The sequence below is a fragment of the Phalacrocorax carbo genome, chromosome 2 (genome assembly GCF_963921805.1).
Source record: "Phalacrocorax carbo chromosome 2, bPhaCar2.1, whole genome shotgun sequence".
Taxonomy (NCBI): Eukaryota; Metazoa; Chordata; class Aves; order Suliformes; family Phalacrocoracidae; genus Phalacrocorax; species Phalacrocorax carbo.
In genome coordinates this window covers 28740124-28805979 of record NC_087514.1, presented here as the reverse complement: position 1 = coordinate 28805979, position 65856 = coordinate 28740124, and the positions used below count along the sequence as shown (strand labels likewise).

At 39.3% G+C, this 65856-nt stretch overlaps 1 long non-coding RNA gene across 2 annotated transcripts; it reads left to right on the top strand.

Annotated features, from left to right (window-relative positions):
- The first annotated feature begins 13247 nt into the window (after positions 1–13247).
- On the top strand, positions 13248–52376 carry LOC135311882 (uncharacterized). Of its 2 annotated transcripts, XR_010371416.1 has the most exons (6): positions 13248–13528; positions 14418–14499; positions 34258–34349; positions 35879–35952; positions 46218–46393; positions 49404–52376. It is a non-coding gene; the product is annotated as an uncharacterized LOC135311882 (long non-coding RNA). The 2 variants fall into 2 exon arrangements; XR_010371417.1 differs by lacking the exon at positions 14418–14499 and having other exon boundaries at positions 13255–13528.
- The last annotated feature ends 13480 nt before the right edge of the window (positions 52377–65856 follow it).

Here is a 65856-nt window from a genome sequence, read left to right as displayed (position 1 = left end):
TGTGGAAATAAATCATGTTATTACTGAAAAGCGAAAACAAGGTTTATCTCACTGGGTGTAATAAATCTTGGTTAAAATACAGATTTATTTTTTTTAATGTAATGATTCTATGTTTGAAAAATGTTAAGGTTGTGACAAAAATCAACAAAAGCCAGGAAATTCAAAGTTAATGTTGAATTGTGTCCATAAAGCACCTCATTAAGCCCAGTCATTGTGTCCCATATGGAATCATACAGTTTCCAGAGACATATGTAATTGTTCATAACAAAAGGGCATATTAAAGACAGAATCATTGGATGTCCCTGAACCAGCAAAAAAATAACCTTAATGTTTATATGCTCTGTAATCCAAGAAGGTGGTTCCATCTGGATTTAGCAATGAAGCACTCCGGCTATGTAATCTGACAAAAAAAGCCCCAAAGAAACAAACAAAAACCTGGCGTTAGGTTTCAGTGCAAGGCATGTGGGGGGTAGAGCTGCATTGCTTCCACCACTATGCCTTGATAATAGTCACGGTTTTAGAAAATGACTTGTTGATTTAACATCAGATCTGTTTGCGTACTTTTTGCTGAAGGAGTTTCTTATGAAAAATTAAAGTTTATAAAAAAAAAAATCTTTATTATAGCAAGATCTCATTCATCAAGCATTTCACTGATGCATAAGCAAGTAAGGGGCTCTCCAAGTTTTCCTGCAGGATCTCCATAGGGCTGACAAAAATTCCAACTCTTCCAGAGTTTGTAGCTTTAAATTAAACCTATCACATGGACTCCCAAACCATTGTGAGACTTTTGACATCTCTTTGAAGAGACAATTTCCAAATTGCAAGTCAGGGCATGTCTTACACTTCTTTGGATTTTTTTCCAGAAATTCAGATTCTTTTTTTTTGTGGGAAACAAAATAGGGGAATTTGAAACATGAATGTTCTATAATTTCCTACTATACACCATGTCCCAAATGTATATAAGTTTTTACTTTCCTTTTATTTTTCTCCTTGCGGAAATTAAATTGTGAAAAAAAAATCAGTTTGTTTCTATATATGAAACACATGCAAATGCTGTGTAGCTCCTCTGCTATCCCTGGCAGTGTAGTCCAGGATGCCAGCTTAGCAGGGGAGAGGTGTGCTTTTTTTGTTAGGCAAAAGGGTAGGATAAAATGGCTTTGTTTTCAAAACCTCTACTTACCTCACTGTGTGCAGTATCCAGGGAGGCTAAAGTTGGAAAGTGTGCAGTAGTCTGCAGTGATCTCAGCAGAAAGCAGACAAGTGATGCTCCCTGAGTTCTACTGATGGACAGAGTATTTTATCTGTATGGCATCAGAGTACTGATGCCAGGCTGGAGGAAGGACTGTGGGGTCATGGGCCAGGGCGACAGCCACAACCTGAAAGCCAAGAGGACATGTTCTTCTTTACAGAAACACAGGGAGTTACTGGTCTAAGCCTGAGCAGGCAGGGTGGGAATGAGCCTCCATAGGCTGAGCTGGAGCCAGAGACCCTTCTGGCAGTTCATCCCTTGAGGACAAGGCTTCTGGGACACCATCTTAGCTGCCTGAGGGAAGAGAAAGCATTGTAGGCATGTGCTGGCCTGCTGGAAGTCCCAAGAGAGAAGGCAGAAGCAGGGGAAAACAGGTTATGTTATGGACACAAAAGAAATAACTGAATAGCTTCAAGAAGGTATGGACAGAAACTCCATAGGAGGAGGAACCCTCTGTCCCATCCATATGGCAGTGGATGGAATAGGCAAGGTGTAATTTATATGTAGATACTGGAAAGCCTGAAAGCATTTCTATATAGACCAAAAAACAACCAGGAAGAAATAGCTCAGTGTTGTCACTGGAGGAGATAACGCTCATACCATGCGTGGAGAGTGTGGGTAACCAAACCACACTGAATGCTCCCGGAGACCAAGGAACTTCAAGCAAAGAGGATTAGAGGGCTTTGAACTGGATATCTGTTGAAGAAAAAAAAGCAAAATAGAAGGAAATATATATTGGTTGCAAGACCTCTGAAAACCTCAGTTACTACTGACCGCTTTCTAAAAGCCTGGGAGCATTGCAATATTTCACCTTCCACTGAAATTCGTTGTGTTTGGATCCTGCCTGCTTCAGTCTGTATTTAGAGGTGTTTGTAAGAGTCTCTGTGGGGATTCAAGCATAATATGCTGAGCAACTGCACTCTGATTATCAAGATACTTTCAGCTGTCTCAAATCAGGAGCCCCAAAATTGAAATATCCAAAATCGTCTGTCACTTTGAAAATCTTTTTCCCTGTCTTTTCTATTTGCCAGATAGAGCTCTCTTTGATCTATGGCCCTTTTACATTTTTCCCCAGCTAAGAGATATTAACCTGTAAGAGAAGAGCCAGATCTGATTTACTTGTCACTCAGAATCAGAAGCTTCAGGGCTATGAAGTGTGCAAAGCCCCTTTGAATTGACTGTCACAAAGGCATTTTTAGGTGGATAGACCTATGTTTGTTGCCTTAATGTTTTTTCAAAGAATACTATCAAGGCATAAGCTTTATTTTAGAGCTAAGGTATCTATAAACTAGCCTAACTGGCAGAGAAACATCCCAGGTATTTTAATGTTGTTATTGGCTTAATTTTAATTTGAAGAAATTCATTTGATATTGGGATTTATTCCATTAGAAACAAGATCAGAAACAGAGACTCTGAATACCTGTAAATAGTATGTCATGGCCAGATCCAAAATCATTCTGCTCACGCTTGGAGTCCGCTGGCACAACTTTATAAATTGATTAGTAGTAGCAAGCAGATTAACACATGGTTAGTGCTGAGGTATTGCTTCAATTCAGAGCTCATTTGCCACCACTCTTAACATGTTTAGACCTGCTATGTCCCCATATTAATTTTCTTTTGACTTACAAACCTAAATCAAGATTTGGGCTGAGTTTAAGCACCTAATACAGCAATCTTGTCCACCAGTGCTGAAGAGCTCTGAGAGTCTCTAGGGTTTCTCTCCTTAGACTAAATGTTTATTAGTTTTTCCTCAGAACCACCCTAGATGCAATGTCTTGGTCCTTTGATGTTGCTCAGGCTTCACTGAGGTCTGGAAGCTCAGCACCTGAGATCCCTGGGCTACATCCATACAACAGTTACAGAGCAAGCCAGGGCCAAACTCCGGTCTTTGGACAAAGTACATCCACAAACCCAAATTCTCCCCATGCCTTCTCAGAATGGGATGTTGATGTCTAAACTGTCTCTTGGGCACTGCTCCTGATGAATGCTATTCTTCTGGCAAGGATGCAAACTGTGCCAAGGAGTATGTTAATAATGAAACAGCCCACTTGACTGCAAGCAAGTGTCCCTGTTATTAAGTGGTATAGATACAGCCTTAGACACTACTGGAAGGGGGCAGATGATAGGTGTTTAAGTGCTTAGTTTGTCAATGTACACTTTTTTATTCAAGGTAACCATTTAATGCTTTGTTCCTGAAGAATAAAGCAAAGAGCGAACTTTCAGACTTGGCTGACTATATGAGTAACCTAAATTCACATGTCATCATCTAGTGTCCTGATTTTCTGAAGTGTTAACTCCACAGCTCTCTCTGAAGGATTTTTTTTATATAGAAATCCATGTTCATTCCAGTCCGTTATTGATTAGCTCAAGCTCCTTTACTCATTCCTGTAATGGTCAGCATTTTTGAAAATCATCTGATTTTTATTTCAAAGACTAAACACTGAACCAGAACCTAACTTCAGGTGCATTGATTTGAATATTTTGACCACAGCTGTCTGTCTTGACAAGTTCTTGACAAAAATGTTATTACTTCATCCTGCTGAAGAACCAAACTGAAAAATAATCCTCTTTTTTCACATGTCAGTGCCAAAATGTTGATTCTTTAGTAGGAAGTACTGAGCTAATTATAGACAGCTTTAATGTTTATTCGCTTAATCTGAGATTTAAATTTAATTGTACTTTAAAAATTTTTCTGTTGTGCTTAACCAATAGTTAGATAACTGAGAGGACAATCTCATTGTCTAGAAAGGTACTAGAAAAGGTTTTGCAAGCAGGAATGATTAGAAGAAATCAAAGTAATAAAAAAAGTCTTTGTCTTTTTAATATTAACACAAATCTTGTCATTGTTGTACTATAACTGTGACTATACAAGTATGTCTAGAGAAAGGGAAAATGTTACCCACCTAAAATATCAGGAAAAGCAAAATGTTCTAATTTTTTGCAGGTACGTGAATACATTATTTCCTCTTGTAGTTTTAGTTCAGCATGATCATTCCTTCCTTATCTAATCTATTATATAGGTCTCTGCATTCTGAGACTATATTCCACCTCAAAAATGGCTGCATTTTGACAATGGATGAAACAAGTCATTACACAGTTCGGTGTGTTAAAGTGCTCCAAGACCCTCTGGGAGAAGGTATTATATATATGCACCAGAGGTATTATTTCAAGGCAGCGACTCTGCCAAATGTTAAACTGAGACTGAAGCCTTACAGCTGAGTTGTTAACCTCTTGAAACAGGAGTTTAAACTGCAAATGCTGACCTAACCTTACCTCTGGGGGAGTAAATGGTAATAATGAAAAATTATGCAGCTTTCACCTCCTCTCCAAAGACAAAACAAACATTTTAAGCTTTATTTTATACTCTTTTTCGCCAGTTAATTTAGTTGGCAAAATAATAATTCTTGTGCTTAGTAAGCAGTATTTCAACCTTCTGACTCCTATTCAGCAGGAAAATCACAAAGGCAGGTTGCTTTCATCCTTGGTTTGTAAGTAGAAGAGAATTCTGCTGTTGGCCTTCTTGATGTCTCCATCAGAAAATACAACAAATGCACAAGGTAAACGTGCCAGACATCCAATGGGTCCCAATGTATATAATCACGGGAACAAGTAAGCTGAGGGAAAAATGATTGGATGACTGAAAAATGATAGGGAAATTATTATTGCTGATTCACCGTATTTGGTCGCTACCTCTAAAAGAGAAGAAAGAAGAGAAAAAAACCCTGCAGATTTATAGAAGGCTGTAAGAGAAAGCAAAAACATGTCCTCCTTTCAGCATGCAGGGAGGAAGGGAAAGTCTGTCCTGTTCCACTCATAACAAATCTTTACAAACTCTTGGAGACAGATGTCACAAGGCAGCCTCAAGTGGTGGGACTATATTCATTCATCAAAAGCGGTTTTCACTGCAGGTAATAAATGCTTTATTTCTTCTTCTCTAGATGTAGCAGGATCTTGCTTACAAATATAAATGTGAGAGTCTGTCTGAAACTCCTGGTAAGAGGGCCTCAGCTACTGACTACTGAAATACAGGAAGATATGCAAGGAAAAAAATTACTCAAATGATAGCATTTAACATGCTTCTATACTCTCCTCTGAGCTTTCCCCGCTACCAGGAATTGATAAGACAAAACAAGATAATTTTTATGCTTCCAAATCAATAGAAAATCAAAAAGGAAGCAAAGTAATGAAAAATAATCATTACTGCACCATCTGCGTGGCCTGTAGTCCTATCAGGTTCACAAAAGTGCTACACAGAAAAGCAGTTTTAAGCAGTTTTGCCTCTCCCATCATGCTGTCTTCCTCATTAGATTCAGTCTACTGAATCTAAGTCATACTTCATAAATATTTTCAACAGGGTAGCATATCAGATCTGAAAAAAAAAGCAATTACAAGATCATCCATATTAAGTTGATGATCTCTTGATATTTCCTCTTGATTATTGTGCTTCATAAAGATATTTCTAAATTGGGGGTTTTGTGTGCATGTTTGTGGAAATATAATTAAGGACTGTATCAGAAAGGGTGCAGTATTTCACATGTTAGTATTACCCAGTTTGTTTGTTTGTTTGTTTGTTTGTTTCATATGCAGCTGGCTAAATATCCTCCAAACCACGGAGATGTAAATTAAGAGATTGTACAGCTTGTGCATTTGAAAGGGGATGAAAATGTGTAAAATGGTAAATATTTTTTAAGGGAGTTACTAGGGCATGTTCCTGTAGGTGTACAATGAACTTCATTGACCACACAAATGAGCCACCATCAGAAGGTATCTCAATTAATACTATTTTCTAATTTTAAGCAATAGTGGTAAGCACATATTTCACCCAATTTTTGGTGATTCTGGGATAAGGAACTTCAGGAGAATTATGTTGTTCAGGTTGTTAGTAATATTCTAAACAATAACCATAGACAGACAGAACAGGATCCTAAACAGGTTGGAACCTCAGAAACTTTCCAAAGCTGCTGATGTATGCATGTTCTTATCTGCATCCACACAGGGCTTCACATACCTTCCCAAGACACTGAATTTTCACTTGGCTTCTGAGACTCTACAAGTTGCAGAGATACAGGTTATGCTCCGGCCCCATAAAAACAAGTGTGGCACCAATCTACCAAACACCAGTCCTTTGAAAATGTGAATTATGATGCAATATCACTACAATTTCACACAGCTTTTGCCATCTGCTTGTTCCCATAACTGAGGGTACATTCAACAGCAAAAAGTAAACTAAGGTTATCTTTCTACTGATTTGGAGGGGGTTTGGATCAGATTGTTATTATTCAAATGTTTCATAAATCAGGTTGATCTGCAGGATGAATGGACGGTCTTATCCTGCCAGGACAAAAGGACAAAAGGACAAAAATTCTAATGAGTTTTCAAAATCTCAGATAAAAAGTTTGAAAGAAGTTTAGATTTTTCCATATATTTTATTCCTTTACTATGTTTCATCAATAAAACCAGTTTTTCAAATTGTTGATAATTATATTTAAATGGTGGCACTAGTATAGCATTCTGTTAGCTTAAACAAATTGTTCATTTTTAACACCTAACCTCAGGCACAGACTGCCAGGGTAAAATTGTGTTCTTTGTCATGTGATGATTTTTTAAAACATTCATAATCTCAGATAATTATACTTGATTTTGATATAATGATTTAATTAATTCCTGTCCATCTAGCATATATTATTTCTAGGTCATCTCCAGATTACACAAAACAGTTGATTTACTCTCATATTTGATTGCTTCAAGTAATGAGTAAACTATCTCTACTTCCTTTTCTGTTCCTTCTATCTTCTTTCCTGCCAAGTAAATCCCATTTTAAAAAAAGGCACAGTGTTGAGTTTTTTTGAGCAAATCAAAACTAAGAAGATCCATGAGCAACATGAATTCTGAATATCTAAATTACATTTTTTTAATAAAGAATTGTATATAGTAAAAGGATGCATGAAGTGAAATCTTGGTCACGCAGAAATGAAAATGAAATCAGTTTTAGCTTTCATGAGAGGGAGTTCTATGTAACTCTTGAGGAAAATCTATGAACTTTAGTGTCTTCATCCTAATTAAATCCAACCTTTCTTCTGGATTACCTTCCAGTATATACACTAGCTCTAGATTTCCTTTTCTCTGATAGGTGATTGAGTCAGGGAGAAGCACAGGTAACAACTACTGTCTATTAAAACATCTTTTATTAATTAAGCTGTAACTGTTAATAGAATCAAGTTATTATTAATAATAATTAACTGCCTATGCAGTGCATGCACTTACTCCTCATACAGTTCACTCTCATGCATACTTGGGGTCTCTCAATTACCCTGTTGCAGTCGGGATGTGAACCCCAGCTGCAGAAGCAGCAGCTCATCCCGATGTGCCAGTGGCTTCTGGGCTGGTCTTCAGAAAGGTCTCAAGGTCGCTCATCCCACCGGGCATGCATATAACCCTGTAATCTTTCTTTACAAAGAGAAGCCACCACCTTCCCACACAAGGTCCAAATTGTGAAACTCCTTGCTGGTGCCCAAGGTGCTGGTGGCCTTCTACACTTTTGTCTGGCCCTTGGTGTCCCAAGTTTCTCCATTCTTGTGGCTCCAGCAGGACTGCTGGCCTCTGGAGCTCCTCAGTTCTTGGGACACGTCACACATGCCTCAGCTCATTACCCTTCCACTTTTTGGCCTGCTTTTATCCAGTAATTATATAATTATCCAGAAGGGGCTGCTACAACACCCTAGGCTCCCAGACCACTGTGGATCTTTCTGCACAAGATGTTAATGCTGATATGTATGGTACATGTATAGGAAACAGACAACACAGTAATGTGCTATGAAATATTTTATAGCTTTGAGTCTGGTATTTAATAATAACCACAGGTGGTGACTGCACAAGTTTTAGGTGATTCCACAAGGTTTCCAATAAATTCTGTATGCTATACTTCTACAGTGTTCACTGTCAAAACAAAAGAAACTGACCTATTTTTTTTCTGTGGCCAAGATGAATAAAACATAAAAAATAGAAAAGATATTAAAGTAAATTTAATTTTTACATGTATTTCAATTTTATTGATCTAGGTTACTGTTATCTGGGAACATAACGTAAATAATAACAATAACAAATAATAGTAACAATAAAACCAAATCATCTGAGGTGATATATTTTCCTATTTTCCAACGCAGTCTTTGCCCTCAACCATTTCCCCACCATGGAAAGTCAGCTATCCAGCCAATATCTCTATATTACCATCTCTGCTAAGACAGGAGACCAGAAATAGATTTTCCATACATAATCCAGTTATGAACCTGCTTTATTGGAATAAGATACTTTAAATCCCAGAGGTTAGCAGGATGCAGAAACTCAAAGTGTTCACTGTTCTGAGGCAGATTATTACCTATATTGATCCTCAGGTCAGTAAGGCTTTAAAATTTGTACTCGAGGAAAGTGAAAAAACATTGTCTAAAAGGACAGAAGGTGGTTTATATTTGAGAAATAGTTGTTATTGTTGTAGCTTTTATTGTGTTTTTTTTTTTAATTGGTGACAGAGGAAAATAACTTATTTTAATACGACAGTTCATTGCAGCTACTCAGAAGTTGGAATATCAGGGGTAAACATGGCAGTAAAATAGTGACCATTATTAAGCAGATCTAATTTGGACAAAACCAATACGTCTTCCCCATTTTTTGTGGCGTTCTAGTAGCAAATCACCATGATGTTATGATGTCAAGTATGTCAGATCAACAGTATTTGAAATGTGTCAGAAATTGTAAAATCCTTTTCAGGAGTTTTTCCAGCTTGCTAAGGCTCTGTGATCAGGAAGATTTCTCCCTTTCTCTTTGCTGCTCAATTCTTCTGGCCATTTCTCACAGTAGATGTCATTAAGAAAACTCAGAAATGTCATGAACTACATTTAAAAAGGAAGCAACATCTTTACTAACTGTTCCCATTGCAAAGCATTGCTTTGAAAGAGGACCATGTTCCTTTTGGCTGCATGCAGAGAATGGAAATGGGAAAAAATCTGCTTGCAAAAACATTCTCAGGAAAGGCAAGTGTTGTACAGATCTGTTAAAAAACTTCCAGTTATCCAAAGATTTAATCAAGCATTGCCTGCTATGGACATATGTGCCTGGAGTATCCTCATACCCTAAGTGTTACTACCTACCTGCTTTACTTGGACTCTTAGTAGCTGCTAAGATCAAGAGCTCAAGAAGATGCTCAAACCAGAAAGTCAAAAGTGTTCCCAGTACTGTAAAGACATTAGAGGGAATGAAGATACATTGCTTGTTTTCTCACACTTCTTATGAGCTAAGATTTTGATCCTATGGACTGATGTTTTCTGCAATCACACAGTTAGAGTTGTCTGACTCCTTAGGTAGTCTAGTCCTGTTGCTGGAGACCTACAGTATGGCATCAGAGTGATCAGTGGTAAAATGGGCAGTAAATTCTAAATATCAACCTCTCGTGCTGGTTTTACACTTTGACAAGAACTGCGATAGTGCATTTGAAATAAAATGTTTCTCTTCCAATTCAGCATTTTCGGTTTGGAAAAGCCTAATACATTTCAGGTTATATAGCTTGCTCCCTAAAGTGAGATATTTACTAATTTAAAAGGTGCTATCTAAAATAGGAAGAAATAGGAAATGAAAGAGATAGCAAAATAGTGAGACCTTTTCTGGCACAATAATCCCTAAGGCTTTGACACAGCAAAAAAATCCTCTCTGTTTAATCTTGAACATGCTGGCAAAAGTTCCAAATAAGATATCGGGAAAGGCAAACAGATTTCTGTAGTGGAAGAGATTATATTAATCTATCACCTTGTAATTTACTGAAATGCTTACTTTATTTGAGATGTTTCTTCTTTAAATGCCATCGTGATTTTTGTCTCCTAACTAGAGAGGGAGACAGAGCGTCAAACATTAATACCATGAAAACATTTTCATCTGACAGACTGGAATTAGACTGTAGGTACAACATGGTTCAGGATTCTACTTCCATTTCCCATTGATGTAAGACTCACCTATTAGTTATCCTGGATGCAAATAAATGCATTTAATTGCATTTGAAAAAATTATTGTTGCAATACATAAGCACTCAGGTAGTTTCTGTAAGGTATTTTGAGATCCCCAGGAAAAAACCATTATCATAAATAAAAAAGACAATATATTTCAAAAAATAGTAATAATCTCTTGTAGTGATGGTGTTTTGTTGCAGGAATGCTCACTCCTCTGTGCTGCTCCCATGCACAGTATTTGAATAAGATATGCAGCTTTTTAAAGAAAAATTCTGCAATTTTCAAATATTCTTCTACATTTTAAGTATTTTTCTTATTATAATTGACATGAACATTCTTTTCCTGCTTTTTCTGCTTAGTTGTTATCGATTGTTATAGTGCTGTAATCTGAAAAAAATAAAAGCTTGCTGAATGTCTAAGTATCATATGTTAAACATACATGTATTCCGTATTTGCTGAAAATTATGTTGAGGTGAATGTACTAATCCAGGAGGCAAACTTGATGCAGATTCCAAATAAGGACAATAACAAAGATGACTGTTGGTGTTAAAAGAAGTACTGCTGGTAAGAATTTTAGCATGATACGTCACTTCTAGTTGTAGTATCTTGGATGCAAATATCTTTTGGGCATATAAAAGGAGTACACTGGAAACACACACCAAAGCCATCTGAACATCACTAAGAATAATAGATCTGAAACACTTTTTTTATAGATAAATTTTCTTGCATCAAACTGTGTTAATAGACATTCTAACTTACTATTTTAGCTAACAGAAAATAAAATTCTCAGAGCTATACTGAGTATACCATGGGAGTACGGGTGTACTTTTTCCTTTAAAAAAAATGAACATCTATTTTACATAATTAGAGAGATTGTCTAAATTCACAGTTTCACCCTCCAAGCTAGGTCTGTTTTCTGTCTTAGCATTTTTCTTCCCAAAGAATTACAACATGCTGAAAGTTTTGAAGCTGAAGCACTTCCTTTTTATCTTCTTTTAGAAACTGTAGGATTAGCTGCCTGAAAATGAACCCATTAAATGGCAATGTCTTGGTGACAATCTCCCATATGCATACAGGTTCATCAGAGGTTCTATAAAATGAATAGACTCCTGGAATAGTTACTGGTCCATCATGACAATATCCATGTCCTAAAACAAAAATGGAGATATGTAGAAAATATTATGTGAATTTAAAAGCATTATTCACTTTTATTAGTAGCATGTGAAATGCATATATATACTTCTAACTTGACAAACTTTTAGCTCTACTGTCCTGAAGATAGTTGATTGCTGCGCTTTCTGCTCGTCATTCTCCATACCTTTTGTCCCATCTTCTTTTAGGCTTGGTCCACGTATCACTGAAGGAGCGAGCTACACTGTGCCTTCCAGCAGACAGCTGGTTTCTGCAGCTATCTGACCTATCACTCATTCTTTCCATTCCCAACACTTTAAGCTTGTGGTGGAGCATCAAAGAGCTGCTGATACATAGTTTGTGTTTTCTTTGACACTGCTCTCCATTAAAAAAGAAAATTCTAATCAGACTGCGGAAAACATCCAGCCCTAACAGTAAGACAGTACACCAGAAACAAAGAAGATCTCAAGGAACCAGTGAGGCTCAGGGTCCCACTTTGGCTCATTTGACCATTATTAAGCTGCAGGAGCCAAGTGTTTTAGCCTCTCTAGCTTAGAGGTGTTTCTGGCCTTCAGCTCTGGCCCTGTGGATTTTGGTCCCAAACATCCTCTGCCACTGCTGCCTGCCACTCTAACAAAACAGGCAAAGGTTCTCAAACTGTCTTACACCAGCAATATTTGGGTAATGCATCTCTATTTTATATAAGGTATACCTAGAGAGAGAATAAATAATGAACTATTGTGCTGAGGCATTTATCTCTGCAACGTTGAGAGGGATAACTAAGAGCAACATATAGTAGCCATGAAGATAAATAACACAGCAGGTCATAGTATCATGTATAAAATATTCCCAGCACTCTAGGTTCCATTTCATTATTAGATTTTTAAAAAGACCATTTTCTTGGTCGGTTTCCAGAGCTAGAAGTCACAGAGGCTAATTTCAAATTGCTTGAGGCCTTGGAAACAAAGATGTATTTGTGCAAACACTGGCTTAAATGCCAATAAAAAAATGTGAGCAGGACCCACCCAGCCTTGTAAGTGAATGATACACAAGGCGGTTTTTCTTCTCACAACCCCCCATCTCCAAACTTTTTTGTCATGCACCAGCATTTACAGGCTGGCTTTCAAAATGACAACAATATTAGGCAGGAAAAAAGATAGCTATCTAGATAAATAGACAGATAGCTTTCTGTAGTGAGCAGTTTCTTTTGATCAGCATGTGAGGTCCTTCCTCTTTACCTATCTCCACTGAGATCTCGCCTGCATTATATTCAGGAAGGATGTGGGACAAAAGCAGGAAGTCCGCAGCAGACCAGCAGGAACAGTTAGGTGTTTAGGAGCTAAAGACTTAATGAATTCGGGTTGCTTAGCCTGAAGAAAAGGAGACTGGAGGGAGAGTGTTGCAGTTACCAGTATACAAATCACTACCAAAAAATTGCAGTAAAAGACAGAATAAAATATTCTTTATGTTCACAGTAAACACGAGAATCTTAAAAGACAGCAAAGAAGGTTCAGGTTAGATAGCAGGAAAATCTTTGTAATGTAAAGGCAGTAAAGCACCAAAATATGTTACTGGAAATGCTGTGAAATTTGCACCACTGGAATTCTGATGTGAATGTTTATCTAGAGATAACACAAGCGCAGTTTACTCTGCTTTGGTTCAGGGACATAAAACTGTGTAACCTTCTAAACACCTTTCAGACATAGGTTTTTGCAATGTGTTAAAAAATGCTACATAACAAATAGATGCTTAAATGTCAATGATAAAGCAGTGCAAATATAAAATTAATCATAATTATTCAGCAATGCATCTTAGCCCAGAACTGTTAGCTTTTTTTTAACATTATGATACCAGCTGGAAGTAGCATGATAATTTATTTATCCTAGTTAGAGGCAAATGAGTTATTTTATGGTAAGTTCAGTACATGAACTTTAGACCTTGTGGAGTAGAGTGTAAGCCCCTGCTTTGCAACAGAATCTGTTACTTCAGTTAAGCACTTGCTCTCCCTGAAACCTAGTCTTTCACCTGTAAAAGGAGGACAACATCTATTCCAGAATTTAGTTACTGTAAGAATATGTGGAATGAAGAATGTAAATCAGCTGATTCCAGGGGTGGCCAGACACTTTCTTTAGATAAACAAACTCCCTGGGAACAGGTAAGAATGAAACAACGAATGTCTTACAACTGAAGTCCTCACTGCCTACCAAATTATGCTATTATTATTATTATTGTGGTTGTTGTTGTTGTTATTTGAAGGGTGGAGTTGGTGGTGGCTGTTGTTCCTTTCAAGTGTATTTCTTCAGTTTCCTAACGTGACGTAATTATGGGATTGTAGCAATGAAACCAGGGTTTATTCCAGATAAGAAAATTTGAACGATGGCTAGTCTCTTTGCTTCCAACAGATGAAATAATGTTCTCCATTAGTGTAGTAGTAGATCGCTTCTTTTAATCAAGTGGCATAAAATGAAGCTGGAATGATTTGTACACATCATCAGAAATAAAAGGCCAGCCTTACCATATGTATCATTTTATTACAGTTTAATAATTTCCCAAGATAAACCAAATATTAAGTTCTCATTTTATGGGTAGCATTGTAATGAAGATTAGTTATTTAATATTTCAGGACAGTAAGCGCAGCAGATGTAAAAAGTTATTGAACCCTAAAAGTGTTTCTTGGACCAAATGGCTCTAATGGCCATTAATTTGCTGTGAATAATTATTTTTAGCCAAATACATTTGGGTTTATGTCTGCATAATTTGATTGCACTTTTCCAGTGAGGTGGACGAGAATTTAGGAACGGCATGGAGTAAAAACAATGCTTTCATGCCTCCAAGGAAAACCCTGAAATGGTTAGAGCCACATGCCTAAAAGTTTCAGACTGGCTCTTCACTTGCAATCACCCAGCACGCAAGCTTGCCACGCTGAAGAACAAGACTTCCATCGGCATTAGACTCCCACTACCTAGAGAGTCTAATGACCTATTAATTCCTCAAGTTCCTTCACCTGAGAGTGAAAGTGTAAGAACTGGATCTCTCCCCGCCAGGGGAGAAGGCTGTACCAGGAACTCAGCTCAGACTGCATTTGATCTTACCTGCAAGGTGATTGAAGTGCAGCACTTCGCACAGGTGAGTGTTGTCTCTGTAAGTCCTCCCCTTGGCTCTTCTGTGCATAGTAGTCTCTGACAGAGTTTCTTTTGGTTTAGTTTGCAGTCCTGTGAGCTGAAATTGGCCCTCTTCTTTCTTTTTGGTAGTGTTAAATGTCAGTTATTTAAGGATTTGTAGCCGGAAAGCACTTTTTAGACTGTTCCTTTTTCTCACTTATGGTTAGAGGGAGTGGCATATGTATTTTTAACTAAGAGCTATAAAACCTATAAAAAGACACAAGGCTTAACATTTTAGCTGAAATACAGTGAAAAATATAATCTGTCTTGAGACCCTTATTAAGAGCTTGATCTATTTTTCTAACACATTATTATTAATAAAGTAAAATATTTCTATTTGTGAAGATTTGATCCAAAAGCAAAGCATAATAATTTTAATAACCACATTTGTTTCACTGAAGCCCTCCCCCAAGCCAGCCAACTCTTTTCCCAGACTTCACAGAAATAAAAAATGGAACACTTCTGTTTGACTGAAAAATTTATAACTCATTCTGGTTTTGATGGACTTACCATTTACGGCTTTCACATTAAGTTTAACACATTTCAGGATGTCACTGCAAGCCTGACATATAGAACAGATATAATAACTTTTCTTCACTGGTGTGCAGTCTTGGAGCATATTCAGTGACTGCTGTCATAACTGGACCCACAATGTGAGGTAGATTGTTTTGCGTGTGTCACAAACACACACTCATGCCTACATATGTGCAGAAGCCAAGCCTGTAGAGAAGGCTAGATGACTCACCTCTAGTGCTTCTCATTTTTTTGCCAGTTAGGTTGAATACAGGGGCCTGTTTTTGTGCAAAGGCTTTGAGGATTGTTTTCATCATCCTCCACCTCTTCTCTCTTTCTCACAATCTCTTTATTTTTTTTTTTCTATATATAATTCACATTAGGTAGTTCATAAGTCCTCCTTTCTTTGTTCCAGTCATGTGTTGTTGTTTATGCCATCTTCAAGTTATATGAAGACAGTGTTCATACAGAAATTGATTAAAATGTCTTTTGCTAAAGTAAGACAAACAAGTCTGGTTTGCTGACTCTCTCTGCATGTTATAATACCATAAGATCTAGATATTCTTCAGAGCTAGGATAATCTGTCAAGCAAGAAAAACTAAAACTGCACTTAAAAGCCATATATGAATCTTTACATAATGTATAGTCTATTTTGACAAGTATTATCTAAACAATTTGCACTTTTTGGTAAAGTATTGCATAAACCCAATATTTCTGCAAGAAATTATCACTAAAAACAATTGTGATCTGTCTTGACAAAGATAAGAAAGTTATTCCTATTTTAAAGTCTAACAGGCTGAGACTAAGAGAAATTACAACCCAAAATCTGATACAGTTCCTCAGGTTCAATGGAAACTTCTTTTCTGTAAGCCATTGCATTGAAACCCAGGGAATTCAATAAGAAAAAAATTGTAGAATAACATGCACAGTTATTCTAAAATCAGGAACATAACCCATACCCATAATCTTCACTTTCAAGTCATTATTTTGTCCAAACAGAACACGTGCATCCATATAGTTTTTGTGTCTCTCTTAAGATTAATTTCATATCCTCTGTAGAGAAATACATTAATAAAATATGTTTCCACAGTTAAACATTCAGAAGACCTAATTTTATAGCTTTTTGAATGAACATGCAAGTTTAATTGTCTTTCTTTTTGCTTGTTCGTTGCCAAGCAATCTTTTGGTAGGTGTCCCATGACATATTTCAGATACTTTGCTACAACATTAAATATTTTGGTGGTACCTGAATATTAGTGGTGTAATATTATATCCTTATTCATGTGTTTACACAGTTTTCTTTCTCACACTGCTTTAAAATGTCTTTATTGGCTTTGCTTTTTATGCAGGATGTTGCCAACATCTGCATTTAAGAAATCTTTTGACAAGTAAGGTTACAAAGGTACTTCCTTCTGTGTTTTCATTTGCACTGGGGACATAGGTATTGCCAAAGAAAATTAGGAAACAAATAAAAATTGTCATCTGTGCAAATAAAAATGGTCATCTGGTCATCTGCAGAAGAATCAGCCAAAAGGTATATAAATATAGACAAGCTGAATTGTGTATCGCAATTGGATGAGTGCTTATTTCCACAAGTTTCACCAAGACGTTAGCTGTAGAACTATGATCTTTCCCAGGGCTTGATGTGTGGGGTCATCAGAAAGTTCAGGGAGGTCAGGGATGCAAAGAAAATTTAGGATCCAGCAGAGCTAGTGCTGCAAAGTCAGATAAGAGGAGACTGTGTTTCCCTAGAAAATATTCTTTGGAAAATAATTAATAAACCTGGGGGAAAAAAAGCACTTACTGACTTACAGGAATAAAAATGTTTCTACCTTAAATACAGCTTACTGATTATGGCTTTCAGACTTTAAATTGCCAACTATATTCAGGGCATGATATTAGAGTAATTATGACATCCTGAACTTTATTATGCTACTCTGAAATTGGACTGGTTTAACAAGGGCCTTATGGGACCTCCATTATGGGAATTTTTTAGGGGCAGGTTGTCAATCACCTCTTAGGGAAGATGAGCTACCTGGGGAAAACTGTAAGACTGGGGAGTCTGTAAGATGGACCTTTAGATGAATATATGCTAGATTGTGCTAGGCAGGCAATTATGTGTTCTGATGTTGCTTCAGGAATTATACAGCCTCTTGCAGTCCTCTGTAGCTCTGTGTCCATTGATGATGTGGCTTATATAAGGCTGTGGAGACCACTTCCCCAAAACTTTCCAGATAAACAACTTTCCCTTTATCTTCAAGTAACCACTTGTTTCATCATTCACGCTTCTTGGTTCCTGGCATTACAGCTTCAAAAACTGTGAGATGCCTGAAAGGAGGAATTTTGCAAGCAAAATTACTGAAAGGTTGCCCTACGATACTGGGTCATAATTCGGAACAGCAAGCAAAAGTGTGGTCCAGATGTCCTTCAACAGTGCTTGGGAATGGAAAAATTCCTTGCAGAAACATCTGGAGCTGTACAGCTCAGTGGTGGATCACCCAGGAGATAGAACAGACAGTAGAAAGGAAGGCTGAAACTTGCTGAACGGCAAGAGCGACTAGAGGCCAAACCTGTACACAGCTTTGTAATCCACACCAATTCTGGCTGTGGAATTGTTGACTCTGCTCCATTTCCCTTCAACTCCATGACTGCTCCACTTATGCTGCTAGTGCAGGCTGGAATGTCACTAGGTGGGCAGGGGTGTCCTAGGGCTTGCTGGGACCCTTCATGTTTTGGGACCTGTTCACTGAATTGCACAGCAGAGATTTGAGCTTGGACCCCTGATCACAAGTTGAATCAGTACTTTGAAGACTATGGAGCCAAAGTAAAAATCTAAGCCTTTGAATTAAAATTTCTAGCACAGAGCCTTGCCAAAGATTAAGTTTTGAAGTTTCTCCAAACATTTTTCTTGCACCAAGCTTAATGTCTCAGGTGAAAAATGACATTAAGCCAGATGGCATAGCTGTAGAAGCCGTATGAGTAAACAGAGAGAGTCCTAGAAAGGAAGTAAATTTAAATGCTAAAGAATACAAATAGAAAAAACAACTACAAAAAAACCTGAAGCCTGAACTACACTACAGAAAGGTTTGAGCAGTGCCTCAAGTTACAAGTAAAATTCAAGCTAGTGGCTGAGAGGAGCTAAGACGGTGCAAGAATGCTCAGGGGGATGCGGGATGCCGCTGTACCATGCCTGGGGTAGAACGTGGATGTTCCCATCACTGACCACGTATGCACTCACCCTAGGAATGTACCAACAATCACTTAAAGGAGAAATTTTAACTACACAGAGTATTATACTCTGGCAGGTGGATCACTCGATTGAAGCAATGCTTGTCTCTACAGTGACAGCAAATTATGAAAGCAAGATAAGTATGTGAGTTGGTTGTACTTTTGAAAGGTACTTCTAATTCCTCTTCTTGAAACATGGCTGTAGGTGTTTGATTTCTTAACACAAAAGGCAATCACATCACAAAACGAAGATGAATGTGTCTCTCTGTTTCTAACATGCAGGTGCTGAAATATTTCTTTCTCAGTGTAAACACGCACAGTGCCTGAAGTACAATTCTTTGCAGGAAGTTGATAGGCACCGAGCATCACAAAACGGCAATTTGTCAGCATTGCCAGGCTGCAGACTCAAGGCAGAGCCGCAGCTGCTAACAGGAGCGTTATACTGTAAACCTTTATTTGTGTTCAGCTTCTTCCCATTCATTGCTGAGGAATGGAAAATTTGACGCTACCACTCCCTGAAAACTTTTCAGTTTAAGTCCCTGTTGTGGTTTTGTTAAACTCAGCATATGTTGGACTAGAAAGTACAGCACAGAAGCACAGGTGCAGTGTTTGAACTATGCTAAAAATGGACAGGAATTTATACAAGCTATGAGGTAGGTGTGGTTCATCTGCCACAACGTGGACAGGTTAACATTCAACAGAAAGAATGAAGGTTGTGGCCAGGGGTGACTCACTGTCTGAAAACACAGACTAATGGAGTTTTCTGTGAAAGAGAGCAGAGACAATCCTACCTTTGTCACTGGCTCTGCACTAAAAACACAAGATGAAATGCAGACACTACCATACACTGCTGCAGGTTTCAACAGTCCCAATCCTCTCCATATGAAATAGCAGCAACAGTTTTTAACCAACCCTAGCCTTATTTTTGACTTACAAATATTTGCTTCTGCACTAGTCTTGACTTTTAAATAAACACAACACAAGAGAGTTAACAGATCAAAGAACCAAACAGGACTATAATAAGTTGAATAGCATTTTATTATGGTTTATTTTGTGTGTGTGTGTTGTTTCAGATAGGCTATTAAGCCTTTATTTTTTTCAAACTAAAATACGTTCTTGTGAAAGTTCTCTCTGTTTACACTGCCCTAAGATAGGAATGAATTTTATTCCATTAAACACTTCTTCCAGTGATATACACAGTTATATAAAAGCAATAAAATGGTTACTAAATAATGTTGCTAAATAATGATCACAGAAAAGGTTTTACAAACAGCAGTAGATTCAAGAGGTCAGGAGTGAAAACCGAAAGAGGTCATTAAGCTAAGTAGGAATAAGCTGCGTGAAGAAGTAGTATAAAGTGGACCTCATAAATGTAGAAAAATTGAGCATTAAGTTCATATAATCTAGCCAACAACTTAGTTCTAGGAAAAAAGTTTAGAAATTAATTTGTACACCACTGTGTGTATTAATCTTCAAAGGCACTGACATAAGACTAATCAAGGAAATGTATGTCTGACTCTTTTAAATCAACAAGTTTTTCATTCAAGTTAACAGTAGCTATTTCTCTGAATAAAATTATTCATGGGTGTAAGCAATGTTAGATCCCATTTTAGGAGAAACAACCAACACCATAATGGCCATTACTGATAATTACTCATAATTTTACCAAAGCTCTTGATTTTGTCTTTATTGTCAGAAATTCAAGATTCAGAGCAATGAAGTGTCTGATGACAAAAAAAAAAACAAAACAAGCAAACAAAAAAACCCAACTATATAAATTCACATGAACATTAACTGCCTTAAAAATACCCCCCAAAAAAGGACATCTTTAGAATGAATTTACATTTTAATACTATCTTCTGTTCTGTTTTTCTTAGAATACCAATATCTCTTAGGACTCAATATTTTATGTATAATGTAATCAAGATGTTAAATCTTAATAAATAATTCAATTAATTAGTTAATGTTAGATGTGTAAACTTTACTGTGAATACTCAGCTAGACATCTTATCACGTAAGTGCTTTTCTATCAACTAGAATTTTCTACTACTGGAAAGAAAGAGATAAAATATTGCAGCTGAGTCTCTGAATATCTGAGTTCAATTCTCAGATTCTCAGATGCATAAATCTGTACTGAAGACTTATCAGAGTTATTCAGTTTACCTGTTTCAGGTTAGACTTCCTCAAATGAGAGCTACCCAGGCTTTCAAATAATATTGTTGTCACCTCATTTATACCACCTTCTTTTCCATTGAACTGAGGCAACTGAGGGGGAACTTTTGCACAATATTAAGCTGAAGTACTCCAGGAATTGTTTTCCAAAGAGTTGCAAGAGTCTTTCTTTGTCCCTCCTGTAGTCCCCCATTGGAACTGTTGAATGCTAATGGAAGACTACAGGCATTGAAGTGGCATTTCAGTGCTTGTGTTAGTGCTTCATTTGTGATTAGTCTATATTACCAAATAGTCAACTATTTTGAATTAAAACCCACCATTTTATTTGAGTGAGGGGATGTGCTTGTGGGCATAGGGTCTTGAACTGTACACAAACCCTTCTCAGTGGAACAAACCTATTAGTGCAGTCTCAGGCAATTATTTAATCTCTTTATATCCCAATAACTCGATCTGAGAACTGGAAATTATAATTTCTCTCCCCCACTTTATATGCCTGATCTGTTCCAAGATCTTGTAAGACCAAAAAATCTGCTGGTGTAGAGGGAAGAAATTTTCTAATTCACTTCAACAGGTTTTAGATCAGGGTTTGAGACCAGTCTCTTGTGTGTGAGAAAACAGTCCAGTACATTGGGACCTGTATATTGATTCAATGTGTAGGACCTTATGTATTGAAGATACTAAAATACCTCCACGAAGAGGTACAAAAAAACATTTTCAAAGTATACTTTACCTTTCCCCCCTGTAACAACATGACTGTTCCCTATGTCCAGGAAAGAGGAACTGCCGTCTCTGTTTCACCAATGCCCTGTTCAAACTTTCTGCATGAAAGGGACTTGATTCAGCATGGAAAACTGCTGCTATACAGTGTGTGATACAAGAAAACAAACTTGGTTGTGTCAGTTCAGTACCTATGCAACTGAAAAACTGCAGGAGGGTGTTAGTAAGCACTGCCTAAGTGAAATAGATAATATTTTAGACCAACCTGACTCTGGATATTGGAAAAGCCCCTGCTGTCACCACCTGTAAAATATTGCAAACTCAGTGAATAAGAACCCTTTGTCTAGTCTCCCATCTCTATCTGCCATGCACTAGCAACATTGTCAGACAGCGGCAACCAGAGGTGAAAGTAGAGATCCAAGTCCAGAAAGTCCATATTATGTACATTGTTAGTGAGTATTCATTCATTCACTGCCTAAATAACTGTAGTTTACATGATATTATCAAAGCTACAATAACACATGCAGTCAATTCCCCTCAATCCCACTGTTTTTCGTCTTTTCACACAATTGCAATTGAGCCATTTATCTGTAGACCTGATAATGGCTTTTCATATCCATATCACTCAGATCTATGTGTGTGCTGGTAACATATTAGAGTTACTAAGGATTGATATACACCTCACTGGAGTCCATGCAAGACCAGTATTGACTATTGTGGACAAAAGCATAAGGTTTTTGACTCTTCTAGTGATGCCAGCTAATGAACTCCAGCCTACAGAAGAAATTCCTCTTATTAGACTCCAAGGACACCAGTTTGTACTTTGTGTTCATTTACTTTTGGGGACGTGGCTAGATTATCCTTAATCTCTGCTCTGTCATTATTGTGTAGTGGACTTACTTATGCTTTCCTGTGTTCTTTTTATTTATACAGCTGAATAACCTTTTGCTATTTGTTTAATTTCCTTTACAAATTCTGGCTCAGACTGACTTTTGGCATGTCTCACATTATCCCCATAGTTCTTGATCTCCTAAACATAATTACATTGCTGAGCAGGACTTTTTCCTGCTCCTGGTAGGGTGTCTACTTACTCCTGTGATTTGCTTTGTGGTTTTTATTCATCCAGTGAGATCCGGAGCACTATCCTAAAATTTCCCTCCGAGTTCAGAATATAAATTCCACACAGATTTTTGTTCTTTTCACACAATAAGATTTCAAGCCTCCAGTCGCTACTCCTTGGTCTTTTCAATGCAATTGACTTTGCAAATCTTAACATGCTTATTCACACCCCAGATGCCAGCCGCCATGACATTTCCTCAGCAGTTGGAGGAGCAATCGAGAGACATAGCACCTTCTAACAAAATGCATGCACCAGCCCACTAACCAGACAGCTCACCTTCCACCGTCAGCTTCTTTGCATTGCCCACTTGTCCTGTCTTAGGTGACTTGCCTAATAATATTTGCCCCATCTAGCCTGGCCTAGTTTTGGACAGATCTCATCGACGTCAGACTGTTACTGTTCAAAGAAGGATCCACAGTGTTTAATCCCTTGTGCTTAACAAAATTTGGAACTCTCCTTTTCTATACATTTGATCTTTCAAGTATCAAATTAATGGTATTTATGGTTTCAATGCCCTATCAAAACCAATAAATTTAAATTATTAATTCATGTCATCAAATAGAACCTTTTTTTTATCCATACACATCCTATCTGCAGCCAAAGAGGGCAATTCATCATGCCTACAAACTGCTGAACCATTTTCCTGACAATCCCTAGGAAATAAGCAGTAGGTCATATTAACTTAGGTCATGTTAGGGAAAGAGGTCATATTAACCACCCTTGGATATCCATCTCACTACGACTACTTTGTATACACATGCTGCCATGGATCAGGATTGTGCTGGAGGTGACTTGTTCCTTTTCAGCCAGCAGCTGCTTCCTGTCAAAAAGCTTACACCTAGTGAGCCCTGCTACCTTTTGTTGATGCCATTTTCCCTGAGCACTGTCACCTGTTCTTGGTTTGATGAATCAAACCTTCACCTCTTCCGCTCTCTTTTAGGGCTTGCATACGGAAGCCTTTATACTTCATACATGGAGGGTCCAGTACTTGCCAGCTGAACCCCTGGCTCATTTCCATGCTCCCTGGCACCGCTTCAACACCAGTTAACATTCTTTTGGCAGCTCACCCTGACAGGCATGTTGGTGAATCCCTCTCACTCCCAGGAAACAGTGAGGCCAGAAATCATCCTGCCCATAGTCAAAACAATACACAAAGCAGACAGGAATGAATTCACCCTTGGTTGTTTCAAACTCAGTGCAATGCACATGAGTTGATGTTTTGAAAATGTATTGCACATTGGGCCAACAGTGAGGGGCGTTAGACTGACTAGAACCACTCACTTAAGAGGGATCAGCACCAGCGGCTTCAAGGTCTGAGGGGCCACAGCAAAGGTATGTGTTTAGATGGACTGTGGGGGTTCCAGTGCTCTCTCTATAATTGCTGTGGAGGGATATAATTGCTATGATGAAGAAATAGGCTGGTAGGAGGAGTAGCAGTGGCCAGGCACGCAAACTTCACCTCTACAGTCATTGTATACCTGCAAGGATGTCTTGACTTCTCCAAATAAGTGACACAAGGCTAGAAACCAATAGAGTTGCTTTGCTCTGAAAGAGAATAGTGGAAAGAACAGCTGGAGGGGTGCCCATGGCACCAAAGGAAAAACTACAAGGTATTTTTAAGAAGTCTTCCAGCTATGCATACTGCTGCTTGGCAAATGTACTGAACAAATCTTGCAGCCAATCTTTGTTAAAATGTCACCATCTTTAATGTAAATAGGTTTATTTAGTACACAACCTCACAAGAAGTACAAAAGTGGGTTATTGACTCAGAAAATAAAACTATTAAGCTTTAAAATGCAGCAAGAACATTAAAAAGAAAATCAAAGAAAAACCACTGTAAAAATTTCATTAGAAGCAGTACCTTCTCAAAACATAAAAATTTTTGGACAGTAAGTACTGCAAAGCTTTCATTAACAATGCCATTCTTATTGTTTATGCTGTATAATTATGTTTAAGACTAGAAAAGTAAAAGAAGAATACTCAGTGTACGCAGTAAAACAGCAAGATTATCTGAAAAGCAAATTCTAATAATGCATAAATTTAAATCTCATAATAATCTCATAATAGGAGAATAACTCCTATTATTTCAGCATATACAGTGTTGGCATGGGGTGTAATTTAGGTTGAATCCCACAGCCCTGTCAGACCAACCAATGTCCTGCATGCCTTGATAAACTACAAGGAGAACAGACGCATAGTAAGATAACTCAGACAGCTTGCTAAAGTTTCCTCTGCCAGTGGGACCTGCTTGGTACAGCCAGAGCCCTTTGCCAAGTCTACTTTCTCACACTGTATAGATGGCGTTGCTCCAGTAGCAGCTCTCATCTTCTATCCAGCTGCTACTGGAACACACAATCTCAGAAAGAGAGCTTTTATTATGCATTAATCACAAATGTCTACAAAGACCAATAGAACCTAGTAACTACTCCTTAGCAGGTCATTCAGCACTTTTGAAAGCACTAGAGGTGGCAAAACTTAACTCTACCCACCGAGCCACAGAAATGGTTCAGGGCAAAGTGAACCTTGAGCTCAAAAGAACGTGAGGGCTCAACATCAGAAATCAGACTTAGGATTTATTAAGCTCTACATTTTTAATAGAAAATTCTGACACTGTAGAAATACTGATTTTCTTATGGGTAGTTCTTGAAAACATTGGACTTCTCTGGCTATGATATGGCAATTTTCTTTAGAAAGGGTTTTTCTACATGTACATTTCCATTGCAGAGGCTTAACTCCTCACTTGAATTGCTTCTCTAAATCTAGCCTAACCTTGAATGAGTCATGCTGTGAGGAGGTATCTGAGCTTCAAGTGTGTCGGATCTGCTGTCCTTGGTCGTATATGTCCCTATGATTTCTATGAAGTAAATCCCATGGTTCTGTGCATTGCAGCAAGCCAAGTTGTTTTTTACAATTTATTTCCTGAAATATAGTAGGAGGACTTTTCTGAAGTTTCTAGAGGGCATTTTAGGCTCAATTTAGCCTGGAGAAAAGAAGGCTCCAGGGAGACCAATATACAACATTTCAATATTTAAAGGGGGCCTGTAAGAAAGAAAAAGAAAGACTTTTTACTAGGGCCTGTAGTGACAGTACAAGGGGCAAAGATTTTAAATTGAAAGAGGGTAGATTTAGATTGGATTAAGGAATAAATTCTTTATGATGAGAGTGGTGAGGCACTGGAACAAGTTTCCCAAAGAAGCTTCCAGTCCGTGGAAGCATTCAAGGTCAGGCTGGGTGGGGGTTTGAGAAACATGATCTAGTTGAAGATGTCCCTGCTCATGGCAGGTCCTTTCCAACCCAAACCGTTCTATGATTCTGTGACTCTATGATTCTGTTGCTTTGCAAAATGCACAAAGGACAAGCAATACCAAGATACCAACTTCACCTAAAGAGCAGAATAACTTTTCTAGAAGTACTTATATTAAGATATTAAATCCTTTCTTTTCCTCCATGACAGCTCACTCACTCTGTGGCTTAGAAAAAAAAATTCATAGGGTCTTTGCATAGGGTAGCACTCACATGGGGAATCAAATATCTCAAAAAGGATGGTCAGGCCCAGACATAATGGCGCCATGACTCTCAGTGGCAATGGTCCTTGCAATGGTTCTTTCCAATGGCTTGGGTGAGACTCCCCAAACTGCTGTGCTGATGAATTCTTGTGATCCAGATGTTTGCTCTGTGCAGTGCGGTAGACGGTCTCTCAGGATCTGTTCTGTGATGATGTGACTCTGTGTGTTTCTTACTGGATCCCATACCTATTTATTACAAGTCCTCCATTTTGGAGTATCTCAAAGTTGTCCTTCAGAGTACTGTGTCTCAAAAATTTGGAGATTATTTTGATGTATTTTGTGCAAGTGATGCATATCTTACATTTTTTAGTATTTCCTCATTAATGCTTAGATTATTTTTGCCATATATGGAGGAAACATTCAGCATTCCATTAGTTTGGAGGTTTCTTTTCATTGGAAATGTAATAAATAATGTCTTAGAGTGAAGAAATAATGGCGTAAACATTTATCGGTTTTACACCCCCAGGAAGTAACAGAAATTCTTTTGGTATTTTATATTAGTAAAGAATTCTCTCTCTCCCCCCTCTTTGGCTACCAAATACATGTAAATAGTATAATTGTGAAATGAACTCTCTAAATGCAACACATTAACCTCCATTAACAAACAGCCTTTTGCTCAGGTAATGTAATTGTATCCAAAAACTCCACATTTCTTATTGTATTGTCCAGACACTCTAAACAAAGATTACACATGCACATGTACTTCTGGTTAGGCACCCTAAAAAAAAAATCCCACAACTTGAATTTCAGTTTAGGTGTACCCTAGTGCAGTAAGCTGGCTGATTCCATATTTTGGGGGTTGGGTTTTGTGAAACTGAGATGTGATAAACTAATAAAAATTGTTTCCCTTTTATAGATAAGGAGTAGAACAGGTTTTTTTGTAAACTGATTTCAATCCTAAGGTGAAAGACAATGCTCCCAAGTTTAGTCTGGTGAATTTAGTGGAAGTTTTCCTTCTGTAGTGAGTTTGGAGTCAAGATTTCTGGATTATGGTCTTGGAGGCTACTAAATTATCCATAATTTTTTATGGGTTTTCAGCATTACTAGGATGGATTATGGTGAAAATGAATGATTTTCATACCAGATCTTTCATATCAAATATTGTTCACTTAGCCAAAACTGAGACAATTTTCAAATTGTGTAGTTTCTCCAATCCGCTACCAACTGACTCTGGAAAAAACAAGCCTTAGAGCCTGAATATCAATGAAGAAAAAGTTCAGAAACGGTTTGGGGAAAAAAAAAACCCACAACATTTTAGCATGGGTTTTATTCAGCACAAAACCAGACATTTCAATGATATTTTTATGTCCTTTTTGCAGTAAATTGTGGAGTGAAGCCAGCCAATCTGCAAAAATTGCACATGTACTGTAAGTGAGCAAATATTCCTCCTATTGCCAGTGCTGTTTGATCTCACAGTCTAGAAGAGAAGCAGAACTACATTTAATGACTCCTGCAGCCAGAATTTCAATTTAAAAAACCATCCCTGAGCTCTATTGTTCTTTGAAATATGAAACTCCCATCTCATTTTCCTGCTCAGAGAGCTTGAAATGGATGACGGCAGGATCCCTCCATTAAATCACTGACAGGTAGCGGGCTTCCAGGATTCCAGCCAGGAGCCAAATTCACAAGGGTCAGGGGTGCAGGTAAGTGTTATTCATCCACAGACAAGTCTTATGATAGCCAAATGCAGAAAATGAGGTTTTCAAGAAGCAACCTCTAAAAGGATGTCATAAACAGAGATTATGGAATGGGGAAGATACGCTTCAGCCCCCTGTACTTCCATGTTAGGTGATGAAGTCTATAACTGAAAGTTGTCAAAGGATACCGTTAAGCGACAGAAACACTAGAGATATTTTGTCAATATCTCGATTATCAGGTCCACAAAAATAAATTATTCATGGGTTGCTCATGTGCTATGTCACCATCACAAAAGAATTTTGTTAGTATGGGATTTGCTATTTCATTTCTTGGGCTGAATAGCAGATTCTTCACTCCCACAGAAACATTCACACTTTCTGTTTAAAAGAGAAGCTTAAGTTCATCACTGTAACACAAGTAGCGAAAATATTTCTTCTTTTGGAGTTTCATCTTTACCTGTGCAGAAAAAAAGAGCCTTCATATATATTCCTATGTTGTGGCAATGAGGGGTAAGGTAATGCAGAAGCCAAAGCCCCTTCAGCTGCTCTTACCCCAGTAAAGTCTCACACAGGTTAATGTAGGACAGATGATAATGGAAGATCTTGCAGAGCTGGTCAAGAGAAGAATATAACTGAGTCCAGAACAAGAGCACTGCCAATATAGAAAAGGTAAAATTAATAAAGTTCGTAGGCACTGAATGGGGTAATAGGGGATCTGGATATCGCTAGAAGCAAAACAGGAGAAAAGAGTAAAAGCTTTCACCAAAATTCTGTGCATGACAGTGGTACTGTTGTGCTGGGGTAGAGCACAGTGACTCTGATTATAAGGAGTTTGACTACATTTCCTATTTAGCATTCCTCCCTATTTTCCCCTGCTTCACGTCTGTGTGCTTCGAAAGATAGGTGACAGCAATTTGTACTAGCTTGAACTTATTCCTGCTATATCCACTCTGCAAGTAGCTTATTTATCTTGAAATGCAAAACCATTTCACATTCCAGGACCTAAATGTCTATGTAGACAGTGTAAGAAGTGAACCATTTGCAGTTCAGATGATGGGTTGTGATTTCATAAGTGTTCATTGATAGGAAAGAGTTTGTATATATTTCTGTTCTAGCCAGTCATCTGAATTTAAAATTTCAGTTATAATATCCTTTAAGTATGGCCATCTCTGTTTTATAAAGATAAGCTTTATTTCCTGAAAGTCCCTGGTGAAGCACTGTGTTTTCCTAAGTGAGGTATCTTGATTACATTTTGCAAAGAGGGATTTCCATGTCTGTCACGTTGTAACATAAATCACATATCATGTATAAATGCATCATTTAAACTCACATAAGTTTATGGTATACTGTGACAGCTCTTTCTCTCTAGAGTCCACTGGTAGTTTGATAATGGTCTTAGACCTTGACATGAGTGCCTCTAGGCAGTTGACCTACACAGGACATGTACCAGCAAATTATGTCGACTGTAAATAAAGGAAAAAACATACATGATGAAGATAAATCTTCCTTTCTTACTAACAGAAGAAAGTGGTAAAAAGTGTCCTCGATTACTGATATACAGATAACGTGAAGAACTAAAAGGCTGTTTACAGTGAAGTAGCAAAGTGCTGACGGAAAAACACTTTGGCAGCATGTGAGGAAATGGGAAAGTGAACAAAAGACAAAAGAAACAGCCTGTGAAAAACTTCCTGCCTTCATAAAAATCCCACGTCGACCTTCCTGTCTCTACAGAAATTTAAACTTAAATGTTTTATCCCTCAGATTTATAATTTTTCTGTGACTAAAATTTAGAAAATATTTCCAGAATTAAGTGGTCATTTATGCTAAAAGGCCCACAACATACTAATATGACACAGGGAATTGCAGGAGTGCCATTGCAACCAGGCATTTAAAGGTCTCATTTAGAATATCATGCACTGGGCTGGTCATCTATGCTCAAGAAAGATAAAATGGAACTGGAAGAGAAGCAGAAACAATCTATAGCATCGATTAAGTAAAGAGGAAGCCTTACAATGGGACCTTGCAGAGCTTGGGCTGTTTAGCCAAGGAAAACTAAAGATGGGAGGGGATATGAGGACTCTAGAAATATGTCCTTGTACGAATATCAAGGACAAAAACAATGGCTTAAGCTAAACAGAAGCACTAGCGTAAATTCAAATTACTGTAAATTGGTCATGAATAAATCTATTTTGGAAATTCGTAATAATCTGAGGAAGAAAATTTTAAGAGTATCCACATAGGCTATGGGAGAAAGTGAAGGTAAATTTGTTTTAAGATGAACGTCAGTACATGTATGGAAAGAGCTGTATAAGAGAGTAAGAAAACGTCTGGGGTAGGAAGATGATGGCCCACTTCAGTCCCCTGGACAGAGGCAACTATTGTCACATCTTCAAACAGTGCTTCTGGCTGCCAGCTGCCAGTCCAGAGAAATTCTTCTAGAAGATCTGGGTATTATTTGCCAAACCCATGCAGATTTTTCAGCTAAGTTACAGCATCTCAAATGGCATTAGGTGTCCATGTTTAAGCTTCTAAATCAGGCTGTGAGCATGGGCAATCAGACTTCAGATATGTCATGTGCTACGTAGGCAGAGACATATCCTAAGTACTTGGATCTTTATGAGCTTGTATTGCATTTATAATGTGTTCTCAAAGCTTTTTACTTGTCACATTTGGAGGCCAGGGGAGGTCTGCTCTAGGGAGGAATTCCCCAGCTGAATACTCTAGTTTCTAGGGGAGGTAGTTTTTGCTTTCAGCTTTGAAGCTTTAAAGGTTCGCCATAGCTGCAGAGAGGAAGTTTACAAGATACCCTTGAGGATCATAGTGGGTCACTGAGGGTCATATATTGGTTCAGGCTGGTACTAAGGGTTAAAAAAGATATTGATCAAGAGAGGGTTTTTCTCCCAACTTTGACTGAAAAGGTGTTTTTTTCTTGCCTTTCTATGTAGAGAGGAAAGTAGTCAGTCTTTGAGCAAGTTTTGTTTAACATATGCTATGCTAGTACAGAGACTGGAGACATTCTCAGTTTCTCACTCATGCTTCCCATGGCACAGCTGTGACACTTAGCCTGTATAAGACTATAAATTCAGTACAGGGTGGTGGAGATGCTTTGCAGTCTAGGGTATTAGGTACATGTGGAGTCTTTACAGCCTTTTGAACTAGAGGTTTTCCTTCAGTTGCCCACAGTTCTGGGTGTTCTGACCTAGATGAACCAGACTGTCTACAGATCATGATCTAGACTCTCTCTTCCAGCCACATGCTCCTATTCCGATGTCCATATCACCACAATAATCAATACTGAATGCTGGGAGAACTTGCATTATGCTGCCTTGAATTTTCTGTGAGTTCTAGCAGTATGTATTTTTACACTGATTAGCTAGCTCCTGGACATCTTTTTCCATGTGTCAGAATAAATAATTGATATTTTATTTTAGAAGACCATTGTCTTTGCTGTGGACTGGCTCTTTTCAGGAAACAACTTGAAGTGAAAGACTTTTTTTAGAATTATTTATTTATTTTTAACTAAAAGTCACATACTTATTGGATATACTCAAAAAATTCTCAGGAAGGTGTGTCACCATAGTTGCATATTTGAAAGTATCCACACAACTGTAAGTATAAAATAGCAGTGTGCACAGAGAATGAAACCTATATGATATTAAGCTGTGAGCATTGTATGTACCATCTGAGTATTCAGTCATTTTAACAGAGGCTCCTATGTGATTATGAGGAGATAAGTATAAATGTCCAGGCAGAAATAAAAAGCAAGAAATAAAACATTTAGAGGTACAACTTTTTTTTTCAAAAAAGCTTCAACATACTTAATATCTGGGAGATTAATGGGAAAATGTAGACCTGACTACCTCTTGCCAGGTCCTCATGTTCAAAAATCCCCTCACGAGAGGAGACTTTGGGGGAAGAAAGACAAAGCTACTTCCTGAGACAGCAGCTGCTTTAGGAGGAGACTGAATGTGAATGAGTTGTCAGAGGAATGCGATGCTGAGTCAGAGTATCCTTACGGGAAATGCCCCAGTTTAGGATGGGTGTGGGTTTACCAGGGAAAGTGAGCCAGCATGTAAGCCATGACACTGATCCACCATCCTCCTCACCTGGACATGAGGAAGCAGATCAGGATCCTGGTGCAGTGAGCTGTAGCTATTCTTTCCTGTATCTCAGTCATTAGTCACAGCTCCCACCTGACACTTGGTAGCTGACTCCATGTGAACCAGGCCAAAATCAGCAGGCTAGATACAATCACAGAATGTAGGAATATATTAAAGGAAGCGGGAATTACACTAGCTATCATTTCTCACATTTTAGTTTGCCTTGTCACTGGGAATAGAGGCTGCTGGAGCTGAAACAAGTGTACGCAGGAACAAATGTTTCTTTGTTCTCTGCTGTGTTTTAAGCCACCCTCAGGGGTAGTCAAAAGCTCTCTTTGACCCTGCCCTGAAATGCTCACTGAGGACCAACAGACCTTAGTTGGTTACTTTCTGGTGCTAGGCTGAGATGGACACCCTGACTGAATCCATATGTCTGGGCTTTGTGGTCATTGACATGCCAAAACTGGGTACAAATTAATATGTCATCAGGTATGTTGATGACTGAGCTCAGGACCCAAGTTCAGTCGTAAAACTATTGCAGCTTCCCCTGATACAGTGTGGTGGGTTGCCTCTGGCTGGATGCCAGGTGCCCATCAAAGCCGCTCTATCATGCCCCTCCTCAGCTGGACAGAATATAGAAAATATAATGAAAGGCTCATGAGCCAAAATAAGGTCAGGGAGAGATCATGCACCAATTACTGTCATGGGCAAAACACACTCAACTTGGGGAAATTAATTTATTACCAATCAAATCGGAGTAAAGTAATGAGAAAATAAAAACTAAACCTTAAAACACCTTCCCCTCACTCCTCCCTTCTTCCTGGGCTCAACTTCACTCCCCATTTTCTCTCCCTCCTCCCCACAGTGGCACAGGGGGATGGGGAATGGGTGTTATGGTCAGTTCATCACATGGTGTCTCTGCTGTTCCTTCCTTCTCAGGGGGAGGACTCCTCACACTCTTCCCTGCTCCAGTGTGGGGTCTGTCTCATGGGAGACAGTCATCCATGAACTCCTCCAACACAAGTCCTTCCCATGGGGCACAGTCCTTCAGGAAAGGACTGCTCCGGTGTGGGTCCCCCACAGGGTCACAAGTCCTGCCAGCATACCTGCTCTAGTATGGGGTCCTCTCTCCATGGGTCCACAGGTCCTGCCAGGAGCCTGCTCCAGTGCAGGCTTCCCATGGGGACACAGCCTCCTCCGGGCACATCCACCTGCTCTGGTGTGGGGTCCTCCATGGGATGCAGGTGGATGAACCTCCACAGGCTGGAGGGGGACAGCCTGCCTCACCATGGTCTTTACCACAGGATACAGGGGAATCTCTGCTCCGGTGCCTGCAGCACCTCCTCCCCCTCCTTCTTCACTGACCTTGGTGTCTGCAGGGTTGTTCCTCTCACATACTCTCACTCCTCTCTTTGGCTGCAGTTGCACAGGGTTTTATTTTCCCGTTCTTAAATCTGTTATCCCAGAGGTGCTGCCACCATCGCTGATGGGCTTGGCCTTGGCCAGCAACAGGTCCAGCTGGCATTGGCTTTGTTGACCATGAGGGAAGCTTCTAGCAGCTTCTCACAGAAGCTACCCCTGTAACCCCCCTGCTACCAAAACCTTGCCACAGAAACCCAATACATACAGAAAGGCAGGGCAGAGGAAGCCTGAGGAAGACAGCTGTGTTTGGCTAACAACTGGAGAGTGCTGAGTTGTGTGTAGGAAGATTACAGCCTATAGAGTATGGATTATTTTATTGCTGTTTTCTTATGTCATGCAGTGTTACTGTGAACAGTATCTTGAAAAGGCTGTTGAGTCACCATCTGTTCCTGCTCACTGCTCCCAAGAGCAGAACAGCAGGTACGGAACGTAACTCAGGCTTGCTGAAGCAATTCCAGCTTAGCATGCAGGCATTTGATATCCAAGCACTCTTCTAAAAGTGTAAGAGCCACTGGATTCAATCCCAGGCAAGTGACCTCCTCTAAAGTCACATTCAGATCAGACAGTGGTATGGACGGAAGGATGATATACTTTCCTGTATTTCAGACGTCCTTTTAGCTTTGTCTTAGCAGAAGACTAGTAATATTTCTGCTAACACAGCTAACATCTCTTTTTTTTATGGATTCATTGCATATTTATAAGATTTAATGTCTCTTCAAGGAAACTGGTAACACTCCCTTCTGCTATTTTCTTCATGATAGTTACATCAGTTTTAAAAGACCTGATTAAAGAGCTTGTCTTTAGCATTGTTTCCAACTCTAACTAAAGATTTCTTTATTATATATCCTCTCCAGAAAAACCAAGTTTGTATCTCCTGAGAATGTTAAAAGGTCCAGAAAATCATATCTAATTCCAGAATTTATTTAATTGGCCTTTTTGTGCGTTCAGTCCACCAAAGCACTGCTATCAGGTGCTGCTTTGCATCATGTTCTCATGAAAAGAGGTCCAATAGAAGAGTTCCCATCCCTTCAGGAATACAGAAAAAAACAAGGGAGCTCAGTAAACACAGGCTGGAGATAGACTAAACTTGAATTTATGGGGGTATTACTCCTTTCTCACATCTGGGAAAGTGGGAGTCAGAGCACAGGTAGGATCTTTGTTCCTGACCTCTCTATCATTAGTTCATTAGTTAGTTCATTCTGTTTTTTCCACAACTTGAATTTTCTTTCTCCTCTTTCATTCCCAAAGGAGGTTCAGCCTGTGAACCCCCATGTAGTGCTTACCTGATTATAACTACTCGGCTACAGTGGGACCACTCAGGACAACTACTAAAAACATAGGTAAAAGGGCCACAGTATGGCTCATATTGTTCTTCCTACAACAACTAAAGTCAGTAGAGCGACTTTCACTGACCTCTCTACGTTTTCATGAAGTTGGAGTTTTGTAGATTGAATTTGGAAACTGGGGCAAAGAAAAAAACCTGTAACTCAAGATCTGACAACACAGTGTAAAACAAAAAAGGGATCAAATGCAAAACTGAAAAAATCTTTGAAACATAAAGCATTTGTACCCTTGAATTAAATGCTTGGAATTAAACATCTTTATAGCCATACTAGCCATCATCTGGCAAATTCCTTTTGTTCATTAACAAAAAATCAAAACCAATCATGATTTAAAAAAAAAAAAAGAATGGGAATTTCTTATTACAGCTGTCAGAGCACTGAGCAGCGGGATACTCAGACAGGTATCCTCATCTTACAAGCGTTATTTTCTCAAGTGCCACAGTTGTCCTCTACTTTAACTTTGACTTTCATGGTACCACCTTTCTCAAACCTATGTCCCTGACCTTGCTGCTCTGCCAGCTAAAGGTTGCATGAATCAGCCTAGGGAATAAAAGCATGATTTCTGGAAGGCAGAGTTATGGAAGACAACTGATGATGAATCACTGAAGTTAGTAGGTGTTAGTAATTAAAATTGTTCTTAATGAATGAATCTCACAATGGCAAAAGCAGTACTCACCAGACATTGAGGGAAGTGGCAGGATGTACTCATGCAATGCATGGAAGTGACATGACAGAAAACACCATCATCTAGGCTGCAGCAGCATCTGCCTCTGCACATTCTGCAGAATTACAAAGAGTTTACATTTATCAGAACACAAACAAACACAGAGAAAAATAAGAAGTGATAAGGAATGTTTGCTTCCACATGCCACAAATAATGACCAGATACACAAATACAAAATGTAAGATAGGGTGTAATGAAGGCTGACTTCTCACAGACCTTGATGCATGCACAGGTGTTCAGGTCTCTTGCAATCATCTCTTGTATCAGAGACAAATTACTGAATTTAAGTCATTTAAGCTATGTCTACCTCAGCAGGTAGTATGTTTCAAAAGGAGAGAATGTGGGAGGTAGAAGAGTTGGTGACAAGGATGTGATGTCCATATCCAGTTTAAATGCTTTGCTGAAAACTAGATCTCGTCTGATCCTGCTCATTCAACACCCATTAGCAGTTGGAGTGCAGGTACCTTCCTGCAGCATTCCTATCAGTTTAGTTTCATAAAAAAAGAAATCCAGTCCGCATGCTCCAAGACGGTTCCACAGTGTGAACTCTGAGGACAAGAGGGAAATTCACAAACTTGGTCCCAATCCAAACTAGAACAATAAGGCCCATAGATGTGTCTACCTTTGTCTGCCCAGCTCTATCTCTAGGACATTCACATCTGTGAGACCACATTCCCAGTCTCCTTCAATTGCAAAGTAAGATACTATTATTAAGGTATTATAATACAACAGCTCTTACATTTCTTTGGCTGTGGTTTTAATGAAGCCCATAAAACAGAGTTGTATCTTCTTTTTTGCGAAGGGCCTGATTCAACACCTGCTGAACTCTGTGAAATTCTTTCTGGTGACTTCAAGCAATTGTAGAACAGCCTCCAGGTAAACTGCTCACTCATTTGCTTTGAGTTGGATTTTTAAGTGAATTTAATCATTATTCAGTAGTGTTGTTTTTTCTCAGAACAAATGCAGGACCTATTTTGTATTGGCAGGAGCAAAGATTCCTTCTGCTGAGAAGACAGGAAATGGTACAGAGCCAACTACAGTTTCTGTAGTTCCAGTGCTTTTCCACACCTTCCAACACCAACACCTTGGCAGCTGCTGCCGCAAAGTCTGACCTTAAGCAAAGTATCAGTTATTACATCTACTGCTTTCTTCAGTAGCATCTTTTTTCGTTTTTGCCATGAGTACGTGTATTTTGCATTGCCCTTTTTCCTCTATTAGCCCAAGTCTGGCAACTGTCTAATTTCATAGCCAGTACAAATACTATTTACATTTAACAAAGAGTCAGTATTCACCTGTGTGAAACCCACAGTTGCTCCACGCTTCATGTTGGTCTGTCTAATGCTTTTTTTCCCTCTCTACCCATATTTTTACACCATTACTTCATGAGGCACGTAACACAATGAAGTACTGCCAGCAAAAGCCACACCTCTGTCCATGGAACATATCCCTTTTCACTCAGCAGTTTCTCTGCTGCACTGGGTATGGTTCATATCCTCTAACTGAAAATCAGGTCCCTGGAGGAAAGTGCTTGCTGCTCATGAAAATACACTGTCAGCCAAAATGATGCATTCATCCGTTTTAATGTTTAACATGATTACATGATGACCCCCAGTCCACATACCAGGAGCTTCTAACCTTGATGATGTTGGACAACAGGGACAATTAGTTAAACAAATGTTCTTTTTGTTCAGAAAGGCACTTACTATATATTCTACCATTGAGCTTTTTCATTGCAGAGTAGATTTGTTTGAAGTAAGGTGGCAGACAATTTTGAAATGAAATAATTTTATGTCAGAAAGTGTTGATGTGTTGAAATAGAAAAGTATTACTGAGAAGCACTCATGCTACTTTTAAAGGACAAGGCTTATCTGGTCAAACTCAGACGGAAGACAGATGTTCACTGACCTTAAAAGAGTTTCAGGCAGGCACGTGGGAGTAAGAATCCAACCATGACGTTCTTGCTTTGCTTATTTCAGCCCATGGACCTGAACCTCACACTCCCACGTACCCAGCAGGTTTTCTGCTCTCTGGACTATTAAGTCATCTTACCCTACGCTCTCTCCAAACATATGTAGTTATCCATGTGGAGTGGAGTATCTCCAATAGGAATGACTGAAAGAAACACAGAGATTTACTCAATAACATGCTTTAGGCATTTGATTAAAATCTACTGTTCCAGGGTTCAAATATCTGTGTCAGTAATAGCCTACAGAATGAGAAATATGTCGAGTGAAATGTAGACAGAAAAAAAGATAGAACTTCAAATCCTTTAGCATATTCGGATGGAACAGAGCCTTTAAAGAGATCTAGATTTCTGGTGTACTGACTCTCAAGATATTACATATTATAGGACAGATAGGTCTGCCTTTTTTTACTAACAACTTTGAAATGTCCTAATGTCATTTCAGAGTATAATAGCCACACACACCCCCCAAAACATCAAATCTGTGCAAAAATTCACAAGGGGAAATGGAAAAAATTTTTCACTGAGTTCTTGCTTGATGCAACTTTCTGTAACGCAGGAGTGGGAGAATCAGCAATGTTTTGCACTCACATGATCCTTTGAGATCGCATATTCCTTTAAAAAAATTAATAAATTCATGTTCATAGATTCCTTGAGGTAGATATTTTCCTGATTTTGAAGATGAGATAAATGCAGTGTGGAGGTAATAAGTTCTCTGTATCAAATAAAAAGTCATTGGCAGAATTGCAAAGACAACCTGAATATACAGCACTCAGCTTAACTATGACATTATCCTTTTTCCATAAAGTGTTCTTCCTTCTAAAGGTATCACAGTCAGAGTTGAAGGGAAAGATGCTCTTTCACCTAACCTATACTGCTGAGGTTTCTCCTTTTTTCATTTTCCATGAGATGGATTCAAGTACTGTCTGTAAAGAAAGGGAGAATTATCCAGATCATCCAGTCCTCTATATTTAAAGTGCATCCCCTAATCATAGAAGTTTGAAGTATTTTGGCCTTGGATCTCCTCTCCTACTGTTGAACAGACTCTACTGTAGATTGGAGAAATTGGGGTGTTTGATTTTTTAATAAAAACTTTCTCATTAGAGCATCACAATTCAACAAACTCTTTCAATGAATCAGTTTCTTTCTCCAATGAAAACATAATTTGTTGAGAAATTTCTAATGACTTGACTTTCAGAATAAGTTAATAACCTGGACCTAAATCCTGAATTCCTTCCTGACACATATTTCATTGTCTCAAAGATTTGATCTGCCAAATAAAAAAATTTGGGAGTAGTACTAGAAATAACAATGGTTTATCATTTGTATTTTGTTAGGAAAGCTGTTTTATTCATGGTGAAAATCCCCTAGGAACTTTCTTTTGACTGCAGTGACATCTACTGGTACTCAGAAAATTTTCTGAGTATCAAGTAAGAATAAACATGTTAAAATGACACTAGGTATGGGGCCTGGCAGCTTGACGTTTTATTTCTAAGTGGGAGATCAGAAAACAAGCAGACATTCCAGATTTAAGTCATGTGTCCTCCCAAGGACTGCAGGCTTGCTCTTGTTTCTTGATGTAAGAATAAATGGTTCAGGTGGAGAGAGCACAAGTTCAACAGTGTTTTAAAAGGCAAAGAAACTGGATCTCCTGATAGAGGGAGGACAGATAGTTGCTCACTTTCTATTCTGGAGTGAATGAAAAGAAAGGAAAAGGCTGCACTGGAGGGAAGAATTCAAGAATGCAGAGGGGTCTACAGAAGCATCAGTGCTGGCAGAGTTAACAGCACACTAATGCCTGACGCTGTCAGATATCTCCCTCCATGAGGCATTGAAATGAAACACAAATACAGTGAAATAAGCACAGTGGCAAGCTAAGAAACTGAAATTCTGCACAAATCACCCTTGAGCATCCAAACGCCTTCTCCTCTTTTCTTTGTGTAGTGCAAAATTAGTTACTGCTCCTCCCCTTCAGAAGACTAGATCCTTGACAACATTAGAGATTTCTACATCCTCCTGCTCTTTGCTACATAGTCCTTGTTCTGCTACTACCTTTGAAATAGACAGTGGATGCTTAAAAACAATACTATATAGGAGATAAGGATTCTTGTAAGATACTCAGGTATTTTTCAATGTAAATTCTCTCCTTCCATGTTTTGTTCATATTGAATTTAGCTGGAAATTCATAAGAAGCATATAAGATATATTACACTTACGACGCATCATAACACATACTTTTAAAGCAATACAATGTATAATAACACACTCAAAAGTTATTCAAACATAAGGATCCCCCTCATTTTCTTTCTCAAGCAAACTAAAATATCTTGTATACTTTAATTGCACTCTATTTGGCAATATGCACAATGGAAAAAGTATTAAAAATATGTCATTTTCTTAATAATGCAGAATAATGGCATATGAGTATTTTGAAAAGCAGTACTGAGTATATTCAAATATCAAATACTTACTTACTAGGTCTTTCTCAAATGACTGAGAAATATATCAAGAAATACTGTCCAATGACAATAATTAATGCAAGTCAAAGTCAGAAAGCTGCATTGTCTAATACATTAAATTATTCTGTTCCCCTCTGCCTTTCAGTTAAAATCAAGATGATGTATGCTAATAAGAATAGTGGGCCATCTCTCTGGACTTTGCAGCCTTCCACACTACCCATGAATCTATCCTGTCGCGATTTGGAGAAGCACTGGGAGCAAATGAGTTATGAGTCATGGGAAGAAGAAAAGGCATGTCACAAATATTGAAATTAAATGCAAAGAGAAATGACAAGTACTGGAAATATGAGCTGCCTAACAAGCGACAGATAGTAAAACAAGGCAAATGCTGGAAATGGCAAATAATACAAGACAACAAATACTGTGAAGAAAACACAATAAAATAAGAGAATGAAAACAAATACAGAAGTAATGGTAAAATTGATCCTAAGGAATTCTGAAAGGGTTAGACAAAAATACTGAAACAAGCAAGCTCTAGGGAAGATGCTAAATTAAGGCACGGTACAAAATAAAAGATCAAAAGATTCACTTAGAGGCATCAGAGTTGTCATTGATGGATTCTTTGACTCTGTTCATTGTTTTTTGTGTAACTTCAGTATACTCTATTAGACGCTAATCTATTTTTTCCTGGCATATAAGTACATGCAGATACTGTTTTCAGGACTGTGGAAGTTCTTTAAGATCTTTGCCCATTGTTTTAAATATGGTTATTCAGACTTTGACTTGCACCTTGAGTAGTTTTAATGACTTGCAGAATCCACACTTACTAAGCAAGTTCATTTATTGATTCTAAAGGAAAAAGAAAGAGCATGAAAATAAAGATGAAAGGCCACAATCTCAGCTGAGATACATGAGTGTAGCTAGATGGGCTTCTGATTTATATTAGTTAGGAAAGTCACCTTGAGGTTCTGTCACTGTGAGAAAACTTCTGAGGGTGACATCTGCTCACAGGGCAAGGCCTAGGGAGGAAACAGATTTGTATTTAAGAGTATTATTTACTCAGTCTAACCCAAGGCACCTTTGTCAGGGATCTGCTGAGCCACACTTGACCGGACACTGTGTGTACTGACTTTACATGGAACCAAGGGAAGATACAACAAAAATTGAAAAGTCTTAGAAGTAGGTACATCAAAAGATTTAAGAAAAAGGTTACTAGTGTGAAACAAATACATGAACATAAGGATATTGGAGATCTTAAGGAAAAGGTAGAAATTAACTTTCCCAGCCCTCATGGTCATGCCTGATTTCAGTACAACTAATAATGGGATTAAATTGAGAGTGAAACTTCCATCCTTTAAATAAAAGTTGGCAGCACTGTAGCACCCAGTTGAATTTAGAGTAGACTCATGAAGCATTCTGAAAACAGGGACTTTCCATTTTAATGCTGCAGTCATGTATCTGAGTAGCTTTATACATAGGCATAAAATTAATAATTTGCATACGTTTTTGATGGAACCAGACTAGGAATTGGAAATTCAGACTTTTTCTCACTTGCATTAAAAATATTTTACATAGTTGCTTTGTATTTTCAAAGGGCCTTCAAGTGAAACCATCATCTAAGTGAAATAATAGTCCAAAATGCTTGTACATAGATAAGAATCAGCCCCTAAGCATAGCCTACAAAGAAATGTGTCTTTTTGTCCTTTCACTCTATTTTACAAGGAGTTTTAGTGTCTTGTCAATATGATTTGTCATTGAGATGTGATATTTCCCAGGACATTTACCTTACTAGCTTTTCTGGGACTTTTAAAAAAAATTTTGGATGGGAGGGCAGAAGGCTTAATATAAAATATAAAATGTTTTATATTAACAGCAACTTACAAATTTAAAAAAAAGAATGTTTTGAACCTGGAGCTGCACTTTTAGTGGAGAAATATCATGACTTGTTCCATATTACTGGCAAACAGGTCTTAGAAAAGCAGATATGATGGGATTCCAAATTTCTGATTCTATGAAATTTATGAGCCTATTTAAAACAAAATAGAGAGCAAATTTGGAATATACTTTAACGCTGTTTAACAAGACACTACAGCTTGAAGAGTAAAGACAGAAAAACCTGAAGGTATTGAGTTACACGAAGTATAACTATAATCTACTAGACAAAAAAATGGCTTTTGGAATGTAAACAACAGGGATAAAAATAGTGCAAAATAGTGGCTATTTCTGACATAAAAGATATGTTCAGTTTAAAAGTGGCATCAGTTGAAAATGTGGTTGTCCGCACATTAGATGACAAAAAAACATTAAATCAAACTTCTTTAAAGTAACAAAAAATTGAAAGATTAGCTCTTCCTTATATCACCAACTATTATCATGTAAGCCTCTCAAAACACAAGTTCAAACACTTGACAGCCCTTGGCACCAATTAGCATCATATCTATAGCCTACAAGGAACGACACAGACACTTACACCTCTGCTGAGTAGAGATAAACTGAAGCATTCAATTTATTTGACATAAGTTTAAGTTGATAGTCATACCACCAAACACTATGCACGTGTGGATATCCTTATTCATCATGTGGAGCATTTTCCTGAATCACACAGGTTTTCAAGACCCGGAACACAGTGTGAAACAATGTAGGAAACAACCTACAAAGCTTTGTGGGCTGGAGGTTTGGAGGTAAGGTTAAAGCCAAATTAGTTCCTTATTTATATCACTTTCCTGACGGACCACAATCTGGGCTGACTCTAGGCTATACTTTCAAGTTTTTCCGAAGAAGTGTGGGTACCACACATGATTAACAAGACCTTCAGAGGCGCAATTACCCGTGACAGGAACCATCCTGGAGCTTTGTAGAGTTGAACTGTCTCATATAGCCCCATGATGACAACTTCCAGTAATATACCTCCAGATCCAACATACTCCATTTGGCAACCCAGAGGTGCTCTTGGATCATACTCACAACAGGGCAAACAGAATTGATAAACCCATCTACCAGACTCTATGTGGGTGGCACCACTTTCTCATTTAGGTATTTTGCAAACTATGTACACTTAAACGACAGTGTATATTAACCTATATTAAAACTGGAAAGATTGGCGATTAATGATGATTTGATTATTTGGTTGAATTTAATAATTAAAATTCTGTAAGAAGAGGACTTAGGCAACCATAAAATTGAAAATCTTACCAGGAAGAAGAAAAAAAAACAAAAACAAAAACAAAAACAAACAAGCAAAAATAAATGGCTAAAAATGTATTTTAACTAACACTCAAAAGAAATATATAAGATATGGGAACATGCACACTATATAAAGGGCTTATTACATTATATTTAAAATGCATCTAAAAGTGAAGACTAATTTAGATTGTATAGAAAATTACACAACTAAAACAAATAATAAAATAATCAAGAACCAGAGTGATCCATTCTAATCTTGTGATTCATGAAGGCTGACTTACTACACCATAAAGATAAAAGTGAATAAGACAGTAAAGCTCTCATCAAGACAAAAGAAACATTAAAATCATGATTATTAAATAAGAAAGGCAACTACAAGTAAGAAGACTACAATGATAGTTGATCTTCCTAATATTTATAGAATTTTTTGGAATACACTGGATTTCAATAATATAATTGCTTTGTGAGTCAACAAGCCACCAAGAGAAGTTTGCTTGTAGGTCATATCATCACAGTTAGGGACTATAATATCATGATGCCATCAGATATAATAGGTCAAGAGATTACTGAAAATTCAACCTTAGTTTACTGAATTTTATGAATTTTGTCTCTGTCAAACTAGTGTATTCAGAGAGGCTATCCTTAGCACTAATTTACCTGCTATACGGAAAAGAATTATCTATAAATAATTAGAAAATGCATGTAACACCAAACTGCAGTGGTTTCAACCCTGTCCATGTTGCCTTAAGCAGCCAGGTACTGTGAGATGTGATTTGTCGATACTTAAAATCATGAGGGTTTTGTCCCCAGAAACAATAATGAAACATGGGCTTAACTGAATACAATGATTGCCAAGGCTAAGCAATTTGTATAGGGGATCCGTCATATAAAATTGGTGTTCAGCTGCTTAATTCTTGAACACACCAAACTATTTGTTATGTACTGAGTTTGCACAGCCAGACTGATGTACATGGGACTACCTACTTACATTCTGTGTTGCACGATGTTTATAAAAGCATAAACAGAGATGGTTTCAGTCACAGTCATGTGTAATTCTTGCAACTTCCCTGATGCACAAGGAAGCCTTTCAAAAAAAATCCAGAAAAGAAAATGACAATGTTTAAAATGAACTAAAAAATTACATCTGAGAACATGCTGCAGCCTAATATGAACTTTTCCTGAATAATTATACTGATCATCTATTACAATTACATACTTTGAAGGGGATAAAAAAAAAAGAATATGAAATAATTTATGGAGTAAATACTTATTTTAAACTCAAAGAGAAGGTTACTGTGGCATTTCAGACAAACAATACCTTCCACATCACTACAAATATTCTCTCTCACATAAACGGTAAAAAAATAAAAAAATCAAAAGCCCCTTTTATTTCCTTATGGATAAATCCACATACAGATTTAATGCTAACCAAACCAAGGATGGCATATCAAGAAAAAAGCATTTGTATTTTAGTCTTCCACTCTTTAGTGCTGGAAATCACAAATTTCCAAGTTCACAGTACTATGTCTTTTATCCAAAAACCTTGATGTGCTTCATAAACTTTAATTAAACTTCACAGCATGCCTACCAGTCAGGCAGAAATTATATTATTTTCAGAGAAAGTGTAGCATGGCCTTCATTTCTTACACCTCTGCTCTGATTACAGACTGCATTTTCTCTACTGTGATGTATTGTGGAAAAATATATAACAGCAAAGCAAAAGCCCCAGTGTGCCCAACCTCTACTAGTTTAACTTCCTTGCTTTTGTTTCATACCTTTTTGATAATAACTTTCATTAGCTCTTGCATTTTTTAGTTTTACCACTGAATTCATATATGTATACCTAAACTGAGGTTATGGCTGACACTTTTTTTTTAGAAGGAGTTATAGTTTAGGTTGCATTTTCCCCTAGAATCAGCTACGGAAAATATACATGGGAAAAGTGGATAGAGACTATATAGATATGTAAATTAATTGCTACAGTAGTTGTATCTTTCAGAGCACAAATCCTCTTTTCCTACATTTGTATGCATGTAGAACAACATGACCACATTTTCTTTTGGGTCATCTTAACACCTCAATAAGAAAAAGAGTACCATATTAATAAGTGATCCTTTCCCTCCTTCAGAGTGTGCCTTAGGGTTTATGCTTCATTTAAATACAGTGCTATAAAGAAAGCCACCGTTTTCCAAGGACAGACTGAGGAAGTGAGAGGGGTATATTCATTAGCTTTTTGCTAACTGCAGTTCAATTTTAGTGATCCTGTGATACATCTGACCACCTCTTCAGCTGGAAAAAGGGGTTTGGATACAAATAATTTGAAATGAAGTTTGATATTCTACGTATAAATTAGAAAGACGCATTTACAAAATAACTAGGAACAAACTGCTGGATTTAAATCAAAGTGCAAATACTTCGAAAGGGACACTAAATTGTTAAAGTGTATGTTATCAACTCTCCTAGGTAGCTATGGTTCAGAGCAACAATTAAAGAAATGTGGCTGAGATGTAGCATATTCAGCTCAGTCAACCAGACATAAATCAGAATAATTTACTGTGCAGTACTAAAACTTTGTAATAAATTTTAATACTCGAAGAGTTAAGGAGAAGCTCCGCAGGACTGTTATTAAAACATGTAGCTGGGAGTTATTGCACCAAACTTAAACTATAAAGCCCAAGGTAAAGACATTTGTGATGAAGAGGTCAAAGTATTTCACAAAAAGATTGAGAGAGTATGTATTGTCCCAACTTATTTTATATACAGAAGATATTAAAATTTAAAAGATTTAAAGATTTAAAAGATTTAAAATTGATGTGGAAGGCAATGTTTTCTGAGAAGCAACAAAAGACAAAATAAAATTGGAACTGGTAGCATGAAGTAGTTTCTCTTTTAATAGACCAGGTTTTCTCAAAAGGATAGTATAACTAGTATTATAATCCCAGTTGGCATGGGATCCTGCCACGGGCCCTCCTGGTGAGGCATGGTCAGTATTATCAGGTTCACTTGCCAGCTAAGAGATGCCTGTATCTGTGGCCCTCCTTGGTGTCATTCAGTGATGAAGGGAACCCAGAAAAAGCTCTCCTTCTAATCTTTTTATGGAAGCATATGTGCTTAAATGTTGATTAAAAAGTTATCTGCAAGAATTTTTAGCTTACATGTAATTATGGTGTTATGTTCTGAGAAAGCATACGTATGCAGGTGTGTGTTCTTATGTTTATCTATCTATCTGCATTATTTTGTCCGTTATGAAAACTTGATGACCAATAACTTCAAGTTATAATTGCTACGTTTTATTTTAATAAAAGAGGTTACCTATAAAGCTAGATATACCTATCAACCACACCTAATTTTTCTAGCTCGATATATTTAGCCTCAGTGTCATTAAAATATAGCATTATCTATGAAGTATAAATTGCTAGCAAAAGAGTGAATCTACCTATGAATCTGTATTTGCAAATCCCATTATCTACACAGTTTACTTTATAATGGACCTCATGGCCGTCACAAAACTTCCTTACCGCCCTTCTCCCTTCCAGGTGTACCTGCACTCTGATTCTGGATGCCACTCCATCAAAAGTGAGATTTGGGCTATGGAGTTTTGCCGAGTGGCATGAACTCACTCCAGTGTGAGATCACCACAGTGACATACCACCTAACTGGGAGCATCACTGCAGTGGGGACTGCTGATGGGCTGAGTCTTGCCGCATGCAAGGTAAGCAGCTCCCAGCTTTGCCACTTGCTGCAGCAGCCAAACCCTGCCAGACTAGAAACATGACCTATTCTTCCTCTTCTGACAGGTTTGTCACAGGGGTTGGCTGCTTGCTCAGCCGCTTTGCTAATGTATTCACATGAGTTCACAGCCTTGCAGTGTGGTTGTGCCAGAAAGGGGAGCATGGTGCTCTGGGCTCCCTGCTGCACTTAAATTGTCCTAGCCCTGTAACTGTACAGCACAGGGCTGTGCCCAAACACATCAGCCTTTTCCTCCACCACTGCATGTAGCAGTGAGGATGAAACTGGAAAGAAGAGAAGTGCCATTATACCCTTTTCAGTAATACTTTCCTTCATATTATTGCCAAAAAAGGAAAAGTTCTTTAATTTTATGACATGGATGTTTTTTGCCTACAGTATTTTGTGTTACATGATATGGTTTGTCAAATATTATTTTTTATATATATATACACATCTTATTTTAAAATACTTTTGCATGCAAACAGAAAAATTAAGCTAATTGCTTGCAGGCCACAAAGTCTGAATCAAAAAATCTATGCCTGCAGTTTTCTAGGTATATGCTATTTACCAGCTTAGCCTCTACATAAATTCATAAGTTGACCCTCCTGAGACAGTTTGGCTGTTGATGAGATAATAAGCAACCGTTAATATTTTTATAATCTGCAAATTTTTACAATATTTAAGAACATGCTGTCATGGCAATAACTGCTTATGTGATAGCAGCTCCTAAAAATACTCCTGAATTCATTATACAATTAGCATATACATGATTCCCAAAAGAACCATTTCATACAGTAGTGCTTTTGAGGGCCTACTGCCAGTGCATTAATGTTTTTGATGCTATAAAATCACTGGAAGAATGTCTCTGTTATGAATAGAGACATTTCCTTTGCAGTGAAGGGGAATCTAACTGATTTACATAACCAAACCCTTTCTGGCCCCTTGGAAAACCTGGTACCTCATAAAATCACAGAATCATAGAATGGTAGGGGTTGGAATGAACCTCTGGAGATCATCTTGTCCAACACCCCTGCTTGAGCAGGGACACCTAGAGCAAAGGGCGCAGGAACACATCCAGATGGGTTTTGAATGTCTCCAGAGAAGGAGACTCCACAACTTCTCTGGGCAGCCTGTTCCACTGCTCTGGCACCCTCAAAGGAAAGATGTTTTTTCTCATATTGAGGTGGAACTTCCTGTGTTCCAGCTTGTGCCCATTGCCCCTTGTCCTGTCATTGGGCACCACTGAAAAGAGTCTGGCCCCATCCTCTTGGTACCACCCTTCAGATATTGATAGTATTGATGAAATCCCCCCTCAGTCTTCTCTTCTGCAGGCTGAACAAACCCAGGAATCTCAGCCTTTCCTCATGAGAAAAGTGCCCCAGTCCCCTGATCATCTTCGTAGTGCACTGCTGGACTCTCTCCAGTGGTTCCCTGTCCTTCTTGAACTGGGGAGCCCAGAACTGGACACAGTACTCCAGATGTGGCCTCACTAGGGCAGAGTAGAGGGGGAGGATAACCTCCCTCGATCTACTGGCCACACTCCTTTTAATGCAGCCCAGGATACCGTTGACCTTCTTGGCCACAAGGGCACATTGTTGGCTCATAGTCAACTTGCTGCCCACCAGCACTCCCAGGTCCTTCTCAACAGAGCTGCTTTCCAGCAGGCCAACCCCCAGCGTATACTGGTTCATGGGGTTGTTCCTCCCCAGGTGCAGGACCTTGCACTTTGTTTTGCTGAATTTCATCAGACTTCCAGCTCTAATGATGTAGTATGGGCAGTGCCTTCACATTGGAGTACTTTATCAATGATAGTAATTTTTCATCTACTTCTATTAACAATATTTTTAAAATCAGGTCAGACTTACAGTTTCCAAAATGGTAGATTCAGCATTTAACTCACAATAACACTTACTCGTAATATTCAGGGAATTCTGCTGCTTTATTGACATGCAGGATAAAGGAAAAAAAAAAAGAGATCTCATTTAAAAACTGACTTTCAAAGGGGTATTCTGATGTTCAACTGGAGCAGCATGACATAATTTAAGTGTGATTTTTATATGCAAAGATAGAGTTTCAAAGCAAGGACTGTAACTCCATAATAAATCATCATGAGTGCTTCACTTGTAAAAAGTTCCTTGCCTGAGCATTGTGTCAATAGCTTAGTTATGTTTTTCTGCCTGGCAGATGTGGAATACTGTGTAACACTAAGACAACGTTGAAGCATAAGCATACTCAACAGTCTTCTGATGGCAAAGTGCATTAATGGTAGAGTTGTCACAAAGTATCCTGAGACAAATGCATATTAGTAAGAAGTACCAGGTCTTGCTGGCTCATGGTGTCATTCATTTTCATTTCATAAAAGGGCAGTGATTAATGGAACCACTGTATGTGGGATATGATTAGGGAAGAGAAGCCCAGCTTTCCAAATACAAGCAAGATCTGTCTGTACAAGACATCAGGGCTGATCTGATACTCACCAGTCAGAGAACAAGGAGTAAGGGATGGAAAAGGAGTGGCTCTTCTGTTGGAAACAAATTGCAGGAAGTCACTGCTCCAGGACTGGATCTGTCACCTACATGATGTATGAGCGTTCAGAGGCAGAGGCAGATGTCTCCTGAAGATATCTACCAACCCTTTTCTAAATTAGTTTTATAATGGAAAAGCCACAGTGATTCAGCTTTTCAGGACTGCCTAATCACAGCCCGCCCATGTGATATCCTATAGACAGGATCCTCGGCCTGCTTTGGTCATCCTGGGTAAATGTGTTGGAGCAGAAAAGGTCCTACCAGCCACATACCTGCTTATGTGAAGACTGCTGTAAGACAACTATGGTGGCTATGCAAGGTCTATAGGAGGAGGTAGTACAAGAATAAAGGAGGCAGAGCCACAGAACACAGCCACTAACACTTGTACTCTGCTGCAAGACACAGCTCTGCCTGAATTTCAGAGGGTCCTCATTTGGCTTCTGAACTTAAAGCACTCGTCTTTTCCAGGCATCTGGAGAGGCAGAGCACAGATTTTTACCACATGCCTCATCAGGAAGACTTCTCCTTCAAGAGATGTGTCCAATCACCACAGTACTTAGCAACTTTCCCTTGGTGACTGTTCTTGTTTTGCAAGCCTCTGTGGCTTCCAAGCTGTTCTGCCAGTGATCAAGTAAGATGGAAAAAGCAGGAAAGAAAAATCCCACTCTTCAGGGTAAGTCTTCTTTGGCAAAGGCACCACAGGCTTTCTCATACAAGCTTTGGCACTAAGGGGAAGAGGAGCACAGAGCCATTTTTTCCACAGCTAAATAAGGTTCCCAGGGGATCGAGCTATGCTGACAGAGAACAAACTGTGCTGACTCATCTTCAAGACTTCATGCATTTTCTGAAGAAGCCATAAAAGAAATACCTGACTCAGAGAAATGTGTATATGTCTGAAAGTTCCTCACCTTTTGTAGCCCATGCTTCTTTGGGGCTTTAGACAATCAGAGCTAAATGGCTTTGTCTTTCAGGCACTTGCTCCCCAGGTTTGCAGGGTTTCACCTACATGAGCACAATGAACAAGACTTTTCTTTAATATCTTTCTTGCTCCCTAAAGCCCTCTGTGCTGGTCTGAAGTTAAGAAATATAGAATATGACCCAAGTAATCTAAATGCTGCATCCATCAGCATTTACTTTGATTTTCTGTTCATAAGAAAATACAAATCAGATAACACACCAGGAATGAAATAATATCTCAGTATTTTAAAATACTTTTCACATCTTCTAAGCACAAATACAAATATTAATAGCAATTTTTGGCAAATAATTACCTAAGCTAATAATAACTTTGTCCAGCTGCTCTACTAAAAAGTCATGTGTTGTCCTCTATCACTGTACGATGTACATGAAAACTTAAAACTGCATCAAATAAAAAGCTCTATGAAAAGTAAAATAATGAAAGATCTTTTGAAATGTGCTTGTGCATGATGGATAATCACTAAAAATATACTGATATGTAAAAACATCTACCCATAGATTTGTAATACAGATGGCACCTTAAATTAGCTAGTCCATATTTTAAAGACATTCTATGTAGAATAAGAAATGCAGATCACAACATTTGATTATATTTATATTCTGCAAGTACTTGAGGAACACACAGAAGAAAAATCTATCCCCAAGAGTGTTTTAATAAAGCTGATTATTTATACAGCTGTTTGAAAAGATGTGTCATGCTGCTCATCTGAAATGTCACACATTCTCACTAATATCAAAACACCCCTAACAAGGCTTTTTCAAGTATGAATTTGAATGACAACAGTGACATCGAGTGGTCACTGTTGTTACTAGCTGCTGTGTATTGCCTTGAAAGCCCTGCTATAATGGCGATGTCAATGCCTTGACTTCAAAGAGCATACAGTGCTAAATCAACTAGCACTACTTGTACAACAACTACAAAGGTGAATTCATTACAAATTGTCAGTGTGTAGTTTAAATTCACAGTCAAGCATTTTAAACATAATCGTGTGTACAATGTAGTAGAGCCCATAGCATACTGACAAAAGCACAAGCAGAATATAAAGGCAGAACATTTGCCACGGGACGGGCTGCACTCTTAAAATGTTGGCATCAAAAGCCTAGAGAACATGGCCTGAACCATACAAGCATTCACGCGCGTGTGTAACATCAGGTGTGTGACCACCACCAAATTCTGTGGTTAATTTCTGTCTCCAGAAATGCTTTCCCAGCACTTGGTCCCGGTGCCTGCCCTGGCCTCACTCAGCCTCTGCACTGAAGGAGACCCACTCATGCAAACACGCCCTTGTTCCTTGAATATTTTATACCTGTGCAAAATAATTTGTGTGTGCAGGCTGGATGGGTGCCAGAGCACACCCTGCAAACAGTCCCCTTACTTGGGTAATCAGAGAAACAGCACACCAGCGAGTGCTCACATGCCTCAGAAGCCAACCTTGGTGCAGCAGATTAAGTCACCGATACTAGCTGCGTAATTAAAGTTAACCATGCACATAAGTGCTCAGCTGGCTGGAGCCATATGCTTGGCTTTTTGCATGGCTGAGAGGGCTTCACTGGGCAGCAGGAGGGCAAAGATCACTCAGTAGTCAGGGATAAAATGAATGCTCGTGTGGTTATTTTCGGTGCTTATTGAATCCACGTTATGTTCTTGATCTGTTGTTTCTTTCTTCACCCCCTTCCCAATGCCCGTCGACACTGTGACAGAACTTCTATTAAAATTCCCCATCTTTTTCAGTTCTCTATTACTTTTTTTTAATAGTTGGTTTCATTTCTACATTTAAAAGCACTGTTTCCTCTTTACTTCCTTTGTTGCTCACATGTTAAGACTGTAGCCTTAGCTGTGAGGGCAGACACCTTCTGGCAGTGACAACCTGTCAGAAATCACTAAAGCTTTTCACAGGTTTGGGTGCACATGTGTAGCTCTTATCCAGAGCACGTCTCAGATAACGAGACACTCTCTGCTCAGACATACTTCCATATTGTGCCCTGCATCTGCAGGCCATGCCTTTTAACAGAAGGCTCTCCTCAGTATCTAGAGGTACCTTGACGGAACATGCTAAGAGTCCAATGTAAAGACTTTGGTTTTCAGATTTAAAAGGAGGGAGTGGTATTTTGTCTGTATTATGCGCAACAGCTTCTGCACATAGCATGAGACATTAGAGGAATTTGAAGAACAACACAGAAAAGGAATTCTTTTTATATAGTCATGAGTCATGGTTTTAGTGGAGATAGAGTTAATTTTCTTCACTGCAGCTGGCATAGTGCTGTGCTTTGGACTTAGTATGAAAACAATGTTGAGATAACACACAGGTATTTTCAGTGTTGCTGAGTAGTGCTTGTACTAGTCAACGACATTTCTAGCTTCCCATGCTCTGCCAGGTGCACAAGAAGCCGGGAGGGGAGGGGGCACAGCTAAAAGGGTGGATTCAAACTGGCCAAAGGGATATTCCATATCATGTAATGTCATGCCCAGTATATTAACTGGGGGGAGCTGGCCGGGGGAGGCAGGTAGCAATTGCGGCTCGGGGTCGGGCAGTGTCGGTCGATGCATGGTGAGCGGTTGTATCACTTGTGGGGTTTTTTTCCCCCTTTTCCCTCTTTTTCTTTTTATTACATTATCGTTATCATTATTATCACAATCATTGTTATTATCATTACTATTTTCTGTTAATTATTAAACTGCTTTTATCTCAACCCACAAGTTGTTTTTTTTTGCTTTTGCTCTTCCGATTCTCTCCCCTGTCCCACAGGGGTGGGGGGAATGAGCAAGCGGCTGCGTGGTGTTTAGTTGCTGGCTGGGGCTGAACTATGACATTATGATGACAGCACATTTGGATGAGCAACTGCTTTCTCAAAGACACACGGTGTGCACAAAATGTCCTGTTTCATTTGTTTATTGTTTTCTTGTTTGGGTGTCCCCAAGTCATAATTCACTGATGTGCTACATTGGAAAGAAACAATTTCCATATTATTTCTGTAAGAACATTAATTGAGAGCATTACACTAACGGATATTTACAATGGGACTTACGTAGATGAAAAACACTGGCAGGCTTTGGTATGTACACAGCAGACCAAGGTATGAGATGTCCTTCCGCAGCTGAGATGGTTCTTGCACAGGCCTGCAACAGTGCCGTCCCTGAAGCACCCCAGGGGACTGACAGAGACAACCAGCACAGGAGAGTGAGACAATATGGCTGTCAAGCTCCCAGAGGATATACAGGCTTGCCTTTTGTGGTGGGTTGACCCTGGCTGGATCCCAAGCACCTACCAAAGCTGCTCTATCGCTCTCCCTCCTCAGCTGGACAGGGGAAAGAAAACATGACAAAAGGCTCGTGGGTTGAAGTAAGAATAGGGAGATCACTCGGCAACTGCCATCACAGGCAAACCAGACTCAACTTGGGGAAGTTAGCTTAATTTAGTACCAATCAAATCAGAGTAGGGTAACGAGAAATAAAAACAAAACCTTAAAACACCTTCCCCTCACTCCTTCCTTCTTTCCACGCTCAACTTCCCTCCGTTTTCTCTACATCCTCTCCCCAAGTGGTGCAGGGGGATGGGGATGGGGGTTGCAGTCAGTTCGTCCCACATTGTCTCTGCTGCTCCTTTCATGTCACACTCTTCCCCTGCTCCAGCAGGGGGGTCCCTTCCACAGGAGACAGCCCTCCATGAACTTCTCCAACATGGGTCCTTCCAAAGGGAGACAGTTCTTCATGAACTGGTTCCACATGGGTCCCTTCCACAGAATGCAGTCCTTCAGGAATGGACTGCTCAGGTGTAGGTCCCCCATGAGGTCACAAGTCCTGCCAAGAGCCTGCTCTAGCGTGAGCTTCCCACAGAGTCACAGCCTCCTTCATGCATCTACCTGCTCCAGCGTGGGGTCCTTCATGGGCTGCGGGTAGATATCTGCTCCACCATGAATCTCCATGGGCTGCAGAGGGACAGCCTGTCTCACCATGGTATTCACCATGGGCTGCAGGGGAATCTCTGCTCCAGTGCCTGGAGCACCTCCCACTCCTCCTTCTTCACTGACCTTGGTGTCTACAGGGTTGTTCTTCTCACATAGTGTCAATCCTCTCTTCTGGCTTCTGTTGCGCAACGGTTTTTACACTTTCTTAAATACGTTATCCCTAAGGCGCTACCAGTGTCGATGATTGGCTCAGACTCAACCAGCAGCATGTCTGTCTTGGAGCCGGCTGGAATTGGCTCTACCAGACATTGGGAAAGCTTCTGGCATCTTCTCACAGAAGGCACAACTGCAGCCCCACTGCTATGAAAACTTCCCCAGGGAATGCGGATCCCTCAAGGACAATATTGGGTGAACTCACCCAGTACCGTCTGTGTCGTATGTGGTAGCCACCGTCCAGAGGTTGGGAACCCACAGTCCCACTAGGGTCATCACGTTGTTACCAAAATGGACTTACTTGCATTTTTCTTTTCTTCCAGTTTGCATGTGGGTACTGCACAGAAGGCAGCAGAAGTACACACTAGCTAAAACCCCTTTTTTATTGCCAGCAATAAAGGCGGCTCTCAGCTGGGAGCATGAATAGGACCCCATGTTACAGCTCTTGATTCCTTATATGCAATCTGGAGACTATTCACATATTCATTTTTACAATGTACATAACTGATTGGCTTTGGTCACAACATCGTCTATTACCATTCCCTTCACACTGCAGGGGGGTTGGACTGGATGACCTCTAAAGGTCCCTTCCAACCTAAAGCATTCTATGATTCACATTTGAGCATTAGTACACCCAAACTCCACCATGCAAGCATGCATAGTATGTATTTATTAGCTGAGTTTGCACAATGTTGTTGCAACTTTGCTGCTTTCAGGCGGTTTGGCCTGGTTTCTTCTAGCCGCAAACCCACTTATATAGGCAAGGTCACTGTCTGTCAGTGCTCCCACAAGCACCAAGGCTGTGTCTCCAAATGCCACCTCCCTGCCAAAGGCTGGGAGCAAGGTGGGCAAGAGGCTGGGAGGGGACATAGCCAGAAGAGCTGACCCAAGCCAACCAAAGAGGTATCTCATGACAAATGAGGTCTGGCTCAGCAATAAAAGCTAAGAGAAAGGAGGAGAGGGAAAGGGGGCATTTGTCGTTAAAGCATTTGTCTCCTGGAGCATGCACTACATGTACTGAGGACCTACTTCCCAGGCAGTGGCTGGACATCACCTGCTGATGGGAAGTAGAGAGTAAGGCTTTCTGTTTGCCGTTGTTTCCATGCACAGCCTTTGCTTTTCCTTCATTTAACTTCCATTATATTGATGCATGAGTTCTTTTTCATCTTATTTTCTCCCCACCCCCGTCCTGCTGAGGAGGGGAGGGAGAGCGCGGCTGGGCAGGCACCTGGCAGGCAGCCAAGGTCAGCACACCACAAAGGCCATACTCAGCCCTCCACAGTGTGCAGGGGGCCAGGACATACTGTACAAGGCCATACTGTCGCACCCCTCCAATGAGTGCCTGGGGCCAGGCCACACATTTAAGGCTACACTCGCCCATCGCTAGCCCATGGCAGACGCTGTCTCCGCTCCTGCACAGTGAAGGGAGGCAGCAGCTGACACGGGCTCAGGGGCCTGCCGCCCCTCGCAGACCCAGGGAAGGCGACCGGTGGTGATGCTTGGCAGCAGCGTTCGGTGGCCAACGGCCCACTCCCCACACCTTCGGCCCACTCCCCGCACCTTCGGCCATGAGGCGTGACATTGCGGGCTGGGGGATCGTGGCACACAGCTGCCTCTCACCCCGCCGGGGCCCAGCGCAGCTCCCCTGCTGCCCTGCACAGGAGAAGCACAGCGAGATCAGGAGGCCCTGCGGGCTGAGCTGGGAGGTGAGTGTCTCTACTTCCAAGACCTGCACCGCTGCGCCCAGCCTCAGGGCCCTCCTGGGCACCAGGACTATTGGGAGGTGTAGAGCTCCTGCCCCCCTGAGATAACTGGGCCCCAGGCCCCGGCAGTGGCCGGCCACCAGACCAAGCCTCGGTCTTCCTGATGCTACAGGAGATGCCCCCTAAAAGCCACAGTACTGGGCAGCAGATGACATGCCAAGCTGTGGCAGGTGCTCTGCTCTGGGTGTCAGAGCCTGCAGCGGAAGACTTGGTGCTTCCTGGTAGCTCCTGCAGCCGCCCAGAGGAGCAGAACACCCACCTGCAGCATGTCCTGAAAGACCTGGAGAGGCAACGCAGTGCCCTTGAGATGGAGAGCTGCCTCTTGAGAAAGAGAAGCTCTCTGGAAGCATGCAAGGAGGCAGAGAGCCTCAAGCAGAAAAATGCTCAGCTAGCTGCCCTCACCGAGCAGCTGAAAGAAAGATGCAGGCATCTGCAGGACACCATTGAGCACCTGATGAATACTCCAGTGCTACTGCCCATCCAAAGCTCTGCTGAGGAACTGTGCACGAAATAGTTTCCTCAGCGGAGAGCTGGAGAAAGGACAGAGCCTGCCAGACCTTTGTGGGCACAGGCCCAGCAGACTGAAGTCTCTCAGAGGGCAGCTGAGGAGCTTCAGGCTACACTGGCTGCAGGCAACAAGGGCTCATGTTATGTGAGCTCCCTCAGCCAAAAGTGTGAGGAGTTACAAGGGCAGCTCACAGAGATGATGGATGAAAACACCACACTTCTGAAGAACATTCTCACTGCTGTGGGCAGATGCGCTGGGCAGGAAATATTCAAGCTGAAAAAGCTGACCTGAAAGGCCAACCGATGCAAGGGGCAGGGGAGGAAAATCCTGTCATCCAAGCCACCAGCTGTCTTCAAACCCAAATGAAAGATGCAGAATGCAAACTGAAAGCTGCGAGAGAAATGGCAGGAAGCGCTCAGGCAGAAGTCAAACGGGACCACCAAGGTGGCACGCAACCATTTCAAGCCCTGGGGAGTGAACTGGAGAATCAGTTTCAGAGCCACTCAGTATCCAAAAGCTTAGAAGCAAGCATCTACTCAACAACAGAATAAAAATAAAATCTCTACTAGTGCTCAAAAAATGTAGAATGACCATGTTTTTCAAAGAAGTATGGGACATCTGGACACCTGAAGAGGCTGATGATTCTTTTTTAATGGTCAGACGGAGACAGCACATAAAACAGTGACTTATAGAAGAGCAATGTATGATGACAGTAATTCATAAGCACAGAAGCCTTCAGTGAGTTTAACACCTTCCATAAGCCAACCTAAGGTTACTGTCTTCTTCCTGCAAGTTTGTTTGAGTCAATGGTCTTATTAAAAAAAAAAAAAAACCAAAACAAATTAGACAGCTAACAATTTCATAATAAATGAATAATCAGAACTCTGGTAGATTTTTTTAACTATGAGGTGTATAAAACTAATGTAATCTTACCTGTCCTTGTAATTTTCTTCCTCTTTCCCACCTATTCCTTTCACTCTTCAATTATCTTTGACCAGTTCTGACACTATTTAACAAAACAGAATCTATCTTTTGTTTTGTTTGTGTTACTTTAACTACAAATGCTTCTAACCCATGTTTAAAACTTGGAGTCCCCTTCCAGACTTAGAGAAGCAGGTTAGATTCAAATTTCGAAGTACAACTCCTCTCAGAAGTTCTCACTGAAGGAAAAATTAAACAGGATTAACTTCCTGTTTTGTCACTCAGGAAAGGTGAAACAGTAAAACAAACTTCTTAATTGTTTTAAAACCACAAGATATTCTGATTTGAAAAGATAACTATTTTGCAGGTAGTGAAAATCTTCTAAAATCACACCATCTTGATAGATTTGCCAGAACTATCTTCTTTGAGAACAGTTCCTGGAACGTCAGTACCACTGACTAAATCACAGTTGTTTTCTTGGCCAGCATCTACAATATTTTTATTGATGCTTCTATGTTGGGGATGAAAAGAATTTGCATCCTGCATATTTCCTCTGGTATTTCATCTTTATTTTGACTATATGTACAACATGATTACTACAGCATAAATACCGTCAGTTTGAAGGTCATATTCTAAACCAATTTGTAGTTAATGCTCTTAAAACTTATTCTTTATAAAGCTTTTGAAAATTTGTTTTTGATAAATTTGCGGAGATAGGGATGTATATTAGAGATTTTCATTTATTCGAAAAGTTTACACAGAAACATTTCCAGTTCACCAAATCAGACAAAATTTCTCTTTTTCATTGAAGACCACAAGGTGGCATGTGAAACATACAATAAACTTACTTGAAAGAATACAGTAGAAACCTAGTATGCAGTTCTACCAGATGACCGTTACCTGAAAATGTACACAGTTTTAAGCAGTAGTCTACATTTTTTTGTGGGGTTTTGACTTTTTCAGTCCAAGCTCTTTACACTGGAAAAGGAATAAGGTGCACAAGCCTTTTATTAATGAGGACTATTCTTTCTAATATAAAAGAATATTAGGTCATTCTAACACAGACACTGATTCTTGTTACCCACAGAGGTAAAATACAGAATAATCAGTGTAAACCTCAGAAAATTTTTTCCATCATTTCTACTCAACAGCCATAAGAACCAGACAGACCATCATGTATGCAGCTGTGGTGTGCTAAACCTTCATCTTAATGAAAAAATCATTACAGGTTTTTGTTAAACATTAAACTATATTTTAAAATGCAAAAATATGGCATCTCATACTGTTGTGCTACACCATAGAAGGTCTGAGCCTATTCACACCGATGTCTGAGTAAAATGAAAATTTTTTTCTCTTATCTCACACACCTCTGAATTCAGCTCATTCAGCAGATGTCTTTGGGATGCCTAAAGGACTCTAAAGCTGTGAGGGTGTTAACCATTAGGAGCTAGTTGTTGGGGTGTCTTCTTTTCATATGCTTTATCTGAGATTATAACACCAGATTTTTGCCATTGCCAGTAAAGACTATATCATGTTTATGTGCTTACTCTTCTGATTTGCACTCCAGGGAAACACCTTCATTCTACAGAACACTTCAAATGCATTCTCAAACCTCCAAAATGCCTCTCTGACCCATCCCAACTACCATCTCAGCCTGTCTGTGCTGTTTTCCCCTGTATAACTGTGAGCCTGTTAAAACTTCACAGGCATTTCGTATATTGGCCAAGTGTCAATAACCTGATGGAAGACCCCCACAGAAGAGGTCCATGTGCTCCAGCCTAGAGACTTGGGAAAGTGTCATGCTAATACCTATAGGAATTCAGACAATTTGACCTCTGTAGGAGTGGTGTTTGGTACCCTGTGCATGTGGGCTGGTAAATGGGGTCCTCGCTTAATATCTGTTTTACGTATATATTGTTCATTAAAATATCCCACTTTTTTTTTTTTTAAGGTCTTTTTCTGGAATTTACCCTCTCCCAAACTGTTACGTTTGTGCTGAAAATATGCCTTACGTTATTCCCAGATGACACATGCCAATTACGTATACAAACAGGAAGAGAGGGCCATGTGTTTATGCCTGAAAACTGAGGAAATGATTAACAGTGTTGATTCATTTTGGCTTACTATAAATTCCTCAACACATAAGTACTATTGCTAAAAGCCACAGACCTTCAGCAGAATACTCATCAGGAATTACCTGCTCCTACATGAACAAGAATTAATTGCGCTTACTAACAAAACAACTAAAGCTTGGATTAGCAGTGAATGGGGTTGAACATTGTAGTCAACAAGTATCAGGGAGGTTTTTTTTTCTCAATCTCGCTAAAAAAAAAAAAAAAAGTTTTGCCATAAGCATTAGTTTGATGGAACAAATATGACATTTCATTAAAAAAAAGAGCATCTATTGGAGATGGTTCAGAATCACAAAATTTGGGCAAGATTTGACCTTGCTCAAGCCTGAACAGTTTCAAACCTGGAGCTGGAAACTGGGGCTGTTGCTTCTACTGAGAATTCAGCCTTGTACTGTACTAAGTATGCCTAGTTCCTACAAGTCTTAGCTCCTCATTTCACTTACAGATAGGCTGCATCTTAATATGATTTCAAGGCACATAGGTGTGGTCAAATAAACATGCCAATATTTTATCCTTATTGAAAGCCAACACAAAGCACAAAAAGCAAATATTTAACATTTCCAGCCCCTACTTGACCACCTGGTTCTATGCATCCATTTGATTACCTAGACCTCTCCTTGCAGTCTTGTAGTGAAGTAATGAATGTTACCTTTTATGACTCTGTCATGACTGACAGCTTGACAGCTACTTGGAGACAATTGTAGCTATTCAAGCTACAGGACAGAACTCCAACAGATTATGTACTTCTGGGAACTGTAATTACAGACGTGGAAGATTTTTGATGCTCTAGTGGTGTTTTGCCTCAAATCTGCCACACTTGCATACCAGTTTAAATTTAAAAAGAGAAAAAAAGGGAAGAAGAATAAATTTTGCTCTAATGCACTGCTAAAGTAAATTTTTCAGCTTGCTCCCAGCTGAAATAATTTTGTGGGAAACACCAAGAACATCAGCATTTTAGCCTGAAAATCAAAATAAAGGTTAAAACCTAGAAGAGGAGAGAAGGGGGAAGTTGAAGCATTTGAGGAAATACTCCAGCCTCAAAAATGAATATAGCCTGATCCTGAACATAGCAGACCACTGAATATTTTATACTACCTGTGCTAGTAAATTCAGAGGTGTCAGACCCTGGCACACGATCTTTTGACAGAAGATTGTTCTGTCAGAAGACCATTAGAATAAATCCGTTCAGGAGTTAGAGCCAGAACATATTCTTAACAGGCATTTCTGATGAAGATTCTCTGTTTTGGATGGATGACAGTCATCCCATGCTAGCTAGCCTCATTGTTAAGAAATGATCCAGCACCAGGAGACCTGGGCTCCATGTGGCCCCAGAGAATCCAAGACAGCACATATTGAGAAAGGTACAGAAAAGTACCACGGTGTTATTATGTCCAAGCAGAATCCATCAAAATTTTCCTCACTTTCCCTTCCTCCTTCTCTGCTGAGCTTTTGCCTCTGCATTGCTTCCAGACAGAAGCCTTCACTGGTTTCATGCAAAGCAGATGACTAGGAAGAGGACGGGCATCATAAAACTGCCCATGTCCCACAAGCAAGAATAGAAAAGGGGAACCTCAGTGAACACAGCAAATAAACATAGAAATTATTCAAGCATGGGGTGGCTTTGTCAAACTGGTAGTGCTGAAAGGAAATATTTATCTTCAAGAAAGCACCAGCGTTTATCCTGACATTATATTTACGATGTGTCATCACCACATGGGCACCACCACAGCTGTAGTACAAGATGGAAACAAAATCCCAGGTGACTCAGAAGTATTGTACTGTCAAGCACTCCCTCCCTCCAAACTGCTAGAAAAGCTCCTAGCAGCTCTGCCCCTTGATTAAGTCATCTGGGTAGCGTCAACATGCTGCAATAGCTGGATACAAGTACTCTCACACAGATCTCTTAATGTAAAGTCATGTAAACAGTCATCTAAAGCAATAGGTAATTATTTCAAAAGAATTCAGATGTTCAGGAATGGCCCAGTTTAGTGTGCGGCAGATGCGAACAAGGAGGGGTTGGTTAGGGCTGGTAGGAGACTACACAGACGATTGTAAAGGGTGTTGGTTTCCATGGTGCTCCTCCAGTGTAGCCTTCATCATCAACAGATCTGAGCAAGTGTATCATTATATTGCCAGGGTGGCAGCAGGCAAAACAGGATCTCAGCCAGAATCTAGTCACCTGACTGTTTTTTAGAAAATACCAGGACTGGAAACAATTTCTCACTGCTAAGAACAAGCACAATTGAAGACGTTACTACCAAACTCCTTCATTCTTGGTACGCAGACAGTACAAAATATTCAGACAAAACATTCCTTTTAAAAAAGTTATTATAAACCACATTTTCATTTTCTTTTCATTTAAAAGCTTGGAAAATCCACAAAAAAATCAAGGACAAAGGCATTGTGATTACTGAATAAAAACTCATTTTCTAAAACAGGGTCCTTTATACAACTCCAAATATACAAATAAAATTCAGGGAGTATCAAGAATTGAGAGAAAAATAATGTTTTTTCCCCAAATGGTTCAGAATATTTGATAGGTAACAGGCTCCATCATGTTTAAGTCCAACAGAAAAAATACAGTAAAGTTGTATGAGATGTATAACGGCTAAATATGTAAGTTCTGACTATTTCCATGCTTTTATATCCCTTCATATGATCATGTAAACAGTTTTATTTAAGTGATACAGGTTAGTGTATTTAAGATCAGCATTTCCCTGTCCTCAGGTTAGTCATATCCAGTAAATCTTGATAATGGATATTAAATGTTATATGTTCATAGGAAATTATATTAGTGACCTGAACACACGTTCAATTAACTTCACAAGACATAACCACTTTCTCTATTTGATTTTAATCACTTACCATTTGCTTTTTTACTACCTTGCAAAAAAATATGGCATCTTGCTATATGAACCTCTACAAATTTTGTGGGCAAAATAATAATTCCATTATGCTGGTCCTGTCATTTTAAATCCTGACATAAAAACGATCCTACTTGCAAAATACCTGTAAATATAACCAAAAATATGATTTAAAAAATAGTCTAAAAAACCAAGGAAGGGCCCTGGCAGAGCCAAAGTAAGGCTGTATTTATGAGGCAGGACAGATGTTGACGATCACAGCTCAGGTGCCACTGTTTGGTGGGACTTATTGATAGCTGTCCTCTCTGAATATTGCATGACTTTGTAAGGGAAGCACAACACAAGAAGATGAGGCAATGAGGAGGGATAATATGATATACAGGTAGATGTCCTCCCAGATTTTCTCCATATAGGTCACAGCTAGGTGGCACATCCAGACTGAGATCCATCCTCGATCCCAACACACAGTCATAGACTAAGTGTTTGATACAGTCACCTGGTTTTTATAGTCTTCCAGCTATTGACATCAGAGAGGATCATTCAATTGTCATCTCTGATTTTCAGTGTAATTCCAGTTGTTCCATTAAACCCAGATATATTTATAAAACAAATGACCAAAAAGGCCAGACCTAAGGCATATAGGCAGCATAAATTACACATGCACAAGTGGGAACAAACCAGAAAGCTATTCTTTCTAAAAACTGGCATACATTGAGAAACTGCACTGAAAGGAAAGTATTTGAAACCACAACAAATTGAAACTGAATTATAGGGAGAAAATGATCTTCGGCTAGGATTATATCAGTTTTAAAACTGCATCATGAAACCATAGCTTCTTTAAATCTGAACATCTTGCCTTGACAACAAAGAGATCTGTACAACTTTCTGTGCTGTTGTAGAAACACAGTAAGTCTGGTGAATTTTAAAAACAACACAACTGTATTTGGTGTTTCATGTCCACAAAAATGAAGGCACTAAAAAACTTCTGGATGGAGGGACAAGGCTGCAACCAGTTACTTCAGAAAAACGAGTCTTTCAATAGTAAAGACATGCATGTGGTGTGCATGTTTATACGCATATATAAGAATATAAAGGGGTGCATGTACATCTGTGCACTGGAGGCCTGTCTTTCAGATAGCATGAGTTCCACAGATACACACTTCCCAGAAAAAAAAAAAAAAAAAAAAAGGAAAAAAGCACCTTTCTGTGTTTTGTACAGAATATCTTCTCAACATCCGTGTGAATACCTGTTTACAGTAGAAACCTAAAAGCTCTTTCCAGTCTATGCTGCCCACAGAGAAGAATGTCAGAAAGCAAATACCACCTCAGTCTCAAAAATGTACTTAATTTTAGTTGTTATTTTAGTTGATCTTTTATACGGAGATACAAGGCATGGAAAGCATTTTACAAGTCCTTATCATCATGTACTGAACATACAGTAGCTGCACTCCCAGATTTTGCAAGATGAAGACTAAGCTGTGTTGGTTTTGGCTGGGATAATTTTCTTCATAGTAGCTAGCATGGGGCTATATTTTGGATTTATGCTGAAAACAGTGTTGATAATATAGAAATGATTTAGTTGCCGCTGAGCAGCACTTACACAGTATCAATGCCTTTTCTGCTTCTCACCCACCCCACCAGCGAGCAGGCTGGGTGCACAAGATGCTGGGAGGGGACACAGCTGGGACAGCTGACCCCAACTGACCAAAGGGATACTCCGTACCATATGGCATCATGCTCAGCATACAAAGCTGGGGGAAGAAGAAGGAAGGGGGGACACATTCAGAGTGATGGTGTTTGTCTTCCCAAGTAACCGTTGCGCGTGATGGAGCCCTGCTTTCCTGCAGATGGCTGAGCACCTGCCTGCCAACGGGGAGTAGTGAATGATTTCCTTGCTTGGCTTTATTTGCATACGCGGCTTTTGCTTTACCTATTAAACTGTCTTTATCTCAACCCATGAGTTTACTCACTTTATCAACACAGACCTTCAGAAAATTCCCATGTGAAGGGAAGGGTCAGACTAAAAACTTCTTAACAAGAATGAAAAGGTCAGTATGGGAATCCTCACAAGTTAAAAATTCAAAGAAGAAACCAAGAGGCAGCTGTTTATCTGCTACATGGTCTAAATACTGTCTCTATCATTTAGAAACAGCATTTAACAAAAGCCTTCATTTTTCAAAAACCTTAGGAAGCCCACATGAATAGGGATCCTATCTACAATCATAACGAAGGACTTTGAAGCATCTCTTCGAGTATTAAGAGTACTTTTTTATTCTTACCTCCTGCATTAGATAACAAGCAATGTGAAAGGCACACCTTGATGTACCAGGTCGTTTATCATCTGACACAGCAAATCAGATGGCAAATTACAGATTACATCAACTGCTCCTTCAAATGTAGCAGCAGCACTGTCAGAAACAGTGTGGACTTAATTAGGACCAAAAAAGGTTTATTGCATAAATAACACATTAAAGGTGATTAGCAGATATTCCCAGTTGTTTTTATTAGTATAATCATGCAAGTATGCATCTTCTCTATTGTCAACTGCACATTTTCAAACTGCAGTTTAACAGGTCTGTGCTTTGCTAAAGGCCTGTGCAATAACAAGCAAAGCTGTTCTGACGCGGTCTGACAGCCAGCCCCAGGAACAGGAAGAAAACTCAAACCTACTTTTCCTCCCCAGTCCTGTGCTCAGGCCCTGGTCCCTATATTCTGACTTTCTGGTCTGTATTCTTTCTTTATCCCAGGATTATTCAGATAGAAATAACGTTAATTTATCCAGAAAGTCTGTTTGCTCACTGCTTTGAAACTTTCTGCAGATTTAACTCTTCAATGTGATTCCAGAAAACTGGGGTGGAAAATGCCAGTGCTTTGCAATACAGAGATGCTCAGGTTTCTTCTAGGTGAGCATTGTATCCCACTAACACCATCAGAGAGGAACACACAAATGAGCACTGGCACAAGCAGCTTCGCTACACATTGTCTCCATCACCCTTCTCTTCTTATAACAACCACACCTTTGGCAAGTCCATCACATACTCTTCACTTACAAGGGAGCTGCACTTCCTCTGTGAGTGAAGTTTGAGGTGTCACTATGGTTGCATAGACAGAAAGATGGAGTTTTACAGGAAAATGCTTATTTTCTCAATCTTCAACATACTGAAAGTGTAAAAACTAATCAGAGTTCACCGTTCAGTCACTGACTATCCTTAAATCTGCTACTGATATTTCCTGCAGATCACTTTGCACTTATTGCATGAAGGGATCCTGCTTACATATAGAGATACCAAAGCAATTTTAAGTAAAAAGCAGTAACACTGAGAAAAATAAAGTTTAGATTTTTTTACATGTGATGAACTGCTGAAACAAGTTAGGTCTTATACAGATTGAGAAATACACTTATGAAGGTATTTCTCAAAAATTGTTAAAAGTGATTAAAATCAAAATCAACTGCATGTACCATGAGTAAGTGTAATACAAGTCTCTCAGATATGAGGCTGCGACCTAATTTACAGTTGGAAACAGATAGTCAACAGGAATTGTTACATGGCTTTCCTGAACGCCATTGCAGCACTGATTTAAAGCCATTTATACAGTTAATCAAAAAATCAGAACACCACATACACTACTTCAATT